This window comes from Nannospalax galili, unplaced genomic scaffold, assembly GCF_000622305.1.
Source record: "Nannospalax galili isolate Female #2095 unplaced genomic scaffold, S.galili_v1.0 scaffold1141, whole genome shotgun sequence".
In the NCBI taxonomy this organism is placed as follows: domain Eukaryota; kingdom Metazoa; phylum Chordata; class Mammalia; order Rodentia; family Spalacidae; genus Nannospalax; species Nannospalax galili.
In genome coordinates, this window is record NW_008345269.1 from 651,033 (window position 1) to 718,688 (window position 67,656).

Below are 67,656 nucleotides of genomic sequence, written 5' to 3' on the forward strand. Positions count from 1 at the left end.
TTGACACTCAGCAAGCTACAACAATCGATCAGTTAACTTTCCTTTCTCTTCCTCATGCTTGAAATATGATTGCTAATTTTGCTTTTAACGTTTCCACTCACTGTGAGGAAAAACAAGAACTTGTCAACATATTCAGTTGCCAAAGAACCTGTGGGCCTGTGTGTTAATGGTGTCTGGAAGTTTCCTTCCTGGCTAAAAGATGACTGTCACCCAGACTATGGGATTGGGTATCTGCGTATCTGTGTTGCTGTCACTCAGAAGAGCCACCTACGAAGGGATCCAGGTAGGCAGTGGTTAGGAAGACAAGAATGAGTCAAATACTGAGTTTTAAGTGCAACAACTCTACATACTTACAGTGGAGCCATGGGCATCTTGTTTAAACTCCCTTACATGTAAAACTGAAATCCTAAATTCCATCTTCTAGAGATTAAGGGACATCATATATGTCTAGTCTGGGGTACAGTACAGGACTAAGTATTCCAAATTAGTTATAAGGATTATTCAGTAATAATCAAATGCCTACCTGGCTTTTTCTACCTTCTGCCTTTCACGTCTCATTTACTTTTTATCTTTGTGTGTGTGTGTGTGTGTGTGTGTGTGTGTGTGCACATGTGTGTGTGTATGCAACTGGAGGCCAAAGGTCAACAACGATGTCTTCTTCAACTACTTTCTACCTTATTTTTCAAGATATGGTCCCTTCCTGAATCTGGATGGCCATGTGTGTATAGGTGCCCTCAGAGGTCAGAAGAAGGCCTAGCAGCCTTTAGAGCTGGAGTTATAGGTGGTTGTAAGCCACCCAACATGGATGCTGGGAGCTGAACTCCAGTCCTCTGCAAGAGCAGCAAGCACACTCTTAACCACTGAGCTATCAGTCTAGTCCAATACATTAATTTATTTGTGCGTGTTTGTGTGTGTGTGTGTGTGTGTGTATGTATGTATACATGTTCCATGGCCCATGTATGGAGGTCAAAGGACTACTTAAAGTGGTCAGTTCTCGTCTTCCACCACGTGGGTCCTAGAGTTCCCACTGGGGTTGTCGGGCTTGGCTGTAGGCACCTTTACCCACTGAGCCATCTCGCCAGCCCCTTTCACAGCTCTTAAAATGGGCCTGCTCATGTTCCTTTATGATTTCACTTAGTCACCAGGGTTTTCTTATGATTATTCATGACAGCTATTGGAACATGTGCTAAGGACACAGCTATAAACAATGAGTTTTCTGCCCCTGCAACATGTGCAAGAGAAAAGGAGAGACACTCAGAGAGAACCTGGGACGGGAGATGAGACCCAGCCCTGGCCTGTCCCCACCTGTCACCCCCTCAGTCTCAGGTGCCTGTGCCCCCGCCCTGCAGCTCTTTCCATCAGTACCTCAGTATCTTGCTTCATCTGGTTTGAAATGGGTTTTTAATCAACAATCAGAAGGAGGCAAAGGCTGGCAAAGGCTGAGTCTTCCCCTGATCAGGTGGTCCATCCATATCTGTTTTTCTTTGTTTGTTTACATTGTGTGTGTGTGTGTGTGTGTGTGTGTGTGTAAGTGCCAGAGCATGAGTGTGAAGATCAGAGGACAACTTTCAGGAGTTAAGTCTCTCCTTCCACTACGTATGTTCCAGGAATCAAACTCAGGTCATCAAGCTTGACAGCAAGCACCTTTATCCACTGGGCCTTCTTGCCAGCCCCAGCCACATTTCTGAGACTTACGATGTCTGTGTTTCTCTCCTTATAATTCCTTGCACTCCCCCATCATTCTGCCGGTGTTTGGCCTCACAAGAAACACTGAATTAGTTACTGCTGTTATCAACTTTGCCCTCCACCAAGGGGCATCTGGGCTGCAGAAAGGGTTAACTCAGAACAAACAAGCTGTTAACAGTGCACACATGCTAAGCTGGTATGAAAATGCACTTGCAGACTCCTTTCTACATTATGGAGCTCCGGTGTGCCTTTGTGATACAGACCATGAAAATGCCCCTGTCAATCCCTCTTGTCCCATCAGTGTGAGAAAAAAGACCTACAGCGACTTCAGAGAAAAATTCTCGGTGCATAGGACCTAACTCAAAAGGTAAAAGACTCGTGCAGATCTAAAGAGAAACCCAGATTTACAGGGCCCTAATTGAAACAAAAGATTAGACTGTCCATCTATGTCTGTCCAAAGACTACTTGAGAGCCAGTGGTTGGAAGTTAGAAAGGTATGTTTAGACTTACTGTGAGGAAAAAGTCTTTAGTTTCTGTAGTTCCCCAAATTGTTGTGGGGGTGTGGGTTCCCAAGTGCCAGTCCCTTCCTAGGTTATCTCGTTTACCTTGTGATCCTGGGAGGTGGGTATGCCTCTCTCCAGTTCATGGAGAGAACAGACACACAACTAGGGAGCTTCATACTGGACTTTGAAATCAGGCCCTGAGCCTATCCTCCATCCATCATGGAGAAGAAAGCTGAGCTGTGCTTTCTAACTCTGAATCAATGAGCCTAAAACAAGGGGGGAAATGGGGCCTCTTGGAATGATTTTACACAATCATTGAGGCCTAATCTTTCATTTCTGAATACAGCAGACATTTGAAAACACTTTTTTTAACTGTTATGTTCCCTTCTGCAGTGTGGTGATGGGGGGGTGGGCTGTGAAGCTCTTCCTAAAACTCCTTTGGACACTGAGCATTAAGAGTTTGACTCTTCTGCCAGGCACTCAGGATTTGGCTGGCCAAATCTCTGAGTTCAAGGCCAGCCTGGTCTACATAGTGAGTTCCAGGCCAGCTCTGGCTACAGGGAGACCCTATCTCAAAAAAAGACAAAAAAAAAAGTTTGACTATTCTAATACACAAATCACCCCAGCATTTTACAGGTTTTTATGTGAGGAAGCCCATAATGGGACCATTTGAGGCCAAATATTCCTGAATGGGAAAGTTCAGAAAGAACAAATCAGCTACATACAAAAGAAAGAATCAATGGTGGGCTCCAAGCCGCCAGGGACCCCTCCCACAAGAAGCTCCACGTCCTGTATGTGGTCTGTGGCAGCACGTGGGATGCATTCTTGTTCCTCTGTGCTCGCTGTTGAGGAGCTGCCTGCTTCACTTAAAGGGAGCATCATCACGTGGGGCCTGGCTCACACTGAGAGTAAATAAATTATAACCTTTTAGGAGCACGTTAGTCTTCATTTCCTAGTTTATTTGCAGCGTTTTCAGATGGCAAGGCATTTTTACAGCTTACATATATTACTAGGGTTGGATAAAAGTCAAACCTCATTCTAAAGCAGAGATGGCTGATAGCACCTCACCCTCCGTTCCCCACAGAAACCGACTGTGGAGTGCGGGCTTACCAAGATCGTTTGAGACAGCCGTCGGAGTGAGATGAAGAGTCATTAGGAAGGATCAGATACTAAATGGTAATTAAGAAGGCACAGCTGTGTTCCTAGCAGCCACAGTGTAACCCTGAACAGGTTAATGTTTCTATTCTCTTAATAAAATGATGGTGATATTCAGATCCTGTCTACCTCAGGCCGATGCTGCCAAGAGAACACAAAGGACGAGTCAAAGTTGCTACCTGATTCCAGCTCCATGTCGTGTATCCCGATCATAAATCCCCCCCCCCTTTTCTCTTTTTCTTAATTTTTTATGTGTATGAGTGTTTGTTCAGGGTCTGAGCAGGAATACAAATCACCAGAATCATCCCCCCTCCCCCCCAAGGAGAGGGAACCAAGCAGAGATGATGTGGTAGATGGAGTCCTGGCCTGAGTTGAGGACCAAATGGGCCAATTCCGGCTGGGCTTTAGCTCAGTGGTAGAGTGCTTGCCTGATGCATGCAAGCGTGTATGATGCCCTGTTTAATCCCAGTACGTCCAAAAGAAAAACAAAGAAAATCAATGGGCTAATTCCTCCATTTCTGACTGCATAATAAACATGCTAGCCCCAGGTAGACCGCCCACATTAGTGTAGCTTTTCAGAGTCAGAATGTGGGTGTGGGTCTATGGTGAGGGAAGTGCTTCCATCAGGAAAACCAGGGAGGCTTCCACTAAGCCCCCCACTGTGGGAAGGAAAAGAAAGTTCCTGTGTTGTCAGTCACCACAGTCTGTGATCACTACAAATAGAGAGTTGTTCTATACAACAGAGCAAGTGTGGGCTTCCAAACCCTGCTCTACAGGAGCAACTGAATCAGCTACAGGGCAGCAGTAGCAGGATGCAGGATGTGCCAGTGGTATGGGAAACCCATCCTGACACTGCTCCCCTGGGTGCCTCAGCTCAAGGAACAGCCTTAGCAAAGAGGGTCCTTGATTACACTACAGAGAGGAGTCAGAAAGGAGTTAAGTTGTGAGTTTACTAAATAGAGTTGAGAAATAGGACATACCAAATTTAAGTACAGAGAAAGAGAGAGACAGAAAGAACCCTTGAGAAAAGGACAATATTGGTGCTGGAGAGATGGCTCAGCAGTTAAGAGCACTGGCTGCTCTTGCAGAGGACCGAGGTTCGATTCCCAACACCCACATGGCAGCTAACAACTGTCTTTAACTCCAGTTCAGGCAATCCAATGCCCTCTTCTGACCTCCTTGGGGACTGCATGACACAGGTGCACTTACACACATGTAGGTAATATACTTATGCACATAAAATAAGTAAAAGGACAATATTACATACCCCTATATATCTGATCATATGATTGTGTGTCTGTATGTGTTTGTGGCTTTGATGTTACATTTCTCAAATGGGACAGTTTTCAACTACGTTCAAAGATTAAGCAGTTTTAAAATTAAGCAAAGTTTAAAAGTTAAATGAAGACTATGAGCTTCTCTCTCATCTTAAAAGATTTCCTTTTGCAACAAAATTGTAAGGTGGTTTATGAAGTGCGTTGTTCATGTGTAGGGATGAGAAAGGACTGGGGTGTGGTTAAATTCACATACACTGTGGCCCTAAATAAGCATTTGTTGTTTCAAGCTCTCTTGTTTGAAGTAGCTCCAAGAGAAGGGAGTCCGGCCTCTCTAGGGGATCTTGATTCTTTTTGTTCATTGTGTTAGAGTTCTCGAATGCTCAGTCAGCAGGAAACACCAACACAGAGATCCGGGGGTCAGGGATCTTTCTCCTCTATGTTCCTTAACTCACCCTGTTTTCCCAACCTGCCTCACAGCCTGGGATCTAGCACCTTGGACTGTGTGTGTAGCACCCACATGCAAAAGTGCTGACTGAGAGTGACTGGAATCTAGAGTGGAGGTAGGAAACATGGTGAGTATCAATTACATCCCTGGAACCAGTCCCTGCAGCCGAGACAGGAACTTGTCCATGAACTCTTCTAAGGTCAGAACTCCTTTTAACTGACCCCCACTCACCTGAAGAAACAGAAGACATGGAGTTAGCATGGGGCACAAGTGGATCTGTGAGGGACAAGGGACAGCCTGGAGCAGCAACAAACTCATATCCCCTTGACACTATTTCCTTGGCTTGACAACCATCATGACTTTGATGGCTTATGTGGTGGCTTTCTTGACCTGGAACTAAGGGGCAGTCACTGGGAATGGACTCCCGCTCATCCTGGTGCAATTATTGACCAAAGGGAATTCATAGAAAAACCCCTGGCGTCCTCTAGTGAGAAGCAGAGCATGCCTCCTAGACTTCCTACAGGCCTCAGCTCTCACTGCCACTGGGTGGTGTCTCGCTGGACACTGCATCTTTGTCCAGCTGCCTTCCCCGCTCTTTTGGTGTCTCTGCCCCTCACGGTGTTTTCCTTGATCTGTTTCCACGCGCTTGAATCCTTGCTCAGCATTTGCTGTCAGAAGAGACACTATTAGGAATGCAGGTTGTAGCAGAAATGCAAAGCTATTTATTGGATACATCTCCTCTGAGAAGATACACTGAGAAGACCGCTCTTGCCCAGGCACAAACCCATTATTTCTATCCCCTGTGGAGAGCAGAGAGGATGGGGTGATGGAGTTCCCGTTAGAGCTCCTTGTTCTTAAAGACCCTGAGTAGGGGCTGGGAGTGAATATGAAACTTAAAAATTCTTCACTGTAAGTGTAAGTAATCAGAGTATGTGCAGACAGAAAGGAAAAGCTGTAATCATCCTAGCTAGTACATACCTAGCACATCTGTAAGCCAGGTCCCGGGGTTCTATTAGATTTTATGCTCATGGTGACTTTTTGAGTAGGATTATTATCTCCACTTTGCTAGTCAGAGAACTGCAACCCACACAGTTCATTCAGCATGGAAGAGTCCAGTTGGAGCATGGCCGTCTTGGAATCCCACAGGCGTACCTTCTACCTGTGCTGCCCAGACTTCCTGCAACAAAATAAATCAGCCTTTACCCATCTAGTGGCCTTAGCTTGGAGCTTGAAGCCTACCCTGACTGTGCCATCCTTACAAAGCCTGAGAACATCGATTGTTTTATATCGATCGTGGAAGCAAAAGGAAATCTTAATAGATGTAGTTGTTAAAAGTCAGGGCTCCAGCCATCACCTGACCCACAGCTGCCTGCAGAGCACACAGTCCAAGTTCACCCAGCAGATTCAGCGGCTGAAAGCACAAAGGTCATAGAGTCCTGCCTCAAATACGCATACCTCAAGAAAATACATTGAGGGCTTAGGATATGCATTGGTAGCGTGCTTATCTAGCATGCATGAGGCTCTGGGTTCCATCCCTCAGCACTGCACAAAGCAGGTGTGGAGGTGCTCATCTGTAATCCCAGTACACAGAAGGTAGAGGCTGGAGGATCAGACATTCAAGGTTATCCTCTGCTAAGCTCTCACATCTTCAAGCAGCACAGGAAGCAAAGATCAGCTGGAAATCCAACGAGGCTTAAGAACTCTCCAAACCTACCCCCAGTGACATGCCTCCTCCAGCATGGCCATGCCTCCTAAGACCTCCCAAAATAGCGTCACCAACTGGGGACAAAATGTCCAAATATATGGAGTCTATGGGGGACAGTCTCATTTAAACCACCACAGGATGCAAGTTCAGTTCCCAGCACCCATGTTGGGTAACTACCTATAATTCCAGCCACTGGGGGAATCCAGTATCCTCTTCTGGACCCCAAGGGCACCTGTACTCATGTGCACATACTGACAACACAGACACACACATGTGCACCTAATTTAAAAATAGTACAAATAAATCTTGAAGAGAATCAGGAACATTTTCCCTAGCACGCACAGCTCAAATGGAAGCTTCTCACAGAGCTGTGTCTCTTCCATTCCTCTATGTCATCAGGGTTATTGCCTTTCTTAAGGCCAAGAAGGGAAGGAGGACACATGCTTGCCCCTATAATTAGACTCTGATTTTGAACTGAGATTATTTCATATGGAATATAAAAATTCATATAGGCACAGTTTGGACTTTTAGTTCATGATCCCAAAAGGTAAGAGTCTTTTGAATCCAGGAAAGGACAATCTCAGGGAAACCATTCCCAGAGGGGTGCAGAAGTTGTAAGCAGGTACCGTGCCTGATGTCAGAGATAATAACCAACATGGAGTGAGGTAATGAATTTACTGGGGGGGCACTCGGACTGTCGTAGCAGGAGCCCCATGTTCTCGCCCACCACCCGTTGTCTGTCCTTCAGCAAACACTTGTTTTTCGTGGCCTTAGTTTGTCTTTGGCAGAGATGAGTAAGATTCTTTATTCTCACTCTTAAAAAGCAAAAACGGGCTGGAGAGACGGCTCAGCGGTTAAGAGCACTGACTGCTCTTGTAGAGGACCCAGGTTTGATTCCCAGCACCCACATGGCGGCTACGAACCATCCTTAACTCCAGTTCCAGGGGAATCCAAAGCTCTCTTCAGACCTCCGTGGCATTGCATGACACGGGTGCACTCACTTATGTGCAGGCAACACACTCATACATATAAAAATAATATTTTTTAAAAAGCAAAAACATCCTGTATACTTTGTACCAGACGTTCTTAGGCTTCAAAATATGTTCCAGGGACCCTACCGAGGAAACACCACTGGGTGGAAGTGGCCGGATTGATTAAGACTGCCTGACAGTCACAGAAAACACTCAGGCTGCCCCTTGGAGAAGCGTCCAGTGCTGCGCCTGCCCTGGAGGCTGGAGGGGAGCAGACACCACCACTGTTCTTCAAGGTTACTTCTCTCCAAGCCAGATTGCAGCAAAATTGAGAACTGACTGCTTTGTGCTTTTCCGTTCTCTCCCCTTTTTGTATGTTGTTTAAAATCTTTTTTTATTTATTATTTTTATGTGTATGTGTGTATTGCCTGCATGTAGGAAGTGCACCCGTGTTGTGCAGTGCCCACGGAGGACACCCAGGTTTGATTCCCAGCACCCACATGGCGGCTACGAACCATCCTTAACTCCAGTTCCAGGGGAATCCAAAGCTCTCTTCAGACCTCCGTGGCATTGCATGACACGGGTGCACTCACTTATGTGCAGGCAACACACTCATACATATAAAAATAATATTTTTTAAAAAGCAAAAACATCCTGTATACTTTGTACCAGACGTTCTTAGGCTTCAAAATATGTTCCAGGGACCCTACCGAGGAAACACCACTGGGTGGAAGTGGCCGGATTGATTAAGACTGCCTGACAGTCACAGAAAACACTCAGGCTGCCCCTTGGAGAAGCGTCCAGTGCTGCGCCTGCCCTGGAGGCTGGAGGGGAGCAGACACCACCACTGTTCTTCAAGGTTACTTCTCTCCAAGCCAGATTGCAGCAAAATTGAGAACTGACTGCTTTGTGCTTTTCCGTTCTCTCCCCTTTTTGTATGTTGTTTAAAATCTTTTTTTATTTATTATTTTTATGTGTATGTGTGTATTGCCTGCATGTAGGAAGTGCACCCGTGTTGTGCAGTGCCCACGGAGGACAGAAGAGACTGTCGGATCCCCTGGAACTGGAGTTACGGACAGTTGTTAGCTGCCATGTGGGTGCTGGAATTCAAACCCAGGTCTTCTGCAAGAGCAGTGTTCTTAACCGCTGAGCCATCTCTCCAGCCCCCTCCTTTATTCTATTTTTAAGTACTTTTATTTATTTTTATTTTCATGTGTGCAAGTGTGTTGCTTGCACGCGTTGAGTGCACCTGTGTCACCCATGGAAGCCAGAAGAGGGCATCGAATCCCCCGGAACTGGAGTTACAGATGGTTGTTGGCCACCGTGTTGGTGCTGGGAATCAACCTGGATCCTCTGGAAGAGTAGCAAGTGTTCTTAACCGCTGAGCCACTCTCCAGTCCCATGATTTATTTTTGACTGTAAAATATTCAAAGGCAACTCAGAGAGACTTCTACCTGGGGCCCCTGCCAAGTTCTACTTAGTTGACTACAATCATGAGCCTGGCACTCAGTTTTCTATTTTTTTTTAAGATTTATTTATTTTTGTCTTATGTACATGTACGAGTGCCTGCATGCATGCATGTATGTATGTATGTATGTGTACCATGTATGTGCCAGTGCCTTTGGAGGCCAGAAGAGGGTGTTAGATCCCCTGGAACTGTAATTACAGGTGTTTGTGACCCACCTTGTAGGTTCTGGAAGCCAAACTCAAGTCCTCTGTACAAGCAGCCAGTGCTCTGAGCCACTGAGCAGCACTCCAGCTCCATCTCTACCTGTTCTTGCCCCTTCCTGAACTGGCCTGATTTCCAGGGCTTTGGTCTGTGACTTGCTGGCTAGTGTTAGCCTGCATTAGTTACTTTTCTGTTGCTGTGATAAAACACAATGATCAAGGCAACTTATAGAAGACAGAGTTTCTTTGGGCTTATGGAGAGTCCATCGCAGCAGGGAAGGTGTGGTGGTGGGTGCCTGGGCAGGAGGCTGGGCTCACATCTTCAATGCAGACACAAAGCTGAGAGAGCACCTGCAAGTGGGGTTAGGCTACAAACTCAAAGCCTGTCCAGGGAAGTGCTTCCTCCAGCAAAGCCACACACCCCCCCAAAAAAAGTTCTATAACCTTTCCTAACAGTGCCACAACTTAGGACCAAATATTCAAATACGTGAACCTACAGGGGACATTTCTCACTGAAGTCACGACATGGCCCCAAGTCTGCCCCACAACAGGATTTAAACTTGCACCTAGGATCCAGCCCTGAGTAAGACAATTCGGTCATCAACTCCTCTCCTCTTCCCAGGGTAACAGAAGATCTTGAGTACTGTCCAGAAGTCCAAGCTAAACAAAAAATAAATGCTGGCCAAGTGCCCTGGTCTTCAGCATGGTGTTCATGTAGGAATGTTTTCTGCCCAAGACTCAGTCTCCTGCCCTTCAGATCCAGATGTATAGACATACAGATGGTCTACAGCCTCGGGTAGCATTTGAGCAGATTGTAGGCATATCTTCACCTCTTGCAGTGCCTCATGCTGAAATATTCTTTCAGGGAAATGCCCCAATTTCTTTTCACCCGCTTGCATTAAAACAGGTCTTCCACAGACCCCATATAACATGCATTTTATGCTAAGGTTAAAGTGTCCGATAATAGCTTAAATTGCTTTCTTAGCAAAATGGCACTTTTAAGGCCTTCCATGTCTTTACTGAAATGAGAGATGCACTCCAGAATTCTAAGTGCTGGGGCCACCTGGTGGGAAAGAGGCTTTATTTTGGAGGTCCTTTTCCAAGGTCACTTTCTTCCCCCCCAAACCCACAACTGCCAGGGGCAGCTGATCCTCGGGGCAGCTGTAAGCCTTAGCAAATTTTGAAGCAAAGAGCAGACAGCCCCACAGGGTTGCCTCCCCTCCAAGAACCTGCAAAGCCACAGTCTGGGCTGATTTTATTTCCAATCTGAATTTGCGGGTCCCTTATGACTGAGGAGGAGGGCGTTGCAACATACAGGAAGCCATTATGGAAAGTTGGGGCAGAGGGATTTATTGTCCCTGCTAATTAAAACCACTGCTCCTTTCCCTTATTGGAGCATGTCTTAAAAATCCTGCTGGCTCAGAGGCCTCTGTGTGTGTGTGTGTAGGTGTACGTGTGTGTGCGTATACTTATGGAAACCAGCAGACAACTTTGGGTGTCATTACCTAGGCTCCGTCTACCTTGTTTTTTTAGACAGGGTCTCTCACTGGCCTGAAGCTTGCCAAGTAAGCAAGGCTTCATAGCCAGTGAGTGGGATCCACTTGTCCACACCATCCCAGAGCTGAAGGCTCAAGAATGCTACCATAAGCTGGGCATGGTGGCCTACACCTTTAATCTCAGCACTTGGGAGGCAGAGGCAGGTGGATCTCTATGAGATCAAGTCCAGCCTGATCTAGCAAGTTTCAGGCCAGCTGGGCTACAGGGAGACCCTGTCTCCAAAAGAAAAAAAACCTACGAACAAAACAACAAAAATGTTACCATGCCCAGCTTTTTAAAAAAGTTTTACTTATTTTTTATGTGTATGAGTGTATTACAAGCACATACGTAAGTTCACCTGAATTGTGCAGTGCCTAAGGAAACCAGATGTTGGGTGCCCTAGAACTGGAGTTATAGACTGTTAGTCTCCATGTGGGTTTGGAACCTAACCCAGGTCCTCTGCAAGAGCCGCCAGTGCTCTTAGCCGCCAGCCATCTCTCCTGCCCCCCTTTCACAAAAACTTTTTCAGGCCCAGTTTTTTCACACAGGTTCTGAGGATCGAACTCGGAGCTCCTATTGCAAGGTCAGCACTTCACACAGAGCACCCCAGCCCCAAGGGCCTTCGTCCCTGTGTGTGCATCGCTACTCACCTGCCAAACAAGGAAAAGCCAGCAAGGCTTGGATCTGCCTTTCCAGATCTGCATCCATCCATCTATCATCTATCTATCTATCTATCTGTCTGTCTGTCTGTCTGTCTGTCTGTCTATCTATCTATCCATCCATCCATCCATCCTTCCTTCCATCCATCCATCCATCCATCCACCTACCTACCTATCATCTATCTGTCTGTCTATCTATCTGTCTGTCTGTCTGTCTGTCTGTCTATCTATCTATCTATCTATCCATCCATCCATCCATCCTTCCTTCCATCCATCCATCCATCCATCCACCTACCTACCTATCATCTATCTGTCTGTCTATCTATCTATCTATCTATCTATCTACCTACCTACCTATCCATTCATTCATTCAATCATTCATTGCATCTCTGCCACAGGAGGTCATGGCCAGAGCTGTCTTCTAACGCAGAGCAGCTGACAACATTAACTCAGCATTTACAGCAAGAGCAGAGAGACGCACTTTTCTCTGGCTTAGCCAAGCCTTACATGAAGTGTAGACACAATTTAATTTAAATTATAGAACAGGGCGGCCTGGATTTATTTCTGCTTAGTTAAACTGCATCCACTGCCTTGCCCGTCTTCTCAGCAGGCAGCTATCCTGTAGGAGACTTTCCATATTCAGCAACAAATCTCATTTCCTCTCAGACTAAAGGAGATAACAAAAGCCAGATGGCCCTCAAGGCTGCTCATTCAGCTCAGGGGTTCCAAGATGGATGAGGCCCATTTCCGGACTTTTCTCTCGCACCACAGGGCGGCGCAGAAGTACGTAAGATATCTCTTAAGCCAGCGAGGAAAAAGACCTCGCATCTCAGGTGGCTGAATTTAAAGGGAAAAAGAGCCTCAGCACACAGCAAATTTCCACGTCTCCTCAGTAACTCACTGGAGCCTGTGTTTCAAGAGGTCAAGGGTGCAGGTAAACTACATCTGAAAATTCAAAGAAGCTTGGAAGAGCAATTAAGGCCTTGCTTCAGTAAGGAAGGCAGTACTAAGCAATAGGCCAGACAATTAATACAATTGAGCTCAGAGCTGAAAGAGCCACAGAGACTGTCATAAATTCTGCAGTTGTTAAGGGCTGGGGCCATTGACGGGTAAGCTGAGCAAGGAGGGAAATCACAAACAGATCCTGCAGGAAACTTCCAGAAAAGAGCGAGGCCACTCCTCCCCAAATTCCAGAGAGCCAAGAAAAAAGAAAGAAAGCAGCCTTCTCCACGGGCCTTTCTCACAGGCCTGCGCTGTCCAACACTGTCACCACATGGGGCCACTTTAAAACAAAAAAGTAAAATTGCTCATTAATCACATATATTGGCTACATGTTGAATAAGAGCATTTTGGGTCTCTAGAGTGAAATGAAATAGTAAAATTAATTTCCTCCATTTCTTTTTGAATTTTCCTTTTACTGGCTTCTAAAAAATGTCCCATTATGCGTGCAGCTCACGTACACCCTCTGGATACTGCTGTTCTAGAACAAACCTGTCATTTGTAAAAGACTGAAGTGCTGCCAGTGCAGGGGGAAAGGCAGCTGTGGCTCCGTGGCCCCTCCTTGTGAATGGAAGTTCCCCAAAAAACTGCATCTTATACTGACCATGCTACAAAGGCTGGTCAGCTGATTAGTATTTCGGTGCTATGGAGACTTTGGATGTTGCCGGTCCAGAGCGTGATTACCTTTATCTTGGGCCATCCCTAGCCCCTAAACAGCCACCCCTTGCCCACCTTTGTTTCTGACTTAACATCCTCTGACTAACAGATAAAAAACCTTTAGAAATGTATTAACAAAGCCCTAACTCACACCAACCAAAAGGCCAAGAATGCCATCAGATAGCATCTGAGGCCGATGGCTGAGATTTCTTTTTTGCTGCAACTGCCTTCCTGATGTTTCCACCAATGCACCTGAAAAGTGTCTTGTTTTATGACTTTTCTTTGTTCTGTTACTATAAAAACCTTATGAAATGGTTACCCCGTTGGCACGTGGAATTTAGGGTACCCTGAGTCTTTGTTCCCAGGTCATGGTCACTCATATTTGGCTCCAGAATAAACCATCTCTTTGAGATGAGAGTTGTGCTTTTCCATCGAGGCCCTACCGCCCTGCCTGCTGAAATCCACCCAGTCAGTTTGAGGTGGCTTTAGTTCCCTTTGTCCATCCCAAGGCCCCCTCTGTGGCTTGGGCCCAAATTGAAGGAGGTTGGCATTCTTGGTGCTAGTGACATAGCCCTCCAGAACAACATCCTGTGCCTGTCTGGTACCCCTTCTTCACCCTATGGCTGCTGCCTGGTCAGCTTTTCATTGCTGTGACAAGATCCCCGAGGGAAACTATTTGAAAGAACAGGCTTACTCTGGCTCGTGGTTCAGCGGCTTCTGTCCAGGCTGGCTGGCTCCATGGCTTCTAGTGGTGAGGCAGGTCACTGGCAGGGAGACATCACAGGGGAATGCTCAGCTCACAACAACCAGGATGCAAGAGAGAGGAAAGGGCTGGGGATGAGATAGAGTTCCCAAAAGCATCTCCTCAACAGCCAACACCTTTCAATGAGGTCCTGCCTCCTAAACTGCATCACCGCCCAACCACCCATCCAATGATAAACCCCACAGTGAATTCATCCATTGGTGAGGTCAGTGCCCTCACAAGCCTATAACTTCCCCAAAGCCCCATCTCTGGACAGAACTGCATCAGAAACCAAGCCTTCAACACAGGAGCCTTTGAGGACATCTCAGCCCTAACCCCTAACAACAAGAAGTTCTACTTGTCAAATATTTAGACTATCACTGGCACCTAAAAGTTTCCATTTACACTGTCAGCTCACATTAAACTGTGTATCGGTCTGCTCAGGTATGAGCCTGGGGTGGCAGGACATATCTTGTTTTTGTTTTCATTTTTTTCCAGTACTACGGATGAAATCTAGGACCTTGTGCATAAAAGACAATTACCCTACCAATGAACTATACCCCCAGCCCTCTCTGAACTCCTTATTTTGAAACAGGGTCTCACTAAGTTGCTCAGGCTGGGCTTGAACTTTTGATCCTCTTGCTTCAGTCTCTGAGAAGCTGGGATGACAGGCCTGTGCCACCAGACTCTGTTGGCAGGACATATCTTTAACCAACCTTTTACTTTGTTCCTAGTACCTACTGTGGCCCATGTTTTCTGTTGTGCGCAGAGCCTTATGTTTATTTATGTGGGTTATAAGTAAGCAATAGGAGGATGTCACAGCAGTGTAGGTGGCCACAGAGCCCTCAGCCTCCAAATGGTGTCTCCAGGCTTCACATAGTGCCCTCAGCCTCCACACAGCGCTCTTGGGCTCCTGGGCTCTATACAGCAGGTGGCTTTCACTTTCTACAAAAACACTGACTTTCCCCCAAGAAATACTGAGGACAGTGACCCTGTTGGAAGTTAAGCTAAGGAAAACAGGGACAGGAAATCTCTGAAGGATTTGCACAGCAAAGAAAGGGGGAGTCTCAAATTTAACCATGTTGTTGGGAGCCTCAGGGTGTAGAAACAGTCACATTCACTCTGACCTTCAAGGTCTCAATCTGCCCTGTTCTTCAAGCCCCATTTCTCATCTATACGTGTCAGTTTCTCTCCAAGTTCATTCTCTCCACCTCCTGCCCCCCAGGATACAGAGTTCAGTAAGTTTTCTCCTCTCTTATTGTAGGTCTTACGTAATCTTTGCAACAAGACCTTGGAGACAAAGCCACTGCCACCTGGTTCACAGGAAGAAGAGCTGCTGTTGCTGCCGTGGATCACCAAGAGGAATCCTTGTCAGCTTGGAAGGACAGGGCAGGGATTCATCATCTGAGCCATAAGGGACCCTACACATGTCAGCAGACCTAAAGGAATCGGAGGCCCCCTTAACTGAGCAATCACAGGGTGGAATACCACCTGCCCCAGAGCTTCCTCTCTGGTCTCCCTGTCAGTGCTAAGAGCTGACAGGTGGTGTCCAGCTCAGTGCACAGCACTTGGTCAGGAACTTCCTCTCAGTGAAGACACAGGAGCAGCCTGTACCAACTCACAAGGACAAAAGACTGACTTTGATGAAGAAGGAACCTGGCCCCTTCCCCAGGGAAGAGCCATGACAATGACCGGACACCCAGCACCCTGGCATGAGTGCTCAAAGCCCTCTGTTCTCAGGGCTTCCAACCCTTACCCGAGTCTAAACCGAAAGATATAGTTTATTATTGATCCTCACATTACAGATGAAGGAACCCACAGATTAAACAACTATTTCAGTGTCACACGACAAACAGATTCTGAATGTCTGTGGTCAGTCAGAATTCAAAGACACAATCAGGACACAATGGTTCTCTTCATGCAGGGGACACACACAGTAAGCACCCAAGAAGGGAAGACACAAAACAGCCTGGAGGAAGGGGAAATGCAAGAGGAAGTGACTCCAGATTGGAAGGAAGGAGGGCTGAGGTGCTACCTGCCTTGTGCGCTCACGTGAGAGCGGTTCTCAGACTCAAGACCGGTTGGAGGCTGATTTGAGCATGGCTGGCCAGTCAGTTGTGAGTGAGGGACAGCTGTGATGAGCCACTTACCACAGGGAAGGCAGGAAGAGCTTGAGACAGTGGTACCTTCTTGTTAAACCCCCGTATGAGATAGGGGAGGGAACTGAGGCTCAAACAGCTGGAAAGTCTTCACAGTTCTCCCACAAGACAGGAGGAAGGACTTCACCAGGACTGTGAAGCTCTCAGTAACAGGGTGAGACACCTTTAAAAAGTTTATATTTATCTATTCTATTCTGTCTGTATAATTTATTATTTTAATATTTATTTATACAATATATTAGTGTGTGTGTGCCCACACAACACACGTAACAGAAGTCAGAGGACAACTTACAGGAATCAATTCTTTCCTTCTACGCTGTGGGTCCTGGGAATCAAACTCAGGTCAGGCTTGACTGCATATTCCTTCACCTAATGAGACATCTCACCACCCAGTACACCGTTTCTCTTTTTAAATTTGAGACATTCACGCATGTGTATAATGCATGTGCATTCTTTCCTCCTCTATCTCCCCTCCAACTCCTCCCACATCCCCAAGCACTCCTCTCAGAATCATGACCTCTTCTGTATTCATTTTGTTTTCTATACAGATATAAGTACATGCACATGTACATATATTAGAGAGAGAGAGAGAGAGAGAGAGAGAGTTCAGCTAGTGTTACCTTTAATTTATATGTGTCTAGGGTTGATTCCTTAGGATTAGGGTCTCATCCCTGAAAAAAAACAACTGGCTCTTCCTCCCTCAGCAGCCACTGACTGCCAAGACACCTTTTTTAAAGTATTTTACTTATTATTTTTATTTTATGTGTATGAGTGTATTGCCTCCATCTGTGTAAGTGCACCTGTGTTGTGCAATGCCCACGGAGGTCAGAAGAGGGTGTCAGGTCCCTGGAACTGGAGTTACAGATGGGTGTTAGGTGCCATGAGATGCTAGGAATCGAACCCAGGTCCTCTAGAAGAGCAGCCAGTGCTCTTAACCACTGAGCCATCTCTCCAGCCCACAAGATACCTTTTTAAGGTCCCTCTACACCTTATTCAGATGCTAAGAATTTGATACTACAGTACCTGGCAAAGGTAATTCTCATTAATTAAAAGTTATTTTCTCACTGAACCTGGTGGTACATGCCTTTAATCCCAGCACTCAGGAAGCAGAGGCAGGTGGATCTCTGTGAGTTCAAAGCCAGCCTAGTCTACACAGTTAGTTCCAGGCCAGTTGGGGCTATAGGGAGACCCTGTCTCAAAAAAAAAAATGTCTGTATAATGATAGCCTGAATAATGATATGGTACTTACATTTGAGTTAATGATATATACTGATGGAAACATCATGTGAGGGGTTGTTTTTCTCCTTAATGTGGTGGAGCGTGGTCCTCAGGAAACACATGTTGACCTGTAGCCTGTTAGGATCTGACAGTGAACTGAATGAGCACAGCTTGGCCAGTGCACCAAGCATTGTCCCTGCCTGTACAGACCAGAAGCCAGACATCATACTCCCTTTTCTCTCGACCTCCCAGTGACAGCTCATCTGGAAGCCTCAGAGAGCCTGCCTGAAGCATCTCATCAAAATTCAACATCCTGTGGACACTGGGCCCTCACCTCCAGCCCCATGGTGGACACTGAAATGTCACCTTGTGCCCCAGGTGGACATTGAACGATGCCTCCAGCCCCTCGCCCTGTTCGCCCTCTGAGGGAGACTTCCAAAATGTAAATTAGATCCCATCACTCCTCTGCTCCAAATTCTCTGAAGGAAGCAATTTCTTTGTTTCCTTAGGTTTGCATTTGGTTTACTTCTGTTTTAGGGATTGGTCTCTTTATGTAGCTCAGGCCTCCAACTCCTGCTCCTGCCTCAGTCTCTTGAGTGTTAGGGTTACAGGCATGTGCCACCACCCTGGAGAGGGATGTTTCTTATAACAAGACATTTAATGTCTCCCTCGGGGCCGGCAAGCCCCAATATCACTCCCTGGAGAAATACAACAAATTTCCATCGAAGGATGTGTTCAGTAATATCCAAAACAACCTTATTCATAACAACCTAAAAAAAATAGTCAACACAATAGTTTACCAAATTGTGGTCTATGAAGACTCTAACGTACTGCTCAGCCTTATAAAAGAAAAAAGGAGACAGATTTGGCAAATTCAAAATGTCATGTTTGCTAAAAAGAAACTTTTTATTTATCTGAAATTCACATTTTAACAAGTCAGACCCTTCCAAAACATACTAAGCAAATGGAGTTAGACCTTAAAAATGTAGATCTTGAATAACTCTCTATGAGGTTAATGAGCAGGAAAAGCTAATACATATTTACAGGCACATACACACTCAACAAAACTCATTGACTTGCGTGTTTAATATTACACCTAAAACCGAACACTATCCTCTGAATTCTCATCTCTTGAACGCAGCATCCAGGGTCGCGCCCTCTTGTCACTGGCCTGTAGGTCCTCCCCTCTTCGGCTTTTCCTTGAGTCCCACTGTCCGAGGGCGATGGACGGACTTGGGCTATCCTCCTCTGTCTGGCCCTAGTTAGCTGGAGCATGCTAGAAGTCTGTTCCCTCCCTCGTACTTTGCAGCCCTCCTCCATTAAGACTCTGAACCTGGTGTGATAGTCACAGAATTCTAAGTTCCTCATTAACACAGAGGCTTTTCCGTTTGTATGCATGCCAGACAAGACACCTCACGAGCACTCATCAATGAACGGGCCAGCCATTCACTCCAACTGCTCTCCTTGCTTGTGCCTACACCCTCATACCCTCACTCAGTGTTTTCTCCAACTGTAATATTAAATGCATAAATGAAAAACCGTCAAATGGCCGGAAGAGAATGAAGGGTAAGATTTACACCCAAGTGTCACAGCTCCTCTCGACAGAACCATTATTTACGTTTTCTTCTATGTCCAAAATGTTCTATACATGAGCACATGCACACACGCATGTCCGTATTTATAGACCCTTCCTGGTATGTGGAGTGCTGCGTTCCTTCTCCGCTCGCCCCTCCCACCTCACTCCATTATGTGGTTTATTTTTTGCCCCTGCAAGCAACCCCTGAATACCTTATTACCCAGAATCCCGTGCTGACTTCCTCTGAGTGATCAATGGAAGACGATGAGAGGGGAGAAGCTTGGGCCGTCTTCTGCTTCTGTGTGGGCCCTGGGTCCTCAAGGGAGCTGGATGCTTCCAGAGCCTAAGCTCCGGTTGCAGCCCCTCGCCCAGGCGCCAACTCCCTCAGGCCCTTAGCTCTGGCACACTGACCTGCAATTAGGTATCTAGAAAACGGGATGAAACAGCATGCATGTAGGTGATTGGGCGGTGCTCTGGGAGACCTACCGCAGGACAGGTGGAAAAGCGGGGGTGGCCAGGAGACAAGCCCAGGAAGAGCAGTTCAGGGAGGCCTCCCGGCAGACACCTCAGAATGGTCCCAACTCAGCTCCGTATTGTTGCATCAGGCAGTCAGCAGCCACCCCCAGAAGGAGGTGTGCCCCAGGAGGAGGTGTACCCCAGGAGGAGGTGTGCCCCAGGAGGAAATGTACCCCAGGAGGAGATGTGGCCTGGATGAGTTGGCCCTGAGGTAGCTGAGGGCAGTTCCCAGTGAGAGATCACAATTGGTAGTCCCAGCCTTGTGGGGGTACCCAGCTCTGAAAATAAGACTTAGAGTACCACAGCACCTACTCCAGGGCAGTGATGGCTTCCCCCTGGCGTCTGAGTGTGTAACCTGCCTTACCCACCTTGTATTCACAATCCATCCATTAAAGTCAGTGTCTGATGACAGAGGAAATTGTTTCTAGTTGGAATCCTGACTCACAAACACTCTCACACGTGCACACACATGCTCTCTCTCATACATGCGTGTATGCCCTCCAAACACACATGCACACAGAGTCACGTGTTCTCACACATGCACACACACAGTCACGTGTTCTCACACATGCACACACAGAGTCACATGTTCTCACACATGCACACACACAGACTGTGTCCTTTATTCAGCCATCACAGCGCACACACAGAGTCACATGTTCTCACACATGCACACACACAGAGTCACGTGTTCTCACACACGCACACACAGAGTCATGTGTTCTCACACATGCACACACACAGAGTCTGGTGTTCTCACACATGCACACACACAGACTGTGTCCTTTATTCAGCCATCACAGCGAAAGGCAGAAGCCATTCTGAGGGGAGAAGCTGTCTTCACCTATGAAAGGGAGGGTGGGGTTTATATCAGAATTCTGAGCACAGCAGCAGTTGACTCGGTGCCAGGGTCAGCTGTCCTTGGTGATTGGAGGTCTTCCTCCCAAGATTATTTTCTCAGGCAGGTGAGCTATCTAGGGCACTAAAGGAGACGGGGGCTCCACGAGCAGCCTCCCTCAGTCCTGGAAGTGACCAGCTGATAAGGCTTGAGCAAGGCCAGCCTGCCAATTTAGGGCCAGTTGGCCACTTTAAGGGATTTATGGTTTTATGGCTTCCATGACAAGGCTTATGACTCACCTGCAATTCATACATTCTATCACATACACAGCACACAGAATCTCTGTCTCTGTCTCTCTCCCTCTCCCTCTCCCCCCCACACACACCCTCCTTTATTCTGTCTTGAAGCACAGTGGATAATCAGCACATCTCAGTCTCTGTCACTTTTCCTCGTGGGCTGTCTGGCAGTTCCCTATATCAATATATTTATCCCATACCTTAGTCTTAGACTCTGAGGTTTTCAGTTTTTCTTTTTACAAACAACTCTGTAAATAAGCACGTGTGCACATCTTTACACACGTCTACAGGTTAGTGAACATTTGTAATGTTATTAACAGCTATTAAATTTTGATAACTATTGCCAAATGATCTATCAGACTTTGACTTTGATACCTGACATCACATATGCATCAAATACGTGTCCACTCTAAGGCAGCTTGCTGGGTGTAAGGCTCTCAAGTACATGCCCTTCTCTCCCCCTTCCTTCTAGCCGTCTATTGCCTGCTGTGGATATAGACTTCTGGCAGGACTAGAGAACAGCTTCACTGCCCACTTCTCCCATGGTCTTATTGCCCATCTCATGGACCATATGATGCCCCTCAGAGCTATAGTGTGTTAGGTATGACCACAGAGGAATTTCCATCTGCCCTCTGTCCCTCTCTCAATTCAAGAGGGTTTTAGGAATTCTAAGACATGTCTAAGCTAGAAAACGGGAAGTTTTCCAGCTACCAAGAACTTGCCATATGTGTTTGGATTTGTTTGTTTGTTGTTTGTTTTTTTGTTTTGTTTTTTGAGAGAGGGTCTCCCTGTAGCCCCAGCTGGCCTGGAACTCACTATGTAGAACAGGCTTCAAACTCAGAGAGATCCGCCTGCCTCGCCCTTCTGAGTGCTGGGACTAAAGGCATGCGCCGCCATACCCGACGAACTTGCCATATGTAAGTGAACCTCACCATGCCATTGGTAATTACACCAGCACCTACATTCTGCAGACCAGACACTTGGTGTGTGCTTGTAGCTGTAAAAGCACCAGAGTCCGCCCCTTCCTGCCTTACCTGAAGTCATTGTGACACTGGTATCAGTTGCTTTTCTTGTGATCAAATAACTGATAGAAGCAACCTAGGAGAGGAAAGGTCTACTGTGCTGTTCAATTTGAGGGCACACAGCCCATTGTGTCAGGAGGGCATGGTCGCTGGAGCTGGATGCTAGCTAGCAGAGAGAGGACAGAAAGTAGAGCTGGGCTAAGAAACCTCAGGTCTTGTCCCCCAGTAACCCACTTCCTCCACTAAGCCTCACCCCAGGGCCTGACCTCAGCTGGGGACATTTCACATTCAAACCACAAGAGTTCAAAGGAGGAGAGATTGGCTCCTTTTCCAGAAAGACATTCAGATCCACTTCTTCTGCTCCCTCAGTTCCAAATTCCTCCACCGCTCCCTCCTTTCCACACGTGACATGTGGACATGCTTCTTTTATCCTGAATGTGGATCGCACCAGCTAAAATTAGTTCTAGAACATTCAAGTCCTTGTACAGTTAGAAAAACACAAAATGAAACAGTATCTGTTGGGCTGTTATGTTGTTTCCTCTCATGCTCTGGTCTCTTTATTTTAAAAGGAGCTATATTTGATTTTAATAGACCTAGATGGGATCCAGCATCCTAATAGACAGTAAACTCTTACACAAATTTGAGATGCAACCTGGAAAAAAATGATCAGAAGAGATCAAAGAGATCTCAGACCAGAGAGGAGAATGTCCAGATCTGGGTCAGGGCGGAGCTGCCCCCTGGCTGCTAGGAGAGAGCCTGACATCTCCATTTCCCTTTGGGTTACCAGAAAGACCTCACACAAGAAAGCACATCCAGGCCGCCACTCACTAAAGCTAAACCCAAGATGGCTGAGTCCACCTCAGATCTGGCCAATGCGATCAACAGGAGCCTGGAGGTCAAAAGGAAATTCCTCAGCCACTCAAATCCTTGGTCTCCTTCTGTGTTTCTTCCTAGGTGAAAAACTGATCTGCCTGGCCTCTGTCAAGTGGTCCTTAAGGGGACTTGGATGAGAAATTGGATAAGGAAGCGTTTCCTAAACCAGGAGGTGCTTGCTGCAGAATGAAAGGAGGCTATTATTCTACCCATCACCTACGTCACCTACACAACTGCCACCAACAGGTCCAACCGGAATGCCTTACCCCAGCTGACTCCACTCAAGAGAGAGACCTACCACAGAAAAAGAGGCCAGGGACCATCCATTCATCACTCAGAACTGTGATTGAGTTTGTAACCATCTGGTCACATCCTCCCAGGTCAACTGCAGTGTTGGGTATGACAGGTGGCTGACCCTGTATTTCAGTCTCAAGATGGCTCAGTGGATAAAGCACACAAGCTTGTAGACCAGAGTTGCAATCCCCAGCACCAAGATAAAATCCAGGCAGATGTGATGGCTGCAGGTAATCCCATCGCTCCACTCTGGAGGCAGAGACAGGGGATTCCCGGGGCAAAGTGGCCAGAACTGGAAGTGGTGAACTTCAAGTTCAGTGACAGACCCTGCTTCAAAAAATAAAAGTGGAGAGTGATAAAGGCCTCCACGTGCATGTACACACACATTTACATGCACCTGCACACACACAAGTTCCCACACACGTGAACATGTACATGCCTACATAAGACATACATACACACAACTCACAAATCGCTCACAGGGATAGGAACAGAAATGCTGGTCTGATTAGCACCATGCTCTTGCCCCTAAAGAGAATTACCATTGTTTGCATCACATGCAAAAATTAAACTCCTTAGACGTTGTGTATATTGACTGATGATTTCCAGTCACTTTCCCTCATTTACTCTTTTCTTTAAAAAAATTTATTTTTATTTTATGTGTACAAGTGTATTACCTGCATGTGTATAAGCGTGCAGTGCCCACAGAGATCAGAAGAGGGAGTCCAGTCCCCTGGAACTGGAGTTACAGATGGTTGTTAGTCATCATGTGGGTGCTGGGAATCGAACCTGGGTCCTCTGAGTGCAGCCAGTGGTCTTAACCACTGAGCCATCTCTCCAGCCCCTCCCTCATTCACTCTCCAGCTTGGTCTCATGGTCCCTGTGTGCTGACTCCATGCACCCTCTCAAGGTCACCAAATGACCTGCACTCAGCTCAAGCCCACAGTGAGTGACCTCACCATCTCCCCTCCTCAGCCCTCAGCGTCACTGGGTCCCTTCCTCCTGGGTGGCTCGTCTTCCCAGACTTCAAGGAGACCATCGTGTCTTTTCCTGCTGTTTTGCTCACTGGCTCCTTTTCAGCTTCCTAGGGTGGTTTTGAAGTGCCCCGCTACAGCCCTCCTTTCCTTTCTCCTCTCAGTCTCCTCCCTGGTGACCTCACCCACATTCATGGCTTCACACGCTTTCTGTAGAATAATGAACCAATTACACCTAAATCCTCAGGCAGTAATCCGGAGCTGACACCTGGACATCTAACTGCCCATTCAATGTCTGCTCTTAGATATGCTATAGATACCTAAGGCTTCAGATTTCCACAGCGGGATTCTTGTTTTATAACCTATAAAACATTCCCCATCTCAAGTCACCCACCAGAACGTCAAGGAGACCTACCATGCTTCTTTGCCCCACCCCCATTCTGTCCTCCTATCCTCCCTCTCCCCTCCTCTGATCACATTTAATATAAAAACCAACATCCACTACCAGAGGTTTCCATTGACTCTTAAACGTGAAGATCAGTGAAGCCCAATGTTGAACTCTCTCTTCTTTGTGTGACATAGAACCTTGATTAACAACCAGAAGAATCAGACAGTGAAATGATTCATTAAACTAATTAAAATCAAACAGGTTGTGAAATAGTTATTACCACAAAATTAATTACATTAGTGGGCTTGTAATAACACTATTAAGCTACCATCTGAAAAAGTCAAAATAACACATTATGTTAAAGCAAAAGTTAAAGAATTATTGCATGTGTTTCATATTCTGTAAAATTGGCAAGAAGAGCTTGAATTGGAGGCCAGCCTGAGCTACATAGCAAGATCATGTTTCAAAAACATTAAACAAACAAACAAACAAAAAACAAGAAAAGGTTTATTGTAGGGGTTTGGATAAGAAATGTCCCCACAGGCTCCAACAGTTTGAACACTTGGCCCCAATTGGCAATACTATTTGGTGAGTCATGGAACCTTTAGGAGGTGTTGGCCATACTAGAGGAAGCACGTCATCAGGGAGGGCTTTAAGAGGTCACAGCCTTGCCCTGCTCCCAGTTGGCTCTCTCTGCGTCCAGTGATTGCACCAGAACAGGATATGGGGCAGGACTCAGACCTGACACTTGTCATGGCTCTCCAGAACCTGAAGTCTGAAGGGAAACCTCTGTTTCCTGTCTGTCATTGTCTACCCATGACACCTTGAAGGGTGGTGGCCTTCTAAGGCCAGCAGGAACCAACCTAAGAGAATGAAACGGTGCTTATGATTGCAAACCAAACAGATGAAAAGAGCCTTGGTCTTTGATGGCACTGTGGAGCCATGAAATTAACCAGTGCCAGAATTTCCCTAGCTGTGGAGGTTTGCATGCAAAATAAAAAAATTCTTAATGCATTTAGAACTTTGAATTTGCTAGTCTATAATTAGAAGCCAAAAATATGCAAACACATTTTTTAAAGTCTGGGGGGTTGAGAAGGGCTGTGGAAGCATAGTGCCAACTCAGTCACCCTTGGAAGTATTCGCAAAACTCAGTCTCTACTGCATAAGCTTTGCCATTATAAAAATAAGGGGGACTGGAGAGATGGCTCAGCAGTTAAGAGCACTGGCTGCTCCTGCGGAGGACCCAGGTTCAATTCCCAGCACCCACATAGTAGCTAACAACCATCTGTAACTTCATTTCCAGGGACTCCAAATTTTTTAAATAAATAAGGCCACAGGCAGTTTCCTGGCTGAGCCCAAGAGGCTGCTGTCCTAGTTTGTTTCTTCATTGCTGTGATAAAATACTCTGACCAATACCAACTTGGGGAGGAAAGGGTTTATTTAGCTTATACCTCCCAGGTCACAGTTCATCAGGGAGACCAAAGTAGGAACTCAGGGCAGGAACCTGGAGGCAGGAGCTGGAGCACAGGCCATGGAGGAATGCTGCTTACTGGCTTGCTCCCCTGGCCCCTGCCCAGCCTGCTTTCTTATGCAACACAGGCCCACCTGCCCAGGGGTGGCACCACCCACAGTGGGCTGGGCCCTCCCACATCATTCAATAATCAAGATGCCCCACAGACATGGCCACAGGCCAATCCAATGCAGGCAATTTCCCAACTGAGGCTCCCTCAACCCGGTGTGTCAAGTTGCCACTAAAGCATCCAGCACAGCTGCTTTCAGGGAACAGCAAGGGGCCAGTGGAACCCAGGAGCAGTGGCCATGTGGGCAAACCAAACTGTGACCACCTGTGTTCCTTCATGGGTCCCTCAGAGGAGGAGGTAAACCTTGATTTAAGAAGAAAATACATTGGGAGAAGAGGGGGCCTCCACGGCCTTGGGATTTTCTGGGCAGAGGGATGGCTCTGCAGGGTGGAGCCAGGTTTGAAGAAATCTCTGCCAGGTAACACTTAATGACTACTCAGCAGCAGCACCAGGATTAATGGGCAGCCCAGTGTGGGAGCCAGCATATGAAAGCTCCAGGTCTGGATGTAGCCATGAGACACCAGATACACTGGGCCATGGAGCCTGCTCACCCAAAGCCAACTTCGAAGCCCATTTCTGGCCCACCAGGGAAAGACTAGAGTGCTTTGCTAAGCATCAACATGGAGGAGGGAGAGAGCTACCAATCTCAAAAAACACCAAAAAAGAAAAAAAAAAAGAAATCAATTAATTAAAACTAAAATATGCTAATAAGCTAACATCTAAATTATACAAAATGTATTTAGAAAAATAGTGACAAAAACTAGTTGAATAAACCAGGTATGGTGGTATATATCTTTAATCCCAGTGCTCAGGAGGCAGAGGCAAGAGTATTTCTGTGAGTTCAAGGTTAGCCTGGTCTACAGAGCAAGTTCAAGGCCAGCTGTGGCTACAAGGAGACCCTGTCTCAAAAAAAAAAAAGACAAAAAATTCATTGAATATAAAAATTTTTTTAAAGCTTTAACAAGGCCAAAGTTACCTTAAACAAAATAAGATAAAAGTTAGAAAATCATTTTTAACTTATAAAGGATAAAAGCCACTAACCTATCAAGGGTTTCTAAAAATAAGAAGCAAAGTCTTCAGTGGGTCCAAGCACTTGCCACACAAGCCTGATGGCATGAGTTCAATCCCCAGATCCCATAATAGGAGAGAGAACCGAATCCTCAAATCTTCCCTCTGACCACCACACGTGCACTGCAACACATACATGCATTCACACACTTGTACACACATCATAGATATACATAATAATAATAAATAAAAGAAAAAATTAAGTTAGGGATCAAAAAGCTAACCATCTAATAGAAAAACACAGTTTACAAAGAAAACCATTCAATTATGTCTAAATACATGTAAGAAAAAAAGATGTTAAGCCCTCAACTCAATGCAAATGAAGATACACAAATAAACTTCAGTGAGCAGGGAGATGGTGAGCTGATCACATAGCCGGGAGCTATTTCAAGGATTCAAAACAAATATAAGCACATATCTAGGCCAGGACAAGCTAAGAACAAAAAGAGTTACAAGAAGTTCAGTGATCATGCTGTCTATAACAGCTGTAACATTGTTATTTTTCAAATGTTATAGCAGAGCCCAGCAAATACTTAGGTTGTCATTAGAAAATGGAGACTTTAGGAGTCTGGAGAGATGGCTGAGTGGTTAAGAGCACTGGCTGCTCTTCCAGATGACCCAGGTTCAGTTCCCACCACCCACATGGCACCTATCAACTGTCTAGGGGACTGTTCCAGGGGATCTGATGCCCTCTTCTGGCATCCACAGGCATGTGCACACAGGTGGTACACTTACATACATGCAGGCAAAACATACACATTAAAAGAAAGAAAATGGAGACTTTAGCCACAAAGAGTTTGAATAATAAAAATTAATTAGATATAAATATGTGATCATCAATTAGAATTCTCAGAATGAACTCATTGTGTACTCTGTTAAACAATCTCCAACTCAATGAACATTTTTAGTGCCCAAACATTAGTCTAAAAAACTATCCCAAAAGATTCCCGGAGGACTGGCTAACTCCAGACCAGAAAATACAGAAAATGAACAGGTGAGCTTAAAACATCTTGTCTCATCAGGAACTGAGGAAGCAATCAGAGACTACAAACTTTGTGTTTACTAGGAGTCAGGGGTCAATCTGATAGAAAAATCTTAAGCATTGGAATAGACTTTAGAAAAGACCGGCCGATGCGGTACCTTAGAGGTAGAGCACTTGCCTGTCATATGCAAGGACCTGGGTTCAGTGACTAGCACTGAATTTTAAGGAGGAGGAGGAGGAGAAAAGAAGGAAAGAGAAGAAAGAGGGGGAAATGCCATTGCTAGAAACCTCTATCTCAAATTTAAAATCCATGAGCTGAGCTCATAATGATGTCAGACCACACAAGGGGACTGACCTCTCATTGATTGTATTTACCGAATTTGGAAAACCTAACTTATTTTTCTTAAGCTGACAGAGAAATCCAACAATCTTGTTTGTCTTGTGTATACTATTCCTTGGGGAAAACAATGATGAGCAAGTGGCTCTGTCACAGAAGTGTGAGTGATGAAGGAACGGTAGGATGAAGGTTCCCCCACCTTGCAACTGTAATGAGAAAATGAACATTTCTCCCCATCAGGTGAAGACGAAGCCATGGGAAGGTACACGTACAACTGCCACCATGCTGGCAGTCTGAACCCAGTGACCCATCTTAGCATCCCCCCAAATGAAACAACCAGAAATTGAGTTGACTAATGGACTGACATTTTTGCTCACCTGACTCCTCCGTCCCCTCATCTGTCTTGTGGTGAAGGCGGCTCCAGTAACAGCCAAGAAACACCGGTCAAGTAGATGATGTAGTGGTCAACATGAGACCCAGTTGTCTCTCTGAGAAGATAATCTTCACTCAAGACTTTGACCGGTAGCCCTTGATGTCACCTGCTCGAATGCATTAATGCATCACCGAAGAAAACAGGGAAAGAGAAGGGGTCGGCATGGGGCCAGCATGGTGCCTGACCAGGTGCTGTCAGGAAGCAGCTCCCTCATAGTGACTGCTTAATCAGGCTGTCTTACCAGGATACAGCTGAATACTCACATCAGTCAATGAGCCGAGATGATCCTGATCCCAGGAATCTGCCCAACCTCTGATGACCACTTGGCTTCTAATTGAACGCACCTACATGGGCAGTGTGGCTCTCAGGTGAACCAGAAGGCCCCTTCCCCTCAGCTGTTCCTTCTCACAGGAATTCAGAAATCAGCATTTCCGCCCCACATCCATTCTTTGGGAACCTAGGGATGAATCAGATGTTGCTTGCGTCCATCTCCAGAGGTCCTTGGAGAAGACCACATGGGATATTGCTTCCCTCACCTGCTCTGGGGTTTGACAAGCTCAGGGGGGATGGGAACTTTGTCTTGCCCAGTGTCTTGCTTCATTTCATGGGAGAATATACTACCGCATCGGGAGGACGTGTTGTACTGGTGCTGGAGAGATGGCTCAGTGGTTAAGAGCACCAGCTGCTCTTGCAGAGGACCCAGGTTCAGTTCCAAGTACCCACATAGCAGCTAATGACCATCTATAACTCCAGTTCCAGAAGATCCGACACCTTCTTCTGGCTTCTACAGACACTGCGTGACACAGGTGCACTTACAAACATGCAGCAAAACACTCATACACATAAAATTAAAATAAATAAAATAAAAAGATGTGTTTTATAAATCAGGAGTAAAAGTAAACCGCCCAGACCTGCTAGGAGAGAGTCACACCCCAAATCCCCTTTGTGACATCTTGATGATCAACTCTCGGCTTGTGAAAGCCTTTGCAATTCATTCAGGAGGAGACACCATCTGAGAAATACCTGGACCAGCACAATAAGCCCCTAAGGAAGAAGACGCCCTCAAGCTGTGCTCTGGTGTGCCGCCCTCCCTACACAGGACTGCAGCTGTCTTTAGTGAGGTTTCCTGGTAAAGAAGAAACGGAGTATGTGCACAGGAAGTTAACCAGGGAGTGCTTTCCAGAAAAACACCTTGGCCCTTGATTGTTGTGGACAATGTGATGAAGCTGGAAATTCACAATATTAAGGTGATCAATACATGGTTGGCCTTTTGACCATAGTTAATTATCTCTTATTGACACATGTTGCTTATCAAGAATTTCAGAATAAAGGTCAACAATAAAGTTAAAGTGATTTTAAAGTTGTATTTTTATTAATTTCTTTAGATTTCTTTATATATTTATTTACTTATTACAGTATGTATATGTGTGTGTGCCTGTATGAGTTTATGTGCACACAAGCACACAGGTACCCATGGAGGCCAGAAGAGGGTGCTGGATTCCCTGGAACTGGAGTTGTTGCAGGCTGTTGTGATCCAGCTTATGTGTTAGGAACCAAACCCAGGTCTTCTGCAAGAGCAGAAGCATTCTTAACTAAGCCATCTCCAGCCCCTATTTTAATTCTCTCTCTCTCTCTCTCTCTCTCTCTCTCTCCACTGATTGTATTACCGTGACTAGGGTGACAGATCCATAAAGAACCAAATCCCAGAAGACTTGGCCTGGCACTGTCTTCCCCCCACAGCCAACCGCGAAGGCGCCCTGGAAAGGCAGGGCAGAAAGGGCCCTGCGCTGAAGCCAATTAGTGCTCAGCAAACACATCGGATCATTTCGCGCTCTGCCTGCTTTCAGGCCCACCTTCGGGGCAGCTGGCATAAAAGCTTTGGGGGAAAAATAAAAAAAGTGCAGGCTCCCATGGCCAGTGAGCTTACAGCGGGTTCAGTTTGGTTTGTTTGTTTTATCCGTGTCAAAGCTTCTGAGTGGCAAAGCCAGGAAAACGAGCTGAGTCACGGGTCCTTGTAGGAAGGTTTGGACTGGGGCAGACTTGGGGGAGGCAAGAGCTGCAGCGGTTGTCCAGGTGGGGGGTAAGGAGAGAGGGCTCCTGGGTGCCTTTCTAAAGGGAAAGCTGCAGTGCACATGTACCCACACCTGTGCCCAGGGTACTGGGGGCGGGGTGCTCCCACAGGAGAAACCTCACTCTAGGGACTACAGACAGCCTGAATTATGATAGCTAGCATTAATGGGAATCCATAGCGTGCTAGACTCTGCCTGTTACCTTATTGAATTCCCATGATAGCGCTGTGGTGTCGTTTATAAACGAGGAAACCAGCACCTTGAGAAGCTAATAATGCAGTCACCCAGCCACAGTGATTGAGCTAAACTTTGAACACAGGCCATCGAGTCATGCATTACCACCATAATGAATGCATCCCCAAACATTAGCCAGACTCTTTGCCAAAATATCCTAATTGCTGCTTAAGTCCTTATTTCCCTCTGGAACTACATTGTTCTCAGCACTGCGTTCTTCCAGGCGTCTACTAGAATGGCCTGTTAAGCTCTGCTTACACCAATCAACTGCTTTTCTAGCCCAAACTTCCAAAGTGTTTCACATTCTTCCAAAACCCTGCATGGTCAGGTTCTTCACAGCCAGCAGCCTACTCTCTGGTATCGATTACTATATTAGTTACTTTTCTGTTGCTGTGATAGAAACACTGACCAAAGCAACTTATAGAAGGAAGAGTTTGGGCTTACAGTTCCAGGGGAATTACAGTCCATCATGGTGGGGAGACATGGTGGCTGGAGGGGGAGCAGAAGCTAAACTCTCACATCTTTAAGCAGGCACAGGAAGCAAGAGAGTGACTCGGGATCCAGCAAGGCTTAAGAACTCTCTAAGCCGCCCTCAGTGATGTGCGTCCTCCAGCATGGCCATACCTTCTAACACCTCCCAAAACAGCCCCACCAACTGGGGACAAAATTTCCAAATACTTGGGAGCCTATAGGGGACATTCTCTTCAAACCATCACGATTGTGTTATTTTATTATTTTTATTTAATTTTATGTGTATGAGTAGGTCTTGCTTGTATGTGTGTAAGTGCACCCATGTTGTGCAGTGCCCCCAGAGGTCAGAAGAGGGTGTCGGATCCCCTGGAACTGGAGTTACAGACAGTTATCAGCTGCCATGTGGGTGCTGGGACTCGCACCCGGGTCCTTTGCAAGAACAGGCAGTGCTCTTAACAACTGAGCGATCTCTCCAGCCCCAATTGTGTTTTATGTATTCAGTGCAATGCTCCTAAGTACGGAGGGAGCTGTTCTTTTCTTCAAAGCAGCGCTTCCCTTCGTCTATGCAATGCTCCTTCTAAGTACGGAGGGAGCTGTTCTTTTCTTCAAAGCAGCGCTTCCCTTCGTCTCTCAGCACATCCTGTGTGTCGCTGATCCCTTGCTGACTGGTGGCTGCTGAGACTGAGCTGAGGCCATGGAACTTCTCCATCAACACACGCCACACAGTCATGGTCTCCCAGTACTGAAACTGCTGGTTCATGGGAATTATTCCTCATGGGGCCTTTAAAAGTTGGTGACTGAACCTTCTCTCTTGATGACAGGACTCCCTGGAGAGAATTGGATCATCACCTGGTTCCTCACAGGTTTACAAAGAGAGGGACAGACCTCAGGCAGAAAGAATAAGGAGCTTCTGAGAGAGTCAGGGAGGGGTATTTCAGATAAGCTTCCCCATGCATACCCTTCTCACACCGCCCACAGTCCTTCCAGTGTTTGGGATATCTTTCTAGTCAATGTAACTTTATGATATGCATTTTAAATGCTCATTCTTGGAAAATGAGACCAGGCTGGTCTCAAACTCACAAAGGCCCACCTGCCTCTGCCTCCTGAGGACTGGGGTTAAAGGCGTGCACCACCATGCCTGTTTGCATTATCATTTACATAATGTGACTCTCCCAGTGAGTCCCCATTTCCTAGCTACATTAGGAATCAAGGGGTCTACTTCTATTTCTACAAAGAAACCTTTCTAGTTTTGCTTTGGAAATTACTCATACTTTCATAATAAAGTGATCCTATTATAACATTTACATTTGTATAATAAAATGAGAATCATCATTTCTACATTGCAGGGTTCTTGTGAGAGAAACAATATAAGCTTGGAGAGTATTGAGAATTCTAAAAATGACCAAGCTGGGCCTGCCTGCACGCGGTGAACACGTGCCTGCTATGTGAGCTGCTGGAGCAGCTGAGGGAATGTGGACCACCTGGGCTGCATAGTAAGACTCTGGTTCTAAAAGAAAATCCACAGATGACTGGTGAAACCGTTGATGAGACTCTCAGGAGTCTGAGTCTGTCCTCTTCCTTCAGACTAGGATTCTAATTCACTAGCTTTATGCAAAGCAGTGGTCAAAATAGTTCGGTAAATAGATTTTTGAATATGCTCTGGTCCAGTTATCCAATTCTGAGTCTGAACTCCATCAGAGAGTTTATATATTCACGTTCACATCAAGTGACTATAGTGGGGAAACAAAGGGCAGAGCGAGCACTCACACTGCTGCAAAACAAAGATATTTTTATTGTAACTTGAAACTCATTCCCTAGACAGTGGGTAATACACACACTGGGTGGTGTTAGTGGATGGAGTTACATCATTGATGAATGCAGACATGTCAAAGTCAAACTTTCCAGGTTATGGGTATCTTGAACACAATAATCAAGAATATTGACCAAAACAGGACTTTGAATACAAAACATAGGTTTTTTTTCTTTTTAAAAATTCATTGCTATTTAAGATTTGTGGTTTTCTTACATGAATGTCTGTGTGTCTGTGTATATGCCACATGTATGCAGTGCCCATGGGGGCCAGAAGAGGGTGTTGGATCTCCTGGAGCTGGAGTTACAGGCAGCTGTGAGAAGCCTGACATGGGTGCTGGGAACTGAACGTAGGTTCTGTGCAAGAGCAAGCACTCTTAGCTGCCAAGCCAGCTCTTAGCTGCCCCCACCCTTTTTGCTTTTAAATGTCACTTATTTTATTAATTTGGATAGTGACTGAAGGATGAGGTATGGAGAACTTTCCAGAAGTCTGAGTATGGATCATAAGCCCAATGTGTCCTGGACCCCGGACCCATTACTGCACTGAGCAGTCTGCCTCAGTCATGAACTTGCCGTACTCCCGGTTCACTACACAAGTAGACAGCAGTGGTAACCGAACCCCCAGAGGACTCACATGATAAAGTGCTTCAGACGCCTTCAAAGAAAGGCAAGACAGTAGTGTCAAATAATTGCACGTATTTCAAAAGAAAAGACAATTTGGTACAACGGGAAGCCCTCACTTAGAGAACACTTGGCTATGTGAAAACTGACTTCATGTTTTATCTTTTATTCAAGGGAACGTTTCTCTATTACCTGTTTTTGTTTTTGTTGTTGTTGTTGTTTTCTTGTAGTGTGGATACACGAATGCAGGGTTCCTCACATGCTACCTGAGTACTGGATCACTGAGCTACACCCACATGCTACCTGAGTACTGGATCACTGAGCTATACGCATATGCTACCTGAGTACTGGATCACTGAGCTACACCCACATGCTACCTGAGTACTGGATCACTGAGCTACACCCCTGCCTCTGATGACCTTCTCAGGCCTGTTACCAAAATCCCTTGAGGGTTTGTTAAAATACAGATGCCAGAGCTTCCACTTGCAGAATTAAAGTCTCTAAGCACAGTAACAAGCCCTTATGTTTCTAAGGGATTCCTAGACATACCAAAAAGAAAACCTCTTTCTTTCAGAGGGAAAAATCCAATTTATTAAACATTACTTTATTAAATATTTTATTATTTTTATATTGTGTATTGCCTACATGTATATAAGTATACCTGTGTTGTGTGTGCAGTGCCCTTGGAGGTCAGAAGAGGACGTCAGATCCCCTGGGAGTTACAGATGGTTATTAGCTGCCATGCGGGTGTTGGGATTCAAACCCAGGTCCAAGAGCAGCCAGTGCTCGTAACCGCTGAGTCATCTCTCCATCCCTAAAATTTATTTTTGTCCTCAAATATTATCCTTAAGATTAAATAAGGTGGATGAGGGTATCAATTTCTTGTGTCCCTATCCCTTCCTGCCCATGTCTCTCACAGAGTCACAGCATGCATACACACACACACACACACACACACACACACACACACACAGCTCACAGCATGCATACACACACACACACACACACACACACACACACACCATTCATTGTTTAGCTCTGACCTTGAATTAAAATTTGTTAGTGGTGAAGTTTGACAGATACCTAAGCACAGGTTTGATCTGGAAGACACACAGGCCTTTCAAACCATCCCCACGGCTTCCCCTTTGCCAGACGGAATGGTTCAGAAGTGCATTTCCAAGTTTGAAATGGTAAGATCAGCAGGTCTCAACGTCGCTGACGGGATGCTGACCAACACAAGAAGTGGGGTTCTAGGAGCCAACCAGGCAGAAAAGGCTGCTGAGGAACTGAAAGCTCGTGCGCAGTGGTACCAGGGCCGAACGGTGCGTCAGGCAAACCAAAAACTGGTGACGGCTGACTGCGATGTCAAACATCTTGTCTAAGTCTGCAAGCCTTCAGGCTGCTTTAATAAACACCTTCAGTTCCTGAAACGAGGTGATGCCACATCCCTGCTGCCAGAGAAAAGACAGCCCTTTGCTCAGAGGCCATTACACAGATCCCATCGCGAGGTTAGTAAGTCATGAGACAGAAGCAAACGCTCTGGGTGCCTTGCAGTGAAAATCACGGAGAAAGCAGAAAATCTAAACTTCTTTACCCAGAGAAAGGTCTGTGAGGCTGGTCAAAAGTTCTACAACATGAACTAAAGAACAACAGTAAAACAAAATAGCTCCCCTTCCTGGGAGGAAAACAAATCAAGGGATAGAGGTTATACATTCATTACATAAAGACAGGATATCAAAAATAAGTTTTCTCCTTCAGAGCCAGCCATAGAAAGTTTGCCAGAGAACTTACCTGACAACTTATTAAAAATTATTTATTTATTTTTTGCTGTATGGTATAAAGTGGAGAAGCCCTTTAAATAACCCTCTAAACGTTAGAGGAAACTTTGTACAAAAAAGTCGTTGGCATTGGCTTAGGGAGTTTCTTGTTGCACGTGTCCCAACAGGATAAGGCCGCCAGCAGCAGGATGGACCCTCCCAGCAGGACACAGAAGCCACTGAAATAAAAGGCGATGTCATAGGTCTGGGTCCAGTCGTAGAACCAACCTGAAAAGACAGTGAGGAAAAAAACACGTTTCATAGAAACAGTGTTTCTATGCAGTGAGGACCAGGCTGTGTGTATGCTATCCCACCTGCTTCCAAGATGGCTGACTGCACCTTAGGGGAGGGAAGTCCTTCAAATATTTGAAGCAGGGACTTCGAGTTTCTTTCAAATAAAGAATGGGCACAAATGCCAAAGGAAGTATATTGGCTTTTCAACTACATATCAAAGACATATATGTATGTATGTATATATGTATACATACATACATATACATATGTGTGTGTCCTCAACTATATATCAAAGACATATATGTATGTATGTATGTATATATGTATACATACATACATATACATATGTGTGTGTCTCATGCAGCCCAGGCTGGCCTCAAACTCACCATATACCAAAGATGACCTTGAACTTCACATTCTCCTGCCCCCACCTCCGCCTGAGTGCTAAGATCATAGGCATGAACCACCACACTTGGTTTCTACAGACCTGGGGAACAAACCATGACCTCCTGCATGCCAGGCAAGCACTCTACCAATGAATGGGCTACACCTCCAGCCCTATCAAAACACTCAGATAAATTAACACAAACTATTCCATTCAGATTTACTTTGTGCAATTCTATGCTATGACTGAGATGTGAATCTCTACGCCTGGAGGTCTTACAATGAAGAACAGTAAACTGTGTTTTCTCAGAGATGAATATCTTACCGACAATTGGTGGTCCAAGGCTATTTCCAAGTCCAGCAAAGAACATTAATATTCCATAGGCATGGGCTAGTTTGTCAATTCCCACAGTCTTCGTGGTTACATATGGGAAGATGGACCAATTACCAGTGAGAAACCCTAGGATCCCAGAAAGTATGGCCAGTGTGACGTAACACTTGGCAAGTGGAATTGCACACAGGGCCAGGCCCATGACGATCAGGGTAGCTACATAGAGATACAAGGTGTTAATCCACTTAAAGTCAGCCAGGATTCCCAGAAGGAGTTTCCCCACAGCTGTCATGATGCCGATGATGGAGATGAGGGGCATGACGAACTCCTCTTCCTTCACGCTGGAGCTTCTCGCTACGTCTTCCATGAGTAACGACGGTGGGAACCCTCCGATGTCAAAAAGGAAGATGGCGATGAACAGTGCAGAGAAGACTTTGTTTTGAAAAAGAGACGCGGTCTCGCTCCAGTAGTTCTTATATAACTGCCACTTCCTCTTGGCAAGCTGTTTACAAAAATAGGTCTGTTCCACAACTTTCTTCCTGTACATCTCGGGCTCCTTGGCATGGGGCACAGGGCTGGGTTTTTTATGGAGAGGGCTGTCCTGGCTCCAGTCACCACTGGCCAGGGAGCATTTGTATTTATTCTCACTAATGTAGCTCTTGTCTAAGATGTTTGGACTTTCTTCTAAGTTCTTTTCTTTCTCATTGTACATGGAGTACCTATCTGGAACATTCTCCAGAGCTGTTTTTTCAGACAAAGGACAGTCAGAGATCTTCAAGGGCCTCATCAGACTGCCACAAGCTAGTATATTTAAAGATAAAGCACCCACAATCAGCAGGCACCCATCCAGGCCATAGTGTTCAATCAGCATCCTCTGCAGAGCCGCATAGACGAAAAGGCCAACGCTTGAGCCTGCAAGGGAAGTGGGAGCTAAACAGCTACAGTCTCGTCATCTGTGATGCTTAACACAGCGTTAACAGTATCAGAAGTCAACTTATTATTTATGTTGATACTCATGGGGCCTTCATATTAAAACAAGAACACTGAGATAACAGCACGCAGTACTGACAGACATGCAGCTTCAGAATCAACCTTCATAGACCCTGTTGTGCACTCTGGACTTACTTTATTTTTACATATACCTGTGTGTGTGTGCGTGCGTGCATGCATGTGCAGTGCCTGCAGAGGCCAGAAAGAGTAGTGGATCCCCAGGAACTGGAGTTACAGGCAGTTTGTGAGTAAATCCTAGTCTCCTGCAAGATTATCAAATGCTCTTAGCTGCTAAGCCATCACTCCAGCTCCCTCTTGTGCACTTTGAATACATGATCTTCATGACGGTTAACAGTTCTATTGAATTTGTCCCATTATGATTCCCAATCTGTGGATGAAGTGATCAAGGGCTAGAGAGCTTGAGAACATTACCATGGCTCTCAGAGACATTAAGTGTGACTCAATTCAGTCAGCCTGAATCCAGAAGCCCATGCTATCCATAGCTTTTAATTTTTAAAATACCATCTATTAATTAATTTAGTGTGTGTGTGTGTGTGTGTATGTGTGTGTGTGTGTGCATGTATCTGTTACTGCATGTAGTGGAGTTCGGAGGACAACACATGGGAACCAGTCCTCTTCTCCTACAATGCGGGTCTCAGTGACTGAACTCAGATTGTCAGGCTTGGTGACAAGTGCCTTTACCTGCTGAGCCATCTTGTGGCCCCCATTTTCTTAACAAATACCATTGTGTGACTACATTTTGCATTTATTATGCACCAGCCTCCATGCTGTTTTATCGCCCTTAGAAAAGCAAATTTTCACATTTTATCTTTACCATGGCTGCTATGGGTTAGTTTTAGGATATTTATAACAGTTTGATCATTTAAATTCATTGCTGAATCACCAGACTGTGTGATTTGTATTCTTGATGCACTGATAAAATTGGACTATACATCACGCAAGGGGAGCCTCTCCTTTTCAGCATCAATCTCCCAAGCCCACTGCAAGCCCTGGGTACGTAACATTTGATGTGCGTGCTTCCTATCTGGTTATGATTTCAATGTTTTTTAAAACTTGAGTGTTTAAAAATTAAATATCATTGGGGCAATGTCATATGAAACAGCAGGAAAAAAAGGTTAATTTTTTTTTGGTCTTTTTGAGACAGGGTCTCCCCAGCTGTCCTGGAGCTCACTATGTAGACCAGGCTACCTAAAGGCCTGAGTTTGATCCCTGGGACCCACATGGTAGGAGACAACAGACTTCCACAAGCTGTTCTCTGACTTCCATACACGCATAGAGGCAAGTGTACTCACGTACACACACACACACACAGACAAATGAATGTAATTACTTTTTTTGAATGTAATTACATTTTTTTGGGGGGGGGTGTTTTTTTTTTGAGACAGTGTCTCCCTGTAGCCCCAGCTGTCCTGGAACTCACTATGTAGACCAGGCTGGCCTTAAACTCACAGAAATCCGCCTGCCTCTGCCTCCTGGGTGCTGGGATTAAAGGCATGCGCCACCATGCCCAGCAGTAATTACATTTTTTAAGTTTTTTGAGTTGATTTTAAAGCAAGAAAATAAACGAAACCACTGTTGACCAACTAAGTCTGTCAATATCATGAAACATAATAAGCAGCATATCAAATCAGGTCAACAGCTGCTATTGATCAAGTGCTGTGCTGTATGACAGGGCAAACCAAATCTACATCCCATGAGAACGCAGGATGACTTAGAAAGATGCAGGAATTCCTCAGGTTAATGGAAACCAATTAAATCAATCAGAAACCAGTGAAAACGAAATCAGGGTTTCCTTGTGGAATTTTGTAAACTGTAAAGCTATAATTTTGAATTGTTTAAAAGAACGTCCTAATTGAAAAATCATCAATGTAAAAACCAAAGTGAGATAAAGCACTAATTAAGCTTTCACCAGCATCTGAATTGTGCACTGCTATAAAGAAGGAAAATATTAATTGGTGCTTGGGGAACCTCAAACACTAAGACACACTCGTGCCTTAATTAGCTAATCAATACCAAGGGTCAATAAACTTTTTCTATAAGGGGCCAGGGAGTGAATATCTAAGGTACTGTGATCCGTAGATCTGTCCAGAATACTCCAGCTGCCCTGGAAACACAAAAACAGACACCACCCAGCACTGCTGCGTCCCAAGAAAGCTATGGATGCTCAGCTTCCCGAATCTTCTCATGTCATGTAATATCTTTCTTTTGACTTTTTATAATCAGATAAACACATAAAATCCATTCTTATGGAAGGTACAAAAACAGGCAGTGAACTACTGGACCCAGAACGTTCAAGGTTCGGTTTTCTGGCCCGTGCACTGTGGAGGAAGAACATAGTCCCCAAACCTTTAGGGTTTTGAGGCTGTTGGTTGCTTTGACACAGGGTCTCCTGATGTACCCAGAGCTGACCTTGAATTCACACTCATCCTGCCTCAGCCTCCTGAGTGCTGGGATGGCAGGCATGACCAGGATGTTGGGCCGAGACCCTTCGTGTTATGCCGTCATCTCCGCACATTTCCCCTTCCAGCTTGGCATCATGTTTCAAGTAACTGAGTTACGGCTTCTTGAAAAAATTCTACTATGATTCTGCTTTGCTCAGCCTCTTTCAGTGAAGTTCACCTCACCTGGCTCCCAGGAGGCTGATGGTGAAAGCTCCTTTGCTCACAGCCTCTTTCAGTGAAGCTCGCTTCACCTGGCTCCCAGGAGGCTGACGGTGAAAGCCCCTTTGTGGTTGTTGCAGTTCTTACTCACTATGCAACAGTGCGGCCCCTCTGCCCTGCTGTGTTAGTTACAGCTAAAGGTAAACCCTGTTTGTTCTTGGAGCTGCCATTCTCATACTCCCTTTCATACCTGTGGGAAATCCTGACTAGTGTTTTCAACTGCATCCAGTTGCTCTGGGTTCCCTACTTTTCCTGCTTCTGCCTAAGCCATCTGCTCAGACTCTGGCCTGGCCTCTTCCTGAACTACAGTTCACCTTTTCTACCTGTCCATACTTCTTTCGCCAACATGGCTGAGTATCCAGTTTGGTTCTCTTTGTGGCCTTCGGTTGGCCACAAGAACAAAGCATTCGTGTGAATCCTGTTGCCAGATAACTACTGAAGTCATGCAGCCTATGAGCCAGCCCTCCTGGGAACACCAGCCCCCTCATGAACAACTAGCTTAGGTAAACTGACACCTCTTGCTGACTTGGCAACTGTATCCTCTAAATAAACTTATAAAGTATTGGCTACAGAAATGTTGATCCATTCCATGAGCAGTTTTTTTTAGTTCATCTGAAACATGAAATACCACTTTGAATTACCTGGAGGAGCCCAGAAATTTACGTTTAAAACTTGTATGTTTTTCTTGTTTCTTTAGACACAGATTCTCACTATATATAGCTCAGGCTGGCCTCATGCTTCTAAGCCTTCTGCCCCAGCCCCCTGGTGCTAAAATTATAGGTGTGAGCTACCATACCTGGCTTAAAATTTGTATTATATATGCACACGTGCAACTCCTTCAAGGATCACTTTTGATTGTTAAAGGGATAATGAGAGCAGAGCACGTTGTTTGATGTGCAGGTGGGGCCGGCAAGTTCTGTTCAGAAAGCAGATTGTTAGAGAAATCATAACTTCTACGTTATGTGGATATAGAGGGGTGGCTGGCATCAGCCTCTCCCTCAGTGGCAGGGCCATTTGTTTCCTCCCTTTCTTCCCTCTTTCCATGGAAGGTGATGTCTGATCTGAAGCAGTCTCTGCTTTTTAAGCAAGCCCTCTCCAGCATATAGCTGCCAGCCCATCTTATCAAACATCCAGTACTACAGCCTTTTCATTTGTGTATCTTAGGAACTGTAAAAAGTCCCCTATTTGTGGTGGGAAAAGAAATCTTTCTTCAAGAGTAGAGTGAGAAAACGTTTTGCAGACTGGGGAGATGGCTAAGTAAGTTCAGGGCTTGTCACACAAGCATTAAGACCTGAGTCTGATCCCCCAGAAGCCACATCGAAGGCCAGGCACAGAAGTGCTTGCCTGAAATCTAGCACTGGGGAGGAGGGAGGATCACTGGGGAGGCAGGAGGATCACTGGGGCCTGCTGGCTGGCCAGTCTAGCCAAACCGGTAGACTACAAGTTCAGAGAGAGGCCTGTCTCAAAAACTACAGTGGGAGCACTTTAAGAAGACATGTGACATCAAACTCCAGCCTCCACATGCATGCACATACTTACACACACGTGTACCCCACACATACACATGTACCCCCCCCCCCTGAAGAAGACATGTGACATCAAACTCCAGCCTCCACATGCACACACATACTTACACACACGTGTACCGCACACATACACATGTACCCTCCCCCCCCACACAAATTTGCTATTATATTGGCAGCTGATTGAACATACTTGTGCTTGGTAACTTTTCACTTTATTTAGAAGGCTGAATTGTGACAATACTGTACTTAATTTTGAAAACATACCTGTTGAAATCAGACCAAGTGCTAGGCCTCGGCGGCTGTCAAAATACTGGCACGTAATGGTCACTGTTGCAGTGTACAGTAAGCCACATCCAAGACCTGGACACAAGAAAACATTGGCTAAATCAAGACAGAACATACCAGCTCAATGCGAAAGAAAAGAAAATCTATGGATGATCTCGAAAAGAATGATGTGTTATTAGCTGGTTAAATTTCAGAGTACTAGTCCCACGTCAGTTCTATGACACCAATGGATATGTTGGGAAGCCTCATTTTTTACTCTATTCCCCTTAAGATCAGGGACAACTAAAAATAATAATAACCCAGTTTCTGAAGAACAAATCAATAATGCAACTGTAACATAAGATGCACAGAGATGGAGAAAACAGGTGCACAGTCACCAAATACAGAAACTTAACCAAACACACACCTAGCGTCACCACTTCTCTACCAAGTCCTTGCACCAACTCAGTATTCGTCCTCTAGGACCTCCAAGTAGCATTTTTCAAGATTTTATTTTTGCCAGGAGTGGTGGCACATGCCTTTAACCTCAGCACTTGGGATGCAGAGGCAGGCGGATCTCTGTGAGATGGAGGTCAGCCTGATCTACATAGCTACTTCCAGGCCAGTTGGGGCTATAGAGAGACCCTGTCTCTAAAAAAAAAAAGATTCTATTTTTGTATGTGTATGAGACTGTATGTACACATGAGTGCAGGTGCCCTCAGAGGCCAGAAAAGGTATTAGAGTTGTGAGCTGCCCAATGTGGGTGCTGGGAGCTGGACCTGGGCTCTTTGCAAGATCAGTAACTGCTCTTACCTGTTGAGCATCTCTTCAGTCCCTTCTAAACAATTTCACAAGTTCCAGCCTCACCCCAAGATGTTTTGCTAGAGCTTATGTTGCACACCTCAGTCTCCAAGACAAAGGCTTTGGGGAGCACTCTGGGGTTCAATCATTTCATCATCCCAAAATTTATAAGTCCCTGCACTTAAGAGACATTTTTGTCTTATTTAGCCATAAAATACAGTGACATGTTTAGTTGCATCTAAAGAAACTTTGAGGAGAAAAAAAAAAAAGAAACTACAGTAAAACAACAACTGTTAAAGGCACTGAGCACATGGTTGTTAGTGAGTGATGCTGTTCTCTATTTTTCTGAAGGCCTGAAATTGTCCATCACTCAAGACAATCCTGCAAATACACTGGCCTTCCTGTGTCCCAAGGGTAAGATTCGTCTCCTGGTTGCATCTAAGGCTCCGGGTTGTGAGCTGGATCTTTTCCTCACCACTGAGCATCTACCTGGTAACCGGCTTCTTTTCTGAGCATCTACCTGGTAACCGGCTTCTTTTCTGAGCATCTACCTGGTAACCAGCTTCTTTTCTGCCCGTCTCCTTTGGTTTGATGCACTTTGTCCTTGCCTTCGCTGATGATCACTCTGAAAATAACGCATAAGCCACTGACTAAAAGCTGAGTTTTAATCATGGTTCCTTAGGTGAACTATGATTGTTTTCATACTTAAACAGCTACCTAGACTCTCTCAATGGAAAAGCTCCACAGTCTTAAACATATGAAGTAAGCATCTTAGGGTATCAGCACTTAACCACACAGTAAGGCCCAGGCTGGCATCAAAACTTCATTCCTCCTGCATGAGCCTCCTGAGTGCTGGGATAACAGAGGTACACGACTGCGTCCACTTTGTTGGTGATATGGATAAAAGTGACCGTTAGTGTTTTCTGCTAAAGTGTGTTAACATTCTAAGGTTCCTTCATTTCTTATAAAACCAATCTTTTTCAAATAAACTATTTATGGCACCATAAAATCAGGTTTGAAGGTCTACCTGCTCCAAGGGCGGAATAAAATGGATCTAATATAACAAAATGTGGAAATCGGACGTAGGTGTGGTCAGGTTGTATGCTGCGGTTAACCTTTAGGAAACCATCTCCTACCAAGTTCTGCTACAGTGTCAAAGAGGGATTTCTGTAATTACTTGGAAAGACTATTAAAAATTCTTCCCTTTTCCAAATACAGTTTTATGCAAGTCCCAATTTTCTTCAAACATTTCAGTCAAAAATACCACAGTGGGTTGAGTAAAGATGGACAGGGGGCTGGAGAGATGGCTCAGCGGTTAAGAACACTGGCTGTTCTTGCAGAAGACCCAGGTTCGAATCCCAGAACCCACATGGCAGCTAACAACTGTCCGTAACTCCAGTTCCAGGGGATCCGATGGCCTCTTCTGTCCTCCGCGGGCATTGCATGACATGGGTGCACTTACCTACATGCAGGCAATACACGCATACACATAAGATAAAAAATAATAAATAAAATATTTTTTTCAAAAAAAGATGGAGACAGGGGAGCCCATGCCTTCTAAAAAACCTGAGTGGGTGGTGAATCCTGACTTTACATGATTGGACTGAGACCAGTATAGCCTGTCTCTGGGAGTGTCATGGGGGCATTTCCAGAGAAACATGGATAAAGGCTCAGGGAGACCAAAGGGGAAAGCAGGGAAAGTCAGTAATGTAGGCCTGTCCCCCCAAGGCTGCCATGACATGAACCGCTCTGCTCTGCTCTGCCCTCCCCACCACTACGGACTGAAATCTCTAAACTGTGAGTCAAAAGAAATCCTTCTTTGCTGGTGTTTCCTTAGATATTTGTCACCACAAGGAGAGAACATCTGTGAACATAAAAACACCACGGCTCTTCTGTGGCTGGGGTTCAGTGGTTCTGTATTTCCTTAGTACACGTGCAAGATGTGGGTCTTATCCCCGCACCAACACACCCTCAGAAAACAAAAACATTCCTGTGACTATATTTTGTTTAGTTTTAGAAAAGAATCACTTTTCACGGTAAATGTGTTACTGGTATCACGGTACACTAGGTTTGTGATGTTTAAATGGGTCACTAAACGTATGTTTGAAATTTTATCATTTAAATATTTTTTTATTATTTTTTAAAGATTTGTTTGTTTTTTCAAATTTGGGGGGAAGATTTATTTTACTTGTCTGTGGGTGCCAATAGAGGCCAGAAGTGAGTGTCAGATCCCTTGGACAGTTTGTGAGCCACCTGATGTGCATGCTGAGCTGTGAGCTCTTGTCCTTTTACAGAGCAGTCAGTGTTCTTAACCGTAGAGCCACTCCCCAGCCCTTGCTTTATTTTAAATTACAGGTATGGGTCATGAGGGTGGGGGTGGGGGTGGTATGAGTGCAGTTGCCTGCAGAGGCCAGAATGGGGCATTGGATCCCCTAAAGCTAGAGTTAGAGGGAGTTTTGAGTCACCTGATGTGGGTACTGGGAACTGAACTCTGGTTCTCTGCCAGAGCAGTGCACATGCTTATCTGCTGAATCATCTCACCAGTCCAAAACTTATCTTTTAATATATTAAAGAATAATGCAGTAAATAGATGTATAATACACAATCTAAAGTTCGTTGGGGTCCTAAGAAAGTAAAAGTTCCCAATACTTTAAAGTTTCCAAACTACTGTCTTTTAAAAAGATTTATGTATTTATTTTTATGTGTATGAGTGTTTTGCCTACATGTATATAAATGGGTCATGCAATGCCCACAGAGGCCAGAAGGGGTCATATCCCCTAGAATTGGAGTGACAGACGGTTGTTAGCCGCCATGTGGATGCTGAGAACCAAACTCAGGTCCTCTGCAAGAGCAGCCAGTGTTCTTAACCTGAGCCATTTCTATAGCCACCCTCACTACTGTCACAAAGTGTTTCTTGGTTATCAATCAATGTTGAATCTTGAGTCAGCCTACCATAAGCATAACAATTTTAATAATACCCATAATTAACTGAATTAATTAATTAACATAATTAATTGAATCTCAGAAATAGCATGTTTGCTCTCATTTGTGATCCCTGAATTGTGTTTAGATACATATATCATGCATCTATATATGAATCACATATGTGTATGTGACACATAAGTAGAAGTAAAATTGTCAAGGGGGTCAAAGAAAACTATAGAATGGGTGAGAGCAGGTAGGATGGAGTTATGCTTCATGTACCATTAACTTGGGTGAAATGTGCTTACGTAACAGTACCGTGTACAGCAGACAGTGGATTCTTAGATCCACACAGCTGACGATTCAAAGATAAACACAAGTGAAATGTATTTTTCCCTTTGTTTAAGTAAATAAACATGCAATATATTCAGAAGGGCTAATGAGTCTTTTTCACCCAGGTTCCATTTCCTTCACCTCTGGATGAGACCCCCAAGTCCAGGGTCCTTGTTTTACAGGTCACCCCACATCTGTGAAAGTGGTCAGAGTCAGAATGGAGTCGCTTTTGTCAAACCATAATAAAAAACAGAATAAACAGATCTGGGGAGCTACAGCAGACATCTCGTGTGTGTGCACCTGGTAACAAGAACTGTTCACAGACAACTCTGAACTGCACCTGCACAAAGGCCACTGCAGCCATCTGCAGAGAGGACTTCCACAAGGACGTGCCCAGCACTGTTTAAGCTGGGACCAAGGCCATTCCTGTTATTGATCCTTGTAGCCAAGAATCTATGTTTCAAAACCTTTTATGTGATTCTCTTTATTTCACCTTTCAAAGCTTCTACTTGCTTCAACCCTTGAAGGTTCCCACTGTGCTGCTTCCAGGCTCCACTAACCCCAGCTGGTCTTGGGGAATCTAACTGCTGTTTAAACGAACACAGCAACCCAGCCAGATGTTAAACACCTCATCACACCCACTGCTAAACCATCCATGCTTGGCTCTCAGCACTGCCTGTTCTCCGTTCACCTCTTCAGCATTTCCCGCCTGAGCTTCCTCGTCCGTGTCCTTGTCTAAACCCCCAGTGCTCTTCCTACCGAAGCTGCATCTGGTGGCCCCCCTGCTCCATGTTTCCACAATAAAAACGACACAGAACAACATTTTTCCACCAGGTTTCTACTGTACACTATACTTTGACAGATTTGCAACTCCGCAGGTGACTGGCATTCCTTTAAAACATATACTAAAAGGCTGTTATTGGGGCTAGAGAGAGGGCTCAGAGGTTAAGAGCACTGGTTGCTCTTGCAGAGGACCCACGTTCAGTTCCTAACACCCATGTGGTGGCTAACAACCATCCTAACTCTAGTTCTGGGAATCCAGTGCCCTCTTCTGGCCTCTGCAGGCATTGCACACAAAGGTACACACAAACATGCAGGCAATACACACATACACACAAAATAAATTTTTTTTTTAAAAAGGCTGCTATTGGGGCTGGAGAGGTGGCTCAGCAGTTAAGAACATTGACTGTTCTTGCAGAAGACCTGGGTTCGAATCCCAGCACCCACATGGCAGCTAACAACTGTCCATAACTCCAGTTCCAAGGGATCTGACAGCCTCTTCTGTCCTCTTCAGGCATTGCACAACACAGGTGCACATATATTTTTTAAAAAGGCTGCTATTATCCACAGTGTCTCATGCTTCTGATTGGTCTACGATGTTATTACATCACTCTCTTCTCTTCCAACCGGCTTCCACCTGGCCACATCCCTCCTGCCCTTAATGACTCAGCTCACTCTTAAATTCTGGCAGCCTGTGTCCCACAGGTACACAGCATACCAGTACTGAACGCTGGGTTTGTTTTATTGCTGTGCTTGTTTGTGCTGTGTAGCAATTACACAGTTACAAGTCTGTTCCTCCAACTAGACAGTTCTGTGCTCACTAACTGTTAGTATTCTTACACAATTACAGTATTAGAAGGCATAAAGTATACATACTTGGTATCTATTCTTAGAATGTAGTGTTAAAAATAGCCATCATATTGGTATCAGTTCTCACTTATCACCTGAGTACTGGGGCATCATCTGTCATAGATCCAGCCTCAGACCATATGAAAAGCCATAGTTCCTAGCTGGGCATGGTAGTGCCTACTCAGGAAGTTGAGCCAGAAAGACCTAGAGTTCAAGGTTATCCTGGACTACATAGGGAAACCCTGTCTCAAAAAAAAAAACAATGAAACAAAGATCACAGTTGCACCTCTATGAGAATCAAGACTCTTTAAGCTACCCATGTTGGTGCCCACCTTCAATCCCAGGGGCAGGTGGATCTGAATTTGAGGCCAGCCTGATCTACACAGTAAGTTTCAGGCTAGCCAGAGCTATATAGTGACACCCTGTCTGAAAAATAAAAGACTACCTTTGATGATATGACCATTTAATTAAGGAATGGAAGAGAAGGGTATGAAACTACTTTTGCTAAGGTGAACATACAAGAAATAGCCTCCCTGGGCGTGGTGGCGCAGGCCTTTAATCCCATCACTCGGGGGGCAGAGGCAGGTGGATCTCTGAGTTCAAGGCCAGTCTGGTCTACATAGTGAGCTTCAGGTCAGCTGGGGCTACAGGGCATTTGCACAGTTGAAGTAAGAGCAGCAAGGGGCTGTCAAGGAACATGGGCTTTCTCTCCTAGTTCAATGGATTGTACAGATACTAAGAAAACTATCATCAAACAGCTAAGGAAGAATATGGCCTGAAGTGAAAGAATGTAAAGAACCGATTCGGAGTTGTGCTTATCAGGAAAAATTAAGTATTAGAGAGAAGACCGAGCACTCCTGCCAAGCACCGTCTCCTCCCACACCCTCTCCAGCCTCATGGCACACCCTAGACTTACTCACGTTACAGAGAAAAATGGGTAAGAAAGGTTTTCAAGTGACTGTGAGTCACACAGACCAACCTAGTCCCACACAACCTTGTGGATCCCACCTATGTCCAGGGTGCCAGGCTTGGTTAGAGATTTCATATCATTGAGCTTCTTTCCCTCCTGCAAATGGTTCTTCTGAGGAGGAAATGAGATCACTGGAGGCTCCCAGCATGCACACACACGCACGTATGCACACACGCATGAACTCACACACGCACGAACTCACGCACACGCGTAGGAAGGGCTAAGGGAATAGTAACTGTCCTCATTTCCATTACTCGTTACCAGGAAAAAATGCTCATATAAAAAAGAATACTTGTAGTGAACAACGTTAGATTCTTGTGGACGCTACAATGAAGCTTTTGGAAACACCAGCTCTTGTTCTTGTCAGCAGCTCCTAGAAATACAGTACGGTGGTTTTCACCATTGAACAAATTTAAGACAATCTGCTGCAAAGCGTTTTCCCAAATGGTCAGTGGTCCAGCCCCAAGGCCTCTGCTCTTTACTCTGAGTCACTGTGATCACTGTCAGCACCCCGCAGCAGCTTACTCCCTCTCAGACTTTATCTTTAAAAACAATACCTGAACACCTTTAATCCCAGCACTCAGGAGGCAGAAGCAGGCAAATCTCTGTGAGATCAAGGTCAACCTGGTCTACATAGCAAGTTCCGGGCCAGCTGGGGCTGCAGGGGAACCCTGTCTCACAAAAAGTAATAATAATGCCACCTGACATTGATATCAGGCTTGAGACCCTGAAGCTAGACAGGTCACTGGACATAGGAAAGAGCTAATACTAGTTTTCTACTAAATGTAATATTAAATCGACTCTTAATGACTTATTGATACACTCATAGATCTTTCCTTATGCAGAAGATGGTGATTAACACAGAAACCTACAACTGGTCAATGTGCAGAAGCCACAGAGTACTTATAGGACACTCTACAGGACACATGTATCACGTTTCTGCCTCAGGAGTCAGTGCGGAAGAGGGGAAGAAAGACCGTAAGAGCCAGAGGTGGTGACGACCACAGGGAAACAGTCTTCCAGACAGCTGGTCAGTTACTCACATGAACTCACAGACATGGTGACGGCATGCACAAGTGCTACGCAAGCTCAAACCAGGCAAAATCCCAGCACAGACATGGGGAAGTGGGTGAGAAACCCCAACCCAACCAAAGGAACTTTTGGCAACTGATGGCTGCTGGGAGGGGGGAGACCATTTCTTTCAAGGATGGGACTTTTGGTAGTTAACCAGGCTCCAGTGAACAGATCCTCACTGAAGGACATTTGGGGACACAAATGAGACTTTATAAGCCTTATCATATATATATATATATATATATATATATTATATATTATTATATTATATATATAATAGAGTACATTAAATTAGGCAGGGGCAATAAGGAAAGGTGTGGATAGGGAGGGGATCCAAGTGTCACCCAGTTACAGTATATTAAAATTACAAAAATTCAATAAAAATACATTATAAAAACAAATAAACATTGGATAAAATATTAAAAGTGTTTTAAAATCTACTTTGAACTCTTAGTGGAACTGCTGAATTGCTGCTGACAACAGAGGCTGTGAAACTTGGCCCACCATTTTGAAGTCCCAGTGAAAAGCAGGGAGTGACCCGTGTTAGGAGCATCCAAGTTTCTGTTCCTCCTGCTCACTTTTCCCTCTCAGTGCTCTGTACAGACAAATGTTGAAATCCCTTTTTGTCCCTTGAAGGAGGCACAACCTGGGCTGTTAAAATGTGCTTCTCTCTTCAAGTATTTTGAATTGCTGGGCAGACATTTCCGAAACCAACAGGTTTTAGAGACATGGTCATCAAAGCAAATTATTAGGGAACATTTTCACTCCACGGATTAACTTAATAATACACTTGACATCAGTGAAATCTCGTGTAACTTGGAGTTAGGAAAGCCATAATGGCCAGGTTCCTTACCTACAACGATGCCATAGGAGAAAAAGAGAAAGTAGATATTGGGGGCAAAACTGCTCAGCATCAAGCCTCCAGACACCAGGAAACCACTGAAGATTGTGACGGGTCTCGCTCCAAAAGATGAGACACAGAGACTGCAGACAGGACCTAAAAGAGATCGAGACCTTCATATGCATAATAGTAACCCTTTTCATACATTCAAGAATGTAAGAACTAGCTTAAAATGATTCCATCATTAATAACAAATCACAACAAAGACAGACATCTACAGTCTGAGCCTTTGCTGTGCTCTAGATGGCATGCAAGGTGCTCCATGGGGACAACCCACTTGGTCTTACTGCTGTGCTGCAAAGAAAATGCTTTTGCTGGTTCTGTTTTTGTTGTTGTTGTTAAAGAAATTAAAGGATGATAAATCTGCCTAGGAGACGAGCCTCTGGGAATGCCTGTGGGAGTTTTCTAGACTAGGTTAATAGGTGTGGGGAGGCTTGGGGTTCTGGGCTGAATAAGGAAGAGAAGTGAGCTGAGCACCAACATCCATCTCTCTCTGCTTCCTGACTGTGGACACAGTGTGGCCAGCTGCCTCGATCTCGTGCTGCCATGATGTCCCCGACCCTGATGAACTGAACCCTCAAACCAGGAGCCAATGCAAATACTCCCTTACATTGCTTTCCTTGAATATTTTACGGTAGCCATGAGAGACCTGACACAGTAGTCACCTAAAGTCTCATTGATGGATACGATTTTGAGTCACAGAGGGGAGGGAATGAAAAGTCTCATTGAAAAGGTGTTTTTGTCAGGAGCACAGGTGTATGAGGAACGTGGAAAAATAAATTGCTAAGGAATCAGACAGGGAGCAATGCGTTTGTCTTTTCTAGCCCTTCAGGATAATTTGGGAAGATCCAGCACCATTCCATCATTGCTGGTTTAAAGTTAACGTAGAGGCAGAGCACCCTTCTAGCATGCATGAGGTCTGGGGTTGAATCCCAGCACTGAAGAATAAAACAACAACAAAAAAAGAATAACAAAAGGAAAAAGAAAAATTAATGAGAGGAAGAATATATTACATAAGTTAAAAATAGAAGTTAATTTTACATCTAGTTTTGTGTCAATCACACAGGAGGTGAGTCATTGCTGCCTTCCCTTCGCCGTGAGCACGGTCTCCCTGAACCCGAGTGTAAGGGGTCGTGACTGGGAGCCCCACTGGGAGCTTTAAATCGCTAACAAAGTAAAATAGCTTTTACACACAACTTAGCTCACCTGACGTGTATAAAACACCACTTCACATCCTTAATGAGTGTTACTGTCTTTTGCTAAATCCTTGAAATCCACTGTGTATTTTTCATGCCTACAGCATACCACATGTCAACTCAAATGAGTCACAAGTGCCCTGCAGCCCTGCCACACATGTCCACTGCACTAGACAGCACAACACTGGAGTCTTAACATGTTAGAAAAATCACATAAAACCCAGCACCTAGACCAGAAAACTAAGCAAACTCCTATCAGAAGTCAGACTAAAATCCATGGCCACAGTATTGTTACTGGCCTTAGCTTGACAGCCTGTGCTCATTATGAGCGAGATTCTGCCACACATCCCCAATAAACCAATCAAAAGAGCCAAATGCAGCTGGGTGTGGTGGTGCGCCGGCTCAAAAACAAAAAAATAAATAAAAGAACCAAATGAATAAAAAGGAGAATTCAATGTGACCATATTGAGAACAGAGTCAAAGACACCCAGCAAATCCTCGGCTCCAGGTCCACCTTCAGGGATCCCAACATGAAGGTAAGGTTTAAATAGAAATAAAGAGATCTGCAGTTTCTTAACCCTCTGTCCTAGAGAGAGCTGCAGGCAGGCATAGCCCGATTTCTTCATGGTGTGAAATTTGGTCTTTTAGAAGTGACCACTGTCTTTTAGGAGGGGCATGTCCATGTTTTGTATGAATCAGCCATTGATTGGCTTCAACCAATGCATGTGAATCAAAGACCGAGTGGGCAGGGCTTCTCAGAGCCTTTCTAGAGTGATGTACTAGAGAGGCAGATGAACTAGAGTGATGAACTAGATTTCAGTGGAGGGAAGAGGACTCGTGGGGCTTCTTGGTTTGGTGGAAAACTCATGTAATTACCAACCTGGAACTGCGTGGTACATGGGAACAACAGGTCAATGCCCCAGAATCCTGCAGGAGGATGGAATTCAGTCCTTGAAAGGAGTTAAGGGTACTTGGTGCTCAAGGCTAATCCTCCCTCAAATCCTTCCTTGGCTCCCCACACTTCCAGAGTGGATTTGCTGTCTATTTTACTCACTCATGTTAGCAGTTGAAAGGCTGGAGGGATTAAGGACCAAGTTGGGGGAGGGGACTGTTAAATCTGCATTAAGCACAAAGCTAAGGAACCAAAGTGTTCCCTGTTGTTTTAGCAACTGGGTTGGCTCTGTACTTCCCCCTTGAACTTGAAGAATGACATCTAGACATGAGGTGCTTTCGTGCACCTTAAAATACTGCAAGGCGGTAACCGTTCTCTAACCCAGTGACGTTCCCCACCCTGTGCTAGCCTGGCCCAATGACAGAAACAAAACCCACAGGAAACACACACTAAGAGATGTATTGCACAGAATCCATGCAGGCTACCGGCCAGGCAATACTTGCCAAAGTAGGCAAGTTCAAGATGGGTGGGGTGGGCCACCAGGAAGGACAGGTTGGAACTCAGGCACAGGCTGATGCTGTGCCCTCAGGCAGAACTGCTTCATTTGGGAATGTTTCATTCTGCTCCTGAGACCCTGCCGCCACTGGTCAAGTCCATGCAGACTATCCAGGATAAGCTCTTTCCTCTGAAAACTGAATGTTCACTTTATTTATAGCTTTAAAATGCCTTCCCAGCATGCCTGCTTAGCACTGGAGAATGCATGTGACCTGGCCACACTGTCACAGAAAACCAACCATCTCCCCTCCCAGCACAATCCCTCTTCTTCAGCCAAGTTCACCTCACCGGAAGGTGTCCTCTGAGATGCAGACTCTAGGCCTTGGTATCCAGGAACTCTACCAAGACTGCCAGCTTCCTGGTGGTATGCCTGTGACAATCCACCCTCCTGGGCAGCCCACCTCAGACGATCTCAATAAAACCAGTAAAGAAAAAACATCAAAAGGATGACTGAGGAGACAGCAAACATGAGGACAGTCAGTTCTTGATCTCCAGAATGCACATGAAAAACAGAGCGTGGTGGTGCACACGTGCAACGCCAGTGCTGGGGGTAGAGGTGCTAACGGGGATCCTTGGGGCTCACTGGCCAGCCAGCCAGGGGCCCTAAGGAAGGACACCTGAGGTTGATCTCTGACTTCCACATGCACCCAAGAAACACACCAAGGGGCTGGAGAGATGGCTCAGTGGTTAAGAGCTGGAGAGATGGCTCAGTGGCTGCTCTTGCAGCGGACCTGGGTTTGATTCCCAGCACCCACATGGCGGCTAACAACCATCCATAACTCCAGTTCCACATGGCAGCTAACAATCATCCGTAACTCCAGTTCCACATGGCAGCTAACAACCATCCGTAACTCCAGTTCTCACCTCCTGGACATTGCCTGACATGGGTGCACTTACATACATGCAGGCAATACACTCATACACATCAAATAAAAATAATAATTAAAAAAGAAATGCATCAAGACGAAGCAGCACCGGGTCAGGGCACTGAAAACGAGTTGGGAGGCCACAGTTAATCAGACCTCAAACACACAGCTCAACCTTTGAACAGGGCTCAGACACACCTACCCCAGACACCAATCGACCTCTGAAGCTCTCTTAACCTCTGCTGACTCCGTCCCTTGAAAGACCCTGGAGACTAAGATTAGGCTCTATCCCTCTCTTTCAAGACAGCATAACTTCTCTTCCTACGGATCATAATTCCTGACTCATAAGTTATGTAACTTTCAAGGTCTTTGCAACTTAAACTTAGCTGTACAGCTGCCATTTTGGAAAACCCCAGAGCAACTTTCCAGCACTGTTTAAATCTGTTTGGATGGATTACAATCTCAATTAACTCCCAAATAAATATAAATACAATCTCCTCTGACATTAACTGGGTTAAATTTATCCTTAGTCAGCAAACCCCAGAGATGGTCTCACCCTTGATGTTTACCATGGTCTTTAAGAAACTCTAAATCATTAGTTTTCTTCTAGTAAGAGTGTGTGCTGGACAGCTTGAGTTGTCAACCTGACACACCTGAGTTGTCAACCTGACACACCTGGGTAGAGGGAGCCTCAACTGGTGAGTTGCCTCCATTGGACTGGCCTGTGGCCATGTCTGTGGGACATCTTGATTATTGAGTGATGTGGGAGGGCCCAGTCCACTGTAGGTGGTGCCACCCCTGGGCAAGTGGGCCTGTACTGTATAAGAAAGCAGGCTGGGGGCTGGAGAGATGGCTCAGCGGTTAAGAACACTGAATATTTTTGCAGAAGACCTGGGTTCGAATCCCAGCACCCACGTGGCAGCTAACAACTGTCTGTAACTCCAGTTCCAGGGGATCCGACAGCCTCTTCTGTCCTCCTGGGGCACTGCACGACATGGGTGCACTTACCTACATGCAGGCAATACACACATACACATAAAATAAATATTTAGCAAGGCCTCAGATCTTAGAAGTCATAAAAATATTCATACTCAGCACTTGGGAGGCAGAGGCAGGTGGATCTCTGTGAGTTCAAGGCCAGCCTGGTCTACAGAGTGAGTTCCAGGACAGCTCGGGCTACAGGGAGATCCTGTCTCAAAAAGACCAAAATAAATAAATAAATAAATAATAAAATAAAATAAAATAAAAAGAAATCGGGCTGAGCAGGGGCCAGGGGAGCAAGCCAGTAAGCAGCATTCCTCAATGGCCTTCAGCTCCTGCCTCCGGGTTCCTGCCCTGAGTTCCTACCTTGGGCTCCCCCAGTGATGAACTATGACCAGGGAGATGTAAGCTGAATAAAGTCTTCCCTCCCCAAGTTGGTACTGGTCTGAGTATTTTGTCACTGCAATGAAGAAACAAACTAGAACCGTGTATATGTATGTATCTTGGCATCTGTTCTAGTTTGCTTTCTGTTGCTGTGATAAACACCATGACCGAAAGCAACTTGGGGAGGACAGGATTCATTTCAACTGACCCTTCCAGGTCACAGTCCCTCACTGAAGGAAGACAGGGCGGGAACAATGAAGGGGCCGTACCTACTGGCTTGCACGTGGGCCTTGCTTAGTCAGCTTTCTCAGGTAGCCGGGGCCCACCTGCCTTGGGATGGCACCACCCACAGTGGGCTGGTCCTCCCTACATCGATTAGCAGTCAAGACAGTGCCTTACAGACATGGCCACAGACCAAGCTGATGGAGGAAATTCCCTGGTTAAGGCTCCCTTTTCCCAGGGTGTCAAGTTGACAACCAGGATCAGCCATCCCAGCATGTCCACAGTGATCAAACCCCACCCTGTTCCATGCTGCTCCACACTGTATAGAGCAGCCACTTTGCCTTGCCCCGAGTGGCTCCATGTCATACAACAGAAGTTTGAGTGCGATCATTGAGGAAAGCTCCACATCTTGTTTGTAATAAGCAAACAGTCAGCATCTATCCAACACAAGCAATGGGGCAAAGCCTGGTAAATAATACATACAAATGAAATATTACCACCTGTGAACCTATCAAATTGAATGAGAGACACATCAACACATGAGTGTATCAGAATCACATTATTAGGAACCTGAGGTTAGATAGGTCACAGGACACAGGGGAGAGCCCAATACTAGTTTTTTGCTAAATGTAGTATTAAACTGACTCTTAATTACCTATTGTTACACCCATAGATGAATGCATCTCTCAGCTCTCGCCAGAGATGTTTCCTTATGCAGCAGATGGTGATTATCACAGAAACCCACAACTGGCCAATGTGCAGAGAACAGAGGCCAGAGAGCTTATCCCTGAATAGGGCACCTAGATCAAACATCAGCCTCCCAAGGCTCAGGAATCATTGTGGAAGAGGAGAGGAAAGACTAAGAGCCAGAGGGGGTGAACAACCAGAGGGAAATCAGAGTTTCCGGTTACTCGTATGAACTCACAGCAATGGTAACAGTGTATACCATGCAAGCTCAAATAAGACAAAATCCCAGCATACACATGGCGAAGCAGGTAAGAAACCTCAAACCAGCCAAAGACATTTTGGCAACTGATGGCTGCAGGGTGGGGTGGGGGGCAGTCTCTTTCAAGGATGGGGCTCTTGGTAGGTTAACCAGGCTCCTAGCACTTAGGTCAGTGCCCAAGTTCCACATCACAGCTGCCATAGACCCTCTCCTCCTACTGACAGGCTTGGCCTGGTTCCCCTAACACATGCTAAGGGAGCTAGCTCAGTTACCCTTCGACCCTCAACGGAAGCAAGATGATAATGTTAGTATCTGTTTAACTATTTGCTATTGGAAATGGTGAACGATTAGAAAATGTTTTTAAAAAACTCCCCTCCCTGTGCCAGGCTGTTTTCTAGAAAGCCGTATGTTTAAATCTCTGCATGAATGTGTCAGTTATTGTTTTCTTGTACTTAGACAGTTTTACTAAGATCCTTAGTCTTTAAAAATTAAAAAAAAATGTGTGTGTGTGTGTACATGAGTGTATGTATGTGAACCATATGCATGCTGGTGCCTATGGAGGCCAGAGGGGCATTAGATCCCCTGGAACTGGAGTTACAGGTGATTGTGAGCTGCCATGCGGATGCAGGAACCGAACCCAGTTCCTCTGCAAGAACAGCAAGTGCTCTTAACTGATGAGTCATCTCTCCAACTTCACAAACCTTATTTTTCAAAACCCTTTCAAGTAAATCTCAGACACGCTTCCTTGTTCTCTGGAGCCCGTAACACAGGGTTATCTCCATTGGTTTAGCGGTGCCTAGTCACCTGACCCGGAGGGGCCTGCAGTGTTTCCCTAGGCTTAGGCACCTCGTTCAACTGTGTTGTTGCTTTTGTCCACAGCAGCCCCACTGATACCCAAGAGACACACACTTAAAGAAGACAAGACTAATGCAGAATTGTTTAGGCAGGTTCTCATAAATCTACCTTAGAACTCAAAAACACAGGGCTAGAGAGACGGCTCAGTGCTTAAGAGCCCTGGCTGCTCTTGCAGAGGACCTGGCGGGTTCAGTTCCCAGCACCTATATGGTGGCTAAGAATTGTCCTAACTCCAGTTCCAGGGGGTCCAATGCCCTATTCTAATTTCCAAGGCATTGCACAACATGGGTGCACTTAAAAGCATGCAGGCAATACACTCATACATATAAAAAAGAAAAAAAAATTAAAAAACATCTTATGAATCACCACATCCAGTGTTCCCAATTTCTCCATAGAAATGGGGTCTGAGTTTTGTTCCAAGAACCACAGCAAGTTCATAGCACACAGGAAGAGACTTCTAAGTACCCATCCCATCTATGCTCTGTCTTAGCCCATCTATGCCTAAGTAACGTCAGGTAAGGTAGAGTAAATATTACTACAGAATTTATACCAGAAACTGAATTGGCATGTGTCACTAACAGTCAAAAGAAAAAGAAAAATCCCCTAGGTCTGGAGGGAGAGTTCAGCAGTTAAACGCTAAGGGTAACAACGAAAACATGAAAAATCCCTTGTGGTTCGCTTTAAAGACAAGCCATCATGATTGCATCATATACAATCATATAGCAAGCGAGATCTTCCTATCACCTGTTGTGGTTAGGCTCCCCATAGGCTCCAGGTATTTTGATACTTGGTCCCCAGTTTGTGGCAGGGTTTGGGGAGGGTTATGGAACCTTTACATGTGACCATGCTGGAGGAAACACATCACTGGGCAAAGGTTTTAAGAGTTCTCTGAGCTTTGCCAGATTTCCAGTCTCTCTGCTTCCTGTGGGCGCCCGGCTTTCTGCTCCGGCCACCTGCTGCCACGCCTCCCCGCCATGATGGACTCACCTCTCTGGAACCAAATAAACTCTTCCTTCTATAAGTGTCCTTGGTCATGGTGTTTTATCACAACAACAGAAAAGTAACTAATAGATAACCCTAGTGAAAAAGCCTTAATAACATCATGACCTGAGACGTGACCACTTTTGCTGTGTGGTATTTTTGGAGGAGGCCCTAATAAATGAACGATGCCGTTAGCTCCCAGCCCCTAGTGAGCCTCTTAGAATCAGGAAGTGTATGTTTGCAGTTCATCTATTTACTTTTAGCACCTAGCACTGCCTGGACCATTAGCAAAGAAATGGATGGTGAGATGGATGGCAGGCTTACAGAATTCCTGTGTTTTCACATGGATTCATTACAGTGGAAGAATATTGCTGAGTCTCAACAACAAGCAGGAAAATATATATTACCCTAAAAAATCTTAGAGCCCCCTATACCTTACACAATGTTAATAATATAGCAAATCTAATTAAGTGATTAAAGAGTAACAAAAGATATAAATGTATCCACTTACTTGCAAGCAAGCCAACTCCACTTGCCAGGGACCCCACCCAGGCTGTTTTTCCTTTTCCTTCTCCGAAGGCATCCAACCATTCTATATACAAGACCCCGACAGCTAAGGGTGATCCATAGCACAGAAACTGGGCGAAGAAGGAAACCAGCACGATCACCCAGCCCCACCCGCCATCCGGAGACTTCCGAAATCCCATTGTAAGTCGAGATCAAGGTGGTGTTTTCCTTCAGACACTGAAAACAAACAAGAAAAAAGAAAAGGACATTCAGAGTTGATGACAATAGGGTTTTAGATTAAAATACTGCGGGAATGGCTCCCCAGCTAAGAGTACCTGCTGCTCTTTTGGGGGGAGGGGAACTTGAGTTTGGTTTCAGCAACCATGTCTGGGGGTCACAACCATCTGCAACTCCAGCTCCAGAGGATTTGATGCCTTCTTCCAGACTCTGCAGGCACCCCCCCAATTAAAAATAAATCTTTAAAATAAGTTTTTACCTAAATTAAAGACTAAAATGATTTTCTGAACACATACATGGACAAAATCAGCTTGGCAGATAGCACCTTTCCATGTTAGCCATCTGGCCGGCCCCCTCTGTAACCTGGAACTCACTACTTGGGCTGGGCTGGCTTGCCAGTGAGCCCCAGGGAGTCACCTGTCTCTACCTCCCCAGTACTGGGACTACAAGCATGTGTCACCAAACTTGGCTTTTTTGTGTGTACTGAGCATCAAACTCAGATCCCCGTGCTTGCCTGGTAAACACTTTACTGACTTGAGCTATCTTCCCAAACCCTCTAGTAACAGTTTTGCACCTTGACAAGTTTAGAATCTCCTTTATACAGCCTTAATTCCCCACACTAGATAGGAATAACAAAGCATCTAAGAAGACAGGTTATGTAAAGACAAAAGCTTATGAGGTCAGGCTTCCTTTAAACCCTCAAACTGCGGTGCTTGGGGACTGCACCTGCTGACTCAGGAAGAGGCCAACTCCTGAAGAAAGCAAATTTTCTGAGAGTCAGGGGGGAGGATTATCTCCCTAGCAAACCTAAGCAGATAGAAATTCCTTTCTTCAACTATCTGGCTCTACCTTGCCTTGCCTGGGGTATTTCAACACCTAGAGCAGGAATAAATCCCTCACAGGAAGTATGGAGGAAAGAGCCTTCTAAGCTTTCCACTGGATCTTGAAAGACAAGCACTCATGCTGTTGACCCACACCTCCTGACCCACCCTGGTCTCCCAGTTTATGCTGGTGGCATCTCAGTAGGACACAGTGAACAGCACTGTCCAGTGATGTCCTGTTTTCCCCTCATTCCCTCTCTTAACCCTGCCTCATCTACATAGAGACGTTAGAAACAGGCTAGTCTTTTCATCACTGTAACACCTAAGAAAATCACTTAAGGGGAGCAAAGACGTGTTTGGGCTTACATTCAGAGGTTTGTGTCCATGGTCACTGGCTCCATCATGGTGAGCACAAGGAAAGACAGAAATCATAACTGGAGAGGCACAAATGGGCCTGTCCATTTCCTGGCAGCCAGGAAGCAAAGAGGAGGGGTCACAGGGCGCTCTTCAAAGGCTCCTGCCAAGTGAGCTCCTCCCTCCCTTGGGACACCCGCCTTCACTTTCAATACTGCCATCAAGCCGGGGTTCCATCGGGGAATAATTCCACAGATTAGGTCAGAGCCCTCTGAACCCAACAAAGCCCCCAATACATGAACCTGTGGAGGATACTTCATAGTCAAACTATAATACCTTAATTTTCCCTTTCCATAATGGTTCTTGATTTTCTTTAGGAGACATAGGTAGGCCCAAGGGGTAGAGGGGAGGTGGAACTGCTTCTTCAAGGCTTTTGACCTTGGTCAATAGAGCAGAATATAACCTAGGAAGACCAGTCGGGTTTCTCTCCCAGGACTCTGCTTCTTAAGAAAAAGGCCCAAGGGAAAGAAGTATATGGATTTGATTGCTGTCTGTGCAGATATGTTGAAAAACCACTCTCTGAACTCTACTATAGATCCCACAGAAACTCTAAGCTGGCTTTGCTAGTCTTCAAATTCAATGAGCTAACCCAATAAATTATTTTGTTAAGTTACCTAGTACATGATATTCATGCCTTTAGTTTTGCAGAATAAGCTTACTGTGAGTACTTGGTGCACACCCCACTTAATCCCATCTGGGCCAAAGGTAAAGCTGAGAAGTGCTCAGTTAGCATATGTTGGTTTGCTGCTAGAATTTGGATAAGTGTTCTGAGAGGCCTGTGGGTTAAAGGCTTGGTCCCAGCTTGGTGCTACTGGAAGGTGGTAGAAACATTAAGAGGTGGGTCTACTGGGATATTCTGGTCATTGGTTACTTAGTTAAGTTTCCCAGCGTGCTCTTGTGGGATAGTGTGACCTGGGCCCTTCCTCTTTGTCTTTCTTTTGTGACTTGACTATCAAGGAGAGTATATTAGCATGTGTGCCTCTACAGACCAAGAGCAGCGGGACCAGTCAATCAGGAATCAAAACCTCCGAAACTGAGCCAAACTAAACCTTTTCCTTTTATAAGCTACCTAAGCTATTTGTTACAGTAACGAAAAGCTGACATATATATGACATCTTCTCTTTCGGAAAATTTATTACCTTCTTTGAATCTTGTTATCCAATTCTTTTACCTGGCAGTTTTTTCTGATAGAAACTCCAAACTAATTGATATTTCCACTAAGTTCATTCATCCTGATGTTTATAGAAATGTAGCACAACACAGGTAGTTTTGATTCAAAAATGATTTTCTTAAATTTTTTTTTATGTACATGAGTGTTTTGCCTACATGTTATAGAAATGTAGCACAACACAGGTAGTTTTGATTCAAAAATGATTTTCTTAAATTTTTTTTTATGTACATGAGTGTTTTGCCTACATGTTATAGAAATGTAGCACAACACAGGTAGTTTTGATTCAAAAATGATTTTCTTAAATTTTTTTTTTAATTTTATGTACATGAGTGTTTTGTCTACATGTGTGTAAGTGCACCCTTGTCATGCAATGCCTCAGAGGTCAGAAAAGGGGTCAGATTCCCCTGGAACTGGAGTTAAGGATGGTTTGTAGCCACCATGTGGGTGCTGGGGATCGAACCCAGGTCCTCTGCAAGAACAGTCAGTGCTCTTAACTGTTGAGTCATCTCTCCAGCCCCAATTCAAAATGATTTTTATTGTATTGCAGTTGATACTGAGGGGCATGATAAGCTAAAGCCAGGGTCTTTAAGCTCAGTTAGAAAGGAAAAAGATTCCATGAGAGCCACAAGAGGACCTGGGGTGCAAGGACACTCACTGTTGAAAAGCTGAAGGAAATGCAAGGTAGTCAAGACAAGTGCAGAAGCCTCACAGACCAAGTTAGTGCTAAGGAAAGTGTGATTTAGGGCGCCTAGGCATGAGGAGCCACAGGAGCTACGCGTGGGAGCCGCGTGGGAGCAGGCCAGGAGCGGCGGGTTTGACTGTGAAGAGGACAGGTCTCCTGGAGCTCCCAGATGAGACCAACGCGCTCTCCTCTGACATGTAAGAAGAGCCTGTAGCCTGTGTTTACATCCAACAGGATTCTTTGTACACGTAACATGATGTAAGTTTTCTCACTGCAATGACAATCTGTCGGAGAGAAAGCAACTTGAGAGAGGGAGGGTTCGCTTCGGCTCTCTGTGAAGGGAGGGATCGGTCAGGGCAGAGAAGGCGCTTGGCCAGGAGTGAGACAACCAGTCAGACTGCAGCCACAGCTGGGCGGTGCCAGCACCAATTCTCCATCTGACTCAGTCCAGGTCCCTAGATCAGCAATTGTTCAGTTCACATTCAGGATGGGCTTTTCCTTCTCAGTTAGACTTTTCTGGAATCATCCTCATGAGGTATGCTTCCATGGTAATTCTAAATCCAGTCTAGTTGGCACATTTTAAAAAAATTGTAACATTGGGACTAGAGAGGTGACTCCGGGGTTAAGAGCACTAGCTGCTCCTGCAGAGGACCTGGGCTCAGTTCCCAGCACCCATATGGCTCACAACCATCTGCAACTCCAGTTCCAGGGGATCTGACACCCTCTTCTGGCCTCCATGGGCACCGCATGCACAGGTGCACTTACATACATGCAGACAACACACTCACACATATTAAATAAACAAATAAAATGAAAAAACCCTAACATTAGTAAACCATTTGTATTATTGAAGTAATACATTTTCCCCTAAGAAAAAATAACAGGGGGCTGGAAAGATGGCTCTGTTATTGCAGAAGACCCAGGTTCGAATCCCAGCACCCACATGGCAGCTATCAACTGTCCGTAACTCCAGTCCCAGGGGATCTGACAGCCTGGTGCACTTACCTTCATGCAGGCAATACACACATACACATAAAATAAAATAATAAAATATATAAAAAAAATAACAAGACCTATCAAGTAGAGCATGAAATCAAAGTTATCATAAGGAGGTGTGACTATCCACCATACCTGGGTTATCAGGGGAGGAGGAGTACCCGCTCCCTAAGCTGGGGTTTGTTCTAATAGAGGAAAAGGTAAGCTGGCAAGCTGCAGGCACTTTCTCCAGAAAACAGATCACACCACTGAGAGATGTCTACACTTCCCTGAGGTGAGCCTTAGGTTCTAATGCCTATATACCTCATTCTCTTCAGGCATCAATTATTTGTTTTCTTGGGGAGAAGCTGTCAGAACTTTACATCTGACACTTAGGTCAACATTTAATATTGACATGTAAGCTTTTTGTCCTCGAAATGTACAGGGCATGTGCTGCCCCCTCTCCCCACCATGCACAGATGCATAATAAATAACAATAACTGCACCAAGCCGGGCGTGATGGTGCACACCTTTAATCCCAGCACTTGGGAGGCAGAGGCAAGCAGATCTCTGTGAGATCCAGGCCAGCCTGGTCTACATAGCGAGTTCCAGGCCAGCTGGAACTACAGGGAGACCGTGTCCCAAAAATAGAAAAGTATTAAAAACTTTGTCTAAAATTATACACTCATCCTCATTATAAATATATTCATTTCATTTCTATAATCCTATAAGCATCGTCTACAGTAGGAAACAGCAACATTAGCTGTTATTACAGTAATGCTGCAATATAAGAGTTGTGTTCATACAAATAATAATTTTAGTATGACTGTGAACCTGATTGCAGAGGCCTTGATCAGATGGCCTAGGAAGGTGGTAGAGGACTAAGCCACTTCTGTGATTGTTTCTTGGTATTTTAAGCATTGAAGGAGAAAAAGCCAAAGGGAAGATGTAAAAGTCAAGCCTTCTAGCAAATATCAGCGCTTTAAAAACAAATGCTGCTGAGCCAGAAGTGGGTTTACATGCAGGCCTCTAATCCCAGGACTCAGGAGACTGAGGCAGGAGGAATGCAGCACAGTGCAGGCCAGGCAGGGTAATACAGCTGCAAGATCTTACCTCACAAAGAGACGGTGACAGGGAGGGAGAAGGAGGGGGGGCGGGGGAGAGAGAGAGAGAGAGAGAGAGAGAGAGAGAGAGAGAGAGTTTAAATTAATGCCATCAGTCTAGAAGTGATTGGTAGTTTTAGAAAAATTTATATATTAAGATAGGTTATAGACAGAATACATAAAATATTCTCAATAAGTGATTAAATTAATGAATGACAGATAACACACCCAACATTCATCAGCTGATGAGTGGATAAGTAAAATGTGATACATACCACATAATGGAATATTATTTAACAATGAAAAGAATACATGCAGTAACACAGGTGAACCTTAAAAATCTTATGCTCAGTGCAAGAAGACGGAGAGAAAGGCCAGGCTTCCTGGCCGAGGACCCAAGCTTTGGGGGAGGGATGGGGACTGAGTACTAATGGTGAGATTTCTTTGGGAAGGGGTGATGGAAGCAGTCCATGGTTGACACTCCACGGTTGATAGTGCAGATGGCTGAGCTATTTGGAATATACTAAAACTATCAAACTACACATCTTATGTAGGTGACTGGTTTGGTATGACAAATAGAGCTTAATAAATTTAATAAATCAGCTATTTAAAAATGAATATACACTTCAACTGGGCACATAGTTCAATTTTATACTACATTTTAATTATTTAGTTTTCTTATTATAAATTATACTTCAATAAAGCTGATTTGTTTCTTACAGGGTTTCCTGTAGCCCAGGCTGACCTAAGGCCACTATGTGGCTGAGGATGACCTTTAACTTGAACACGTCCGCTTTGAAGTGCTGAGATTACAGGCTTTACCACCACACCCAGTGGTGCACGCTAGGGATTGAGCCTAGGGCTTTGTGCATGCTAGGCAAGCACTCTACCAACTGAGCTACATCTCCAGCCCAATAAAGCTGATTTTGAAAGAGAAAGCAAATGAATGCTGTAAATCCCTCCGGATTACAACGACCCTTTCTGTAACCTGATGGAGATAACTCCATGCATTGCCTCACTAACACACACCCAGGTTCTAACCTAGAAACTGGTTTGTGCCAGCACAACAAAAGAATCACAAGTTACTTCCATGGGCCTTGCAGCCCCACAAAGGAACAGGAGAGCAAAGCGCTTCCCGGACACAGGAAGGAATAAACATCCCTCATGAAGAATCCAAACAGTAAAACAAAACATAAATTCAAACGTATAAAATAAACAGCCATGAGCTCTGGCTGCCAGGGGCATGCACGGAACAGCAAAACCACATGGAACAAGCAAGACGAAGGACGTAGGCTCCCCCGGAGCTGCAGTCACAGACCCTTGTGACTGCCCACTGTGACGCGTGTAGTACCCACTCTTGACTGCAGACCTATCGCTCCAGCCCCTGGCTTCTTTTTCATACGTGTCCAGATTCCAACTGCTCCTCACCATGGGAGTCTGAACTAATGCCTTGATCTGCCTGAGCCTCAGTTTTTTTGAAAGTAAAAGAGGCTGACAGTGAATTGAAAACACAGAGCCTGGCGCAGAGTAAAACACTTAATATGTGGTGCCTGCAATTTCCTAACCTTGGGGGAGTTTTGGTTTTTACACACCCACTTCTAATAAAGAGTTGCTAGTCAGTACCCAGAGTTCAAAAGTAGCCAGCTACTGGGTCATTTAGGTACCTAGAAAATGCCACCTTTGGTTTTTCCTTAATACTTATGCCCTTCAAACCAAGACTGAATACTGGTGGGGCAACCTGGAGTAATTCTAATGGTATTTACTGCAGATGGGGCACCCCTGTTCAAAAAGCCAGAATCGAAAATCTCCAAAAGCTGAGATTTTAAAAAAATTGACAATGTAATGCACAAATGTCAAACTTCACACTTGACCTCGTACTACAAGGAGCAATCAAAACAGTTGCACTGAGCTGTATGTGGGAGTGCACACCTGATGTCCCAGCACCAGGTCAGGGCCATAGGGTGGAGAGTTCAAGGCCAACCTGGGCTACATTTCAGGACCTGTCTAAAAAACAAGCAAACAAATAAGAAAACAGGGATGGAGAGATGGCCCAGCAGTTAAGAGCACTGACTGCTCTTGCAGAGAACTTGGGTTCAGTTCCCAACACCCATATGGTGACTAAGAAGCATATGTAACTCCAGTTCCAGGGGATCCGACGCCTTCCTCTGGCCTCCACAGGCATTGTCTGCACACGGTACACTTACATCCATGAAGGTCAAACACTTAGACACGTAGAATGAAAATAATTTCAAAAACCACAAAAAACAAACGAACAAACCAAGACATGCAGGTGTGCCAGAATTACTGCACAAATGTGTGGTCAGGCACGTGTGTAAGGTCTGCACGAAACAAGGCTTGCTTTCACGTTCATCTCATTTGCATATGCAGATATTCCAGGACTGGGACTATGGGACTGTAGATCAGGGGTAGACTGTTCAACTACATGCTTAAGGCTCTGGGTTAGACCCCAGAACCAATAATAACAATTTCAAAATCTAAAGAAAAATACGCTCAGGTGCTGTACCCGCACCTTCCAATCCTTTAGAAGCTTCCAGGTGACACTAACAGGCACCCAGCAAGAGTCTCTACCCTATGAAATGGGAACTTCTGACCAGCTGTCCTACTTCTCTCTCGGTGGAGGAAGGACAAGCAAGAGACGAAGAGGACGGAGGAGGCTTTGGACAAAGGGAGGAACTAGGGCAACAGTCACCTTCCTAGTCACGGGGCAGCGCTAACACAAGTGTGTGACTTAGAAGCTTATCTCAAAGTTCCTGATGAAGGTCCATGCATCTGTCAGTGAAGGTCCTTCTCGTGGAAGGGGAAGCTCTTTTGAAAGGACACTGATCCCACTTCTGCAGACTCAGGTGGTAGGACCTCAGTGCGTTCCAAAGACCCCGCCTCCTAAACCTAGTGCCACTGCTTTAGGCATTTAAACTACTTTGTTTTGTACTGTTGAATTTTTTTTTTTTTTTTTCTTTTTGAAGGAGGGCCTCCATTTAAGCCCCAGCTGTCCTGGAACTCCCTTTGTAACCCAGGCTAGCCTTGAACTCATGATCCTTCTATTCCCACCTGAGTGGTGGGATTATAGACATGTACCATCATGATTGCGTTTTGGTCTTTTTGAGACAGGGTCTCCCTGTAGCCTCAGCTGTCCTGGAACTCACTATGTAGACCAGGCTGGCCTTGAACTCACAAAGATCTGCCTGCCTCTGCCTCCCAAGCGCTGGGATTAAAGGCATGCACCACCACG

The 67,656-nt window shown here is 45.3% G+C and overlaps 1 protein-coding gene and 1 long non-coding RNA gene across 3 annotated transcripts; both read right to left on the bottom strand.

Annotated features, from left to right (window-relative positions):
* Nucleotides 1-33,107: 33,107 nt before the first annotated feature.
* LOC115071768 lies at nucleotides 33,108-34,476 on the bottom strand. Its single transcript, XR_003850846.1, has 2 exons — nucleotides 34,065-34,476; nucleotides 33,108-34,027 (listed from the first exon to the last, which is right to left on the bottom strand). It is a non-coding gene; the product is annotated as an uncharacterized LOC115071768 (long non-coding RNA).
* A 265-nt stretch (nucleotides 34,477-34,741) lies between these two features.
* Nucleotides 34,742-59,427, bottom strand: Slc16a9 (solute carrier family 16 member 9). Of its 2 annotated transcripts, XM_008841447.3 has the most exons (6): nucleotides 59,339-59,427; nucleotides 59,008-59,240; nucleotides 50,571-50,714; nucleotides 41,989-42,084; nucleotides 36,522-37,439; nucleotides 34,743-35,806 (listed from the first exon to the last, which is right to left on the bottom strand). In XM_008841447.3, the coding sequence occupies exons 2-6, from the start codon at nucleotides 59,201-59,203 to the stop codon at nucleotides 35,628-35,630; spliced, it is 1,533 nt and encodes a 510-aa protein (XP_008839669.1). In that variant the 5' UTR covers nucleotides 59,204-59,240; nucleotides 59,339-59,427; the 3' UTR covers nucleotides 34,743-35,627. The 2 variants fall into 2 exon arrangements, with proteins under 2 accessions (XP_029423387.1, XP_008839669.1); XM_029567527.1 differs by lacking the exon at nucleotides 59,339-59,427 and having other exon boundaries at nucleotides 34,742-35,806; nucleotides 50,571-50,731; nucleotides 59,008-59,226.
* Nucleotides 59,428-67,656: the final 8,229 nt, after the last annotated feature.

Bases quoted from the DNA above. Each gene is read 5' to 3' on its own strand.
- Slc16a9 (XM_008841447.3), bottom strand. From the start codon at position 59,203: ATGGGATTTCGGAAGTCTCCGGATGGCGGGTGGGGCTGGGTGATCGTG. The intron at 50,715-59,007 runs GTAAGTGGATAC...GATCTCTTTTAG, and splicing joins TGGAGTTGGCTTGCTTGCAA to GTCCTGTCTGCAGTCTCTGT. The intron at 42,085-50,570 runs GTAAGGAACCTG...TCTTGTGTCCAG, and splicing joins CTCCTATGGCATCGTTGTAG to GTCTTGGATGTGGCTTACTG.